A 71,562-nucleotide genomic window follows, 5' to 3' on the forward strand; every position below is an offset into this window, starting at 1 on the left:
ATCGTGAAGACGTACGACTACTTCCTCTACGTTGTGTCATCGCTTCCACAGTCGGTCTGCGTGGGTACATAGACAACACTCTCCCCCTCGTTGCTATGCATCACATGATCTTGCGTGTGCGTAGGAATTTTTTGAAATTACTACGAAACCCAACAGTGGCATCAGAGCCTAGGTTATTTATGTTGATGTTATATGCACGAGTAGAACACAAGTGAGTTGTGGGCGATATAAGTCATACTGCCTACCAGCATGTCATACTTTGGTTTGGCGGCATTGTTGGACGAGACGACCCGGACCAACATTACGCGTACGCTTACGCGAGACCGGTTCCCTTGACGTGCTTTGCACATAGGTGGCTTGCGGGCGACTGTCTCTCCAACTTTAGTTGAACCAAGTATGGATACGCCCGGTCCTTGCGAAGGTTAAAAGGGAGTCTATTTGACAAACTATCGTTGTGGTTTTGATGCGTAGGTGAGATTGGTTCTTGCTTAAGCCCGTAGCAGCCACGTAAAACTTGCAACAACAAAGTAGAGGACGTCTAACTTGTTTTTGCAGGGCATGTTGTGATGTGATATGGTCAAGACATGATGATGAATTTTGTTGTATCAGATGATCATGTTTTGTAACCGAGTTATCGGCAACTGGCAGGAGCCTTATGGTTGTCGTTTTATTGTATGCAATGAAATCGCGATGTAATGCTTTACTTTATTACTAAGCGGTAGTGATAGTCGTGGAAGCATAAGCTTGGCGAGACGACAACGATGCTACGATGGAGATCAAGGTGTCACGCCGGTGACGATGGTGGTCACGACGGTGCTTCGGAGATGGAGATCACAAGCACAAGATGATGATGGCCATATCATATCACTTATATTGATTGCTTGTGATGTTTATCCTTTTTTATGCATCTTATCTTGCTTTGATTGACGGTAGCATTATAAGATGATCTCTCACTAAATTATCAAGAAGTGTTCTCCCTGAGTATGCACCGTTGCGAAAGTTCTTCGTGATGAGACACCACGTGATGATCGGGTGTGATAGGTTCTACGTTCAAATACAACGGGTGCAAAACAGTTGCACACGCGGAATACTCAGGTTATACTTGACGAGCCAAGCATATACAGATATGGCCTCGGAACACGGAGACCGAAAGGTCGAGCGTGAATCATATAGTATATATGATCAACATAACGATGTTCACCATTGAAAACTACTCCATCTCACGTGATGATCGGTTATGGTTTAGTTGATTTGGATCACGTAATCACTTAGAGGATTAGAGGGATGTCTATCTAAGTGGGAGTTCTTTAATTAATTTGATTAACTGAACTTAAATTTATCATGAAACTTAGTACCTGATTAGTATATTGCTTGTTTATGTTTGATTGTAGATAGATGGCTCGTGCTGTTGTTCCATTGAATTTTAATGCGTTCCTTGAGAAAACAAAGTTGAAAGATGATGGTAGCAATTACACGGACTGGGTCCGTAACTTGAGGATTATCCTCATTGCTGCACAGAAGAATTACGTCCTGGAAGCACCGCTGGGTGCCAGGCATGCTGCAGGAGCAACACCGGATGTTATGAACGTCTGGCAGAGCAAAGCTGATGACTACTCGATAGTTCAGTGTGCCATGCTTTACGGCTTAGAATCGGGACTTCAACGACGTTTTGAACGTCATGGAGCATATGAGATGTTCCAGGAGTTGAAGTTAATATTTCAAGCAAATGCCCGGATTGAGAGATATGAAGTCTCCAATAAGTTCTATAGCTACAAGATGGAGGAGAACAGTTCTGTCAGTGAGCATATACTCAAAATGTCTGGGTATAATAATCACTTGATTCAATTGGGAGTTAATCTTCCAGATGATTGCGTCATTGACAGAATTCTTCAATCACTGCCACCAAGCTACAAGAGCTTCGTGATGAACTATAATATGCAAGGGATGAACAAGACTATTCCCGAGCTCTTCGCGATGCTGAAAGATGCGGAGGTAGAAATCAAGAAGGAGCATCAAGTGTTGATGGTCAGCAAGACCACTAGTTTCAAGAAAAAGGGCAAAGGGAAGAAGAAGGGGAACTTCAAAAAGAATGGCAAACAAGTTGCTACTCAAGAGAAGAAACCCAAACCTGGACCTAAGCCTGAAACTGAGTGCTTCTATTGCAAGCAGACTGGTCACTGGAAGCGGAACTGCCCCATGTATTTGGCGGATAAGAAGGATGGCAAGGTGAACAAAGGTATATGTGATACACATGTTATTGATGTATACCATACTAATGCTCGCAGTAGCACCTGGGTATTTGATACTGGTTCTGTTGCTAATATTTGGAACTCGAAACAGGGACTACGTATCAAGCGAAGATTGGTTAAGGACGAGGTGACGATGCGCATGGGAAACGGTTCCAAAGTCGATGTGATCGCAGTCGGCACGCTACCTCTACATCTACCTTCGGGGTTAGTATTAGACCTAAATAATTGTTATTTGGTGCCAGCGTTAAGCATGAACATTATATCTGGATCTTGTTTGATGCGAGACGGTTATTCATTTAAATCAGAGAATAATGGTTGTTCTATTTATATGAGTAATATCTTTTATGGTCATGCACCCTTGAAGAGTGGTCTATTCTTGTTGAATCTCGATAGTAGTAACACACATATACATAATGTTGAAGCCAAAAGATGCAGAGTTGATAATGAGAGTGCAACTTATTTGTGGCACTGCCGTTTAGGTCATATCGGTGTAAAGCGCATGAAGAAACTCCATTCTGATGGACTTTTGGAACCACTTGATTATGAATCACTTGGTACTTGCGAACCGTGCCTCATGGGCAAGATGACCAAAACACCGTTCTCCTGTACTATGGAGAGAGCAACAGAATTGTTGGAAATCATACATACAGATGTATGTGGTCCGATGAATATTGAGGCTCGTGGCGGATATCGTTATTTTCTCACCTTCACAGATGATTTAAGCATATATGGGTATATCTACTTAATGAAACATAAGTCTGAAACATTTGAAAAGTTCAAGGAATTTCAGAGTGAAGTTGAAAATCATCGTAGCAAGAAAAAAAAATTTCTACGATCTGATCGTGGAGGAGAATATTTGAGTTACGAGTTTGGTGTACATTTGAAAAATTGTGGAATAGTTTCGCAACTCACGCCACCCGGAACACCACAGCGTAATGGTGTGTCCGAATGTCGTAATCGTACTTTACTAGATATGGTGCGATCTATGATGTCTCTTACTGATTTACCGCTATCGTTTTGGGGGATACGCTCTAGAGACGGCCGCATTCACGTTAAATAGGGCACCATCAAAATCCGTTGAGACGACGCCTTATGAACTATGGTTTGGCAAGAAACCAAAGTTGTCGTTTTTGAAAGTTTGGGGCTGCAATGCTTATGTGAAAAAGCTTCAACCTGATAAGCTCGAACCCAAATCGGAGAAATGTGTCTTCATAGGATATCCAAAGGAAACTATTGGATACACCTTCTATCACAGATCCGAAGGCAAGACTTTTGTTGCTAAATTCGGAAACTTTCTAGAGAAGGAGTTTCTCTCGAAAGAAGTGAGTGGGAGGAAAGTAGAACTTGACGAGGTAACTGTACCTGCTCCCTTACTGGAAAGTAGGACATCACAGAAAACTGTTCCAGTGACACCTACACCAGTTAGTGAGGAAACTAATGATAATGATCATGAAATTTTAGATCAAGATACTACTGAACCTCATAGATCAACCAGAGTGAGATCCGCGCCAGAGTGGTACGGTAATCCTGTTCTGGAAGTCATGCTACTAGATCATGATGAACCTACGAACTATGAAGAAGCAATGGTGAGCCCAGATTCCGCAAAATGGCTTGAAGCCATGAAATCTGAGATGGGATCCATGTATGAGAATAAAGTATGGACTTTGGTTGACTTGCCCGATGATCGGCAAGCAATTGAGAATAAATGGATCTTCAAGAAGAAGACCGACGCTGATGGTAATGTTACTGTCTACAAAGCTCGACTTGTCGCAAAAAGGTTTTCGACAAGTTCAAGGGATTGACTACGATGAGACTTTCTCACCTGTATCGATGCTTAAGTCTGTCCGAGTCATGTTAGCAATTGCCGCATTTTATGATTATGAAATTTGGCAAATGAATGTCAAAACTGCATTCCTGAATGGATTTCTGGAAGAAGAGTTGTATATGATGCAACCAGAAGGTTTTGTCGATCCAAAGGGACCTAACAAAGTGTGCAAGCTCCAGCGATCCATTTATGGACTGGTGCAAGCCTCTCGGAGTTGGAATAAATGCTTTGATAGTGTGATCAAAGCATTTGGTTTTATACAGACTTTCGGTGAAGCCTGTATTTACAAGAAAGTGAGTGGGAGCTCTGTAGCATTTCTGATATTATATGTGGATGACATATTACTGATTGGAAATAATATAGAATTTCTGGATAGCATAAAGGGATACTTCAATAAGAGTTTTTCAATGAAAGACCTCGGTGAAGCTGCTTACATATTAGGCATAAAGATCTATAGAGATAGATCAAAACGCTTAATTGGACTTTCACAAAGCACATACCTTGACAAGATTTTGAAGAAGTTCAAAATGGATCAAGCAAAGAAAGGATTCTTGCCTGTGTTATAAGGTGTGAAATTGAGTAAGACTCAATGCCCGACCACTTCAGAAGATAGAGAGAATATGAAAGATGTTCCCTATGCATCAACGATAGGATCTATCATGTATGCAATGCTGTGTACCAGACCTGATGTGTGCCTTTCTATAAGTCTAGCAGGGAGGTACCAAAGTAATCCAGGAGTGGATCACTGGACAGCGGTCAAGAACATCCTAAAATACCTGAAAAGGACCAAGGATATGTTTCTCGTATATGGAGGTGACAAAGAGCTCGTCGTAAAAGGTTACGTTGATGCAAGCTTTGACACTGATCCGGACGATTCTAAATCGCAAACCGGATACGTGTTTACATTAAACGGTGGAGCTGTCAGTTGGTGCAGTTCCAAACAAAGCGTCGTAGCAGGATCTACATGTGAAGCGGAGTACATAGCTGCTTCGGAAGCAGCGAACGAAGGAGTCTGGATGAAGGAGTTCATATCCGATCTAGGTATCATACCTAGTGCATCGGGACCAATGAAAATCTTTTGTGACAATACTGGTGCAATTGCCTTGGCAAAGGAATCCAGATTTCACAAGAGAACCAAGCACATCAAGAGACGCTTCAATTCCATCCGGGATCTAGTCCAGGTGGGAGACATAGAGATTTGCAAGATACATACGGATCTGAATGTTGCAGACCCGTTGACTAAGCCTCTTCCACGAGCAAAACATGATCGGCACCAAGGCTCCATGGGTGTTAGAATCATTACGGTGTAATCTAGATTATTGACTCTAGTGCAAGTGGGAGACTGAAGGAAATATGCCCTAGAGGCAATAATAAAGTTATTATTTATTTCCTTATAACCATGATAAATGTTTATTATTCATGCTAGAATTGTATTAACCGGAAACATAATACATGTGTGAATACATAGACAAACAAAGTGTCACTAGTATGCCTCTACTTGACTAGCTCGTTAATCAAAGATGGTTATGTTTCCTAACCATGAACAATGAGTTGTTATTTGATTAATGAGGTCACATCATTAGTTGAAAGATCTGATTGACATGACCCATTCCATTATCTTAGCACCCGATCGTTTAGTATGTTGCTATTGCTTTCTTCATGACTTATACATGTTCCTATAACTATGAGATTATGCAACTCCCGTTTGCCGGAGGAACACTTTGGGTGCTACCAAACGTCACAACCTAACTGGGTGATTATAAAGGAGCATTACAGGTGTCTCCAAAGGTAGATGTTGGGTTGGCGTATTTCGAGATTAGGTTTTGTCACTCCGATTGTCGGAGAGGTATCTCTGGGCCCTCTCGGTAATGCACATCACTTAAGCCTTGCAAGCATTGCAACTAAATGAGTTAGTTGCCGGATGATGTATTATAGAACGAGTAAAGAGACTTGCCGGTAACGAGATTGAACTAGGTACTGGAATACCGACGATCGAATCTCGGGCAAGTAACATAGAGATGACAAAGGGAACAACGTATGTTGTTATGCGGTCTGACCGATAAAGATCTTCGTAGAATATGTAGGAGCCAATATGGGCATCCAGGTCCCGCTATTGGTTATTGACCGAAGATGTGTCTCGGTCATGTCTACATTGTTCTCGAACCCGTAGGGTCCGCACGCTTAAGGTTACGATGACAGTTATATTATGAGTTTATGCATTTTGATGTACTGAAAGTTGTTCAGAGTCCCGGATGTGATCACGGACATGACGAGTAGTCTCGAAATGGTCGACACGTAAAGATTGATATATTGGAAGCCTATGTTTGGATATCGGAAGTGTTCCGGGTGAAATCGGTATTTTACCGGAGTACCGGGAAGGTTACCGGAACCCCCCGGGAGCCATATGGGCCTTAATGGGCTTTAGTGGAAAGGAGAAAGGGGCAGCCCAAGGTGGCCGCGCGCCTACCGCCTTCCCCTAGTCCTATTAGGACTAGGAGAGGTGGCCGACCCCCTCTCCCTCTTTCCCCCTTGGGGAATCCTAGTCCAACTAGGATTGGGGGGGGAGTCCTACTCCCGGGAGGAGTAGGACTCCTCCTGCGCCCTCCTCCTGGCCGGCGGCCCCCCTCCCCCTTGGCTCCTTTATGTACTGAGGTAGAGGCACCCCAGAAACACACAAGTTGATCCACGTGATCTATTCCTTAGCCGTGTGCGGTTCCCCCAGCCACCCTAGTACTCGATAATACTGTAGCGAAGTTTAGGCGAAGCCCTGCTGCTGTAGTACATCAAGATCGTCACCACACCATCGTGCTGACGAAAGTCTTCCCCGACACTTTGCTGGATCGGAGTCCGGGGATCGTCATCGAGCTGAACGTGTGCTCGAACTCGGAGGTGCCGTAGTTTCGGTGCTTGATCGGTTGGATCGTGAAGACATACGACTACTTCCTCTACGTTGTGTCATCGCTTCCGCAGTCGGTCTGCGTGGGTACGTAGACAACACTCTCCCCCTCGTTGCTATGCATCATATGATCTTGCGTGTGCGTAGGAATTTTTTTGAAATTACTACGAAACCCAACACCTAACCCTTGGTTTGGTCAGTCAATGATAGAAATTAGGGTCAGGTCTGAGCAGTACAGCTGTTGTCAAGTTCAGCAAAGTGAGGGGAAGTGTTTTTTATAGGCAAAATACACCACAAATGATATTCTGTAAATTGGAGGAATAATTGTAAGGTTTAGAGGATAAGATAAAATGTTTTTGAATGAATAATAATACACATAATGTGTGAAAAATTTCAATGAAGTGTAATTTCCCAGGATTGTGTGGACGTAAGTGGTTAACTTACTGCTGTTGCTACATAGTTTTTGTTATATGGATTGTTTGAGCCTTTTATAGTACCTTGCTGCACGGCAGGCTCTTCCGCAGGTATCCTATTTTCCTTCTTACCAATCCTTGCTGCATAAAAATGCCTAGGTATTAGCAGCAGTAGAAGCAGAATTGAATTTCACAGCAAAAGAGGAGGTGCACCCCGTGGACAAAAAAAGGACATTGTCGGAGAGGCACATGTTGTTTCACGCTATAAGCACCTAGCTAGATCTATTCTTGGAGCACGGATTTTAATATGAGAGAGGCACATAATTTGAAATAGATACAATCAACAGATATATAGAATCTCGTGTAAGTACCAGGTCTGATGTGTAAGGATGCTCTCGTGGTTTGAATCTACAGCAGTGTCCTAGATAGTTCCGCCATGTACAGTATGTTTTAAGCAAATATCTTGCGAGCAAATTTCTGTGGCGGGTAGGGGTAGCATTAATTGCACACGTGTCTACCTTATTTCAATTTTGTTAGACAAGTCTAAATAGACTATACGAAACACAGTTTGTGTGGCGGTTAGGGTTCATGTCCATCAAAAAGGGAAAAAATCACTTTGATCGACCTGTGGTAATGGAATGTTATGGATTAATATTTTTTTACCTTCGATTTCTTGTGAGGGATTCATCGCATCCATCAGTTGGTTTTGGTCCTTGCCCTCTATTGGTATCTCCGCCACCGGTATTGAGAGCACATGTCCTCGCTGTCAGTCACCGCCGCCGTCAGGAGAGGTTTTTGGTGCTGTCACGGGCACCAACCAATTGTCTGTATCTTGAAGTGGATGGCGGCTGGTGGGTGAGGCGAACCTGATTTGGATTTTGGTTGGTCTGCTGGATTGGACAATGGGGGCAGAAGGAGAGAGGAGGTGTTCAAGAGAGGGTAACTGGCGAAGTGTTCAAGATTTTTGGTGCGAAAGGAAAAGCAAGAAGGTAGTGGAGCGAGAGAGGGAAATGGTTGAACCGTCTCGAATCTTCGACCGACCGTTTGGACATCAAGATTGGTGCAACTTTCTATGGGCTTCGATGGGCTTTTTTTTGCTTGCTTGCTCAACTGCCGGTCGGTGGAACGCTAGCATTTTTTTTATTTTAGTGTGGTGACACCCACGGGGGCATGGTTTGGCGTTACCTAGAGTCACGTTCTTGCTTCTTAGTGTTCCAACTGATTCCGCTCGCCAGTTCATTTTGAGGGGCATCGACATGAACTCATAGGGAGCATGTTTACCTATTAGACAAGATCACGTTCGTGCCTGCGCATGTTACAGACGTTTTCTTTGACGTTCCATGGTGAGGTGCATGGAAGTGAGGCCACCAGCGCTCACCCTCCCATGGAAATGGCGACCGTCTCGAATCTTTGATTGTCCGTTTGGACATCAAGATTGGTGCAACTTTCTGTGTGCTTCGATGAGCTTGTTTTTTGCTTTCCTTCTTAACTGTCAGTCGATGGGACACTAGCATTTTTTGATTTTAGTGTGGTTATGTCACCCACAGGGGCATGGTTTGGCATTACTCAGAGTCACGTTCATGGTTCTTTGTGTTCCAAATGATTCCGCTCGCCAGTTCATTTGGAGAGGCATGGACATGAACTCAAAGGAAGCATGTTTACCCATTACACAGAGTCACGTTACCACGGGGGTATGCTTTTGGTATTTCCAAATGATTCCGCTCACTCGTTCTCTTGGAGAGGCATGGATGTGAATCCGGCAGAGACAAGTCTTCTTATTATCCAGAGTCATGTTTGTGCACGCATGTGTTACATACATTTTCTCTGGCGAGTCACTGTGAGGTGCGTGGAAGTGAAGCCGAGTTGGCACTATGTTACTAATGCAACAGGCACACTCCTGACTCAGTGAATGGAAATGTTTTCCTTGTCAACTCGTTCATTTGTTGTGGAGAGTCGCGGTGGTGCGTTCCAGGGAGGCATTGTTTGTTATTAGAGAGAGTCACATTCGTGCCTGCGTGTGTTATGAACGTTTTCACTAAGGAGTCACCTTGAGACGCGTGCAAGTTAATTTGAAGATATAGTAAGATTTTGATATAAATATCATTTCAAAACAGAAAATGACAACGGATAATGGTATGAATTCGACAGTAACTTCTCTGGACTACAGACAGATGTACACAGTAAGTTAACTGTGTTTGAGATGTCTTCTGTGGAATATATACGGATCATTAGAAAGAAGTTGAGTTGTTGTAGTGTGGACAAACGCACTGGGAGACGAAACGAGAGTACTGGTGTTTCCTAGGCGTGCAGAGTTCGAGGTATTTAAGAGAGATCGTGAGAATTTGAGGCGTTGGTTACTCCGTTTGACCATCTGACTGGTGTGCATATGTTATAAAAAGGTACCTACTCAAGGAACACTCCACGTCCACAATTCTCCAGAGACAGGCACCTCTTTCTTGCTGGTAGCTCCTTGCTTGCGCCATGGCTGGTAAGAGGGGTTCTCGGTGTTCAAGTAACCAGGCAGCGAGGACCAAAGCCGCGGAAAGAAGAGAGAGGTGCCGCCGCTACGCTGTAGCGGCGGCAGGGATATCCTGCCCCGTTGCCCAGGTGTCGAAAGATCTCTCGTGTGGAGGAGATTCCTCTCACAAGCGCATTCACGATGGAGACGATCTTGGCAAGATGGCAGTACCGAATTCCTTAGCCAGCGATAACGTGCTCGATGAGCTAATTAAGCAGCAGGAGTTCATCGCTCACTTGGAGAAGTTGGTGCAATAGAGCAATGCCTTGGTGGAGAAGTCCACTGGTCTCATATTTCGGTCTGTGTGTGAGAATGAGAAGCTTGTCAACGAGCTCGACCAGAAGGATCAGGAGGCCGCCCGCTGGAAGAAACTGTATGAGCAGAGCCGTGCATTGGTGCAGAAGCTGTTGGGCGAAGCGGGGGAGCTTATGGATGAGAAGGCGGAGGTCCTCGTCAAGTACAAGAGCCTAGTGGAGAATTCCTTTGCTGCTGTCAAGGAAGGTCATGACGCGGCGATGAAGGAGATTGAGGATGTCCTTGCCCACCAACCAATCAAGAAGGTTGCTGGAGTGTAGGAAGAGAGCTTCGAGCATGTTTCTTCGTTGTGTTGGCGCATGCGGCCTTTTTGTACTGCCATGAATTTGTAAGCCATTTATGCGTTGCATTGTCGTGTTATTTCATTTGTTGGTACATGTAGATATGTAGGCTCGGGGCATGGATGTCGCATGTTAGCAGTAGGAGCACGGTTGTGCTTGCACCAGAAGCACTTCGTGGGGCCGCGGGGAGCACGTTTTTGCGACACGTGCGTAGTTGTGGTCCAAATGATTCCGCTTACTCGTTCACTTTGATAGGCACGGGTGTCAAACCTATTGAGGCACATTTTTCCATTATGCGGAGTCATGTTAGTGTGTGGGTGTGTTTACAGATGTTTTCTCTGAGAGAGGATCCACTGTAAGAGGCATGGAAGTGTAGTCATATGAGCCACAGTTTTAGTACGAGCTGGCGTTCCTCCCTTGTTAGGTGCACAGTCACGTGGATGTAGAAGGCATGTTTTTCAACTAAAGAACGCACGTCATGGTGCCCCGACATAATGGTGAAAGCATGGCCAATTCGAGAGACACAATTATGAAAAACACGGACGTGAAGTCTGTGTAGACATGGTTTTGTACTAAGTAGCATCATGACTTGTACTCATAAACGCGTGGACTCTCGTGGCTCTCTGTGTTGCAATATTTCGGGTCACAGGCACGGGCATGGAGCCCTCAAAGGCATGGTGTGGAATTACAAAGAGTCATGGTTCTGTGCTAAGTGGCGTCATGACTTGCGTACTCATGACAGTGTGTATGTTCGTGGCTTTCTGTGTTCCAGTGTTTCGGGCGACAGGCACGGCCGTGAAACTTACAAAGGCATGGTGCGGTTTTATATAGAGTCACACTCACCTGTGTTTCTGTTCCGAATGCTTCCGTTGACTCGATCATACAGAGAGGCACGGCCGGTCAGCCCACAGAGGCATAGCTTTGCCTTACGCACAGTCACGTTCGTTTCTTTAATTGGGTTAACCCAGTGGAATGGGTTCATATGCGACCCAAAATATTGAAGTGGATCCTCTACGAGGCACGGAATGGCCTATGTGAGGCACACTGTTTTAAAAAGCTTATTTCCTTGTTTTTAAAAGCACGGTCATGAACTCTCTACGGACACGGTTCCATGCCTCAGTGACAGTCACGCTTCTTTCGTGATGTTACATATATTACTCAATAAAGGTGTGGACTCGATCAGATGGAGAGGCACAGGCATGGTGTGGTATTATATAGAGTCACGCTCACCTGTGTTTGTCTTCCGAATGATTCCGTCGACTCGATCAGATGGAGAGGCATGGGCGTTAATCCCACAGAGGCACAGTTTGGTCTTACGCACAGTCACGTTCATTCTATGATTGCGGAAACCCAGCGGAATGGGTTCACATGTGAACACTCAGTGTTTAGTCTGTGAGGCACGGAATGGCCTGTTCGAGAGACGCTGCTATGGTATATTCTTCGCACGGTCGTGATTCCCAGGAAGTGACGGCGTGGTATTGTGTAGAGTCACGTTAGTTTGTCTTCGTGTTCCAAATGATTCCGTTGAACCGTTCCCAAGGACAGGCACAACTGTGAAGCCCGGAGAGGCATGGCTATGCCTTACACAGAGTCACATTCATGCATTTATTGAGGAAACCCAACGGTTCGACGGGCGTCTCCTCGTATTCGGGTGTGAACGCCACGTGGTGCCGCTCCAGAAACCCAATGGTCCGACGAGCGTCTCCTCCGGTGACGCCGCTCTAGCTCATCGCCTGAGGGGAAGCTCCAACTATTTAAGCCGAACGGACGGAGTCTCAAAACCCTAGCCACATCCTAATCCTCCCTTTGTCCGCCGACAGGCCTTCCATTCCTCTTGCTGCTATCTATCCTCTGACCCTCTCCGCCATGGCTGGGCAGAAGGAGACTACTCTGGAGCGCCGTGTCCTGTCACGGGTGGAGATCCCGGCTGGCGAGGGTTCCTCGGCTGTAAGTTCACCCTGTTTCTGCTTCATTCGTTTTTTGTTTCTTTCGGCTACTTGATTTAGTTTGTGAAACATGAATTATTGTGGTGAGCTGACTCCTAATTTGATGCGGGTGTGTCTTGCTAATACTGATTTACAGTCAATTGGAGCTAGGGTTAGGTTGCGTCATGGTCTTGAACAGAAGTCCCCCGCTGTAGAATTGGGGAGCAGTTGTGGCTCGAGAAAAAAGAACGGAATGGTGAGCGGGGCGGAGACGGCAAGTGCTAAGAGGTCCCATGGCGACGGGGAGGCCTTACGGGCTGGCTTCGGCTCAAGCCAGCTAACTCGTCTTGGAGGCGAACAAACTGTTAGATCCATGTTAATTACTCTCAATAACCTGCTCCATCAGATGAATGCCTTGGTTTCAAGGCCAAAGCTTTACAAAACGTCCGAGCAGCTGATGGAGATCATCTACGGGTGGCAGAAGCTCTTCGAGAAAACAAGTGAAGATTTGGAGAAGGCGAACACCAGGATCCTAGAAATTATGGGTGAGAAGAACAATCTCCTTGACGAGCACGTCCGGTTGTTGGAGGAATTGGTGGAAGCTGTGAAGCAATGTGACGAGTATATGAAGGTCGTTGAGGCGATGAAGAAGCAGATTGATGAACTGTGCGAGGAGCAAACCAGCAAGAAGGTCGGTGGGGACTAAGTATACAACTGCGTCCCTGGCTGTTCTGTGCATCTAGGGTTGTTAAGCAGTGGACTAGAGTTTCTTACCTTGTCTTGTGAAATTTCGTTGTCAGTTATTTTGTTAACAAAATGTATTTTGGTTTCCAGTATCATTGTAATTAGGCGTTGTTACTCATGAAGCACGGGACGTAAAGTCTCTGCAGCCACGGTTCCGAACCAAGTATTGCAATGACTTGTGTACTGATGAAGGCATTTACGTTCGTGGCTTTTCTGTGTTGCAGTGTTTCGGGTCACAGACACGGCTTGGATCCCACAAAGTCATGGTGCGGTTTTATATAGAGTCACATTCGCATGTATTTATGTTCGAAATGATTCCGTTGACTCATTTAGAAGTAGAGGCACGGACGTGAATTCCATGGGGGCATGGTTTGGTCTTTCGCAGAGTCACGTTCGTACGCTTATTATGGAAACAAAGCATGATGGGTTTAGATGTTAACACTAGCTGTTTACTTTAAGAGGCATGGGATGGCCGATTCGAGAGGCGCGGTGTTTAAAAGCGTAAGTTCCTTGTTTTTAAAAGCCATGGTTCTGTACTGAGTTGCGTCGCACTTCTTTTATTAGAAGCATGGGCGTGAAGTGTCTACAACCACGGTTCTGTACCAGGTAGCGACATGACTTGTGCACTCACGATGGCGTGGACGTTCGTGGCAGTGTTAAGGGTCACATGCACGGGCGTGAAGCGCTAAAAGGCATGGTGCCGTATAATATAGAGTTACGCTCCCCTGTGTTTGTGTTCTGAATGATTCCATCGACTCGATCATATGGAGAGGCACATGCGTTCAGCCCACAGAGGCACGATCACTGTCGATTTCGGGTTCCGGCAGACCCTTGAGGTTCAAACTCTGGGGTGCGCGCGGAGATTACGCCCTCTACCTCTCCGTCTTGCAAAGATCTAAACTACTGAAAGAACAGCACAAGAGACACAAGGTTTATACTAGTTTGGGCCACCATTGTGGTGTAATACCCTACTCTAGTTTGTGGTGTGGTGGATTGCCTCTTGGGCTGATGATGATGAACAACACAAGGAAGAACAGCCTCGCGAGGGTCTGTTCTTGGCTGGGGGGATGAACTACCAGGAGGAGTTCAGTCACCCTTCTCTCTCTTTCTCTCTCTCATTCTCGATGCCTCTACCCTGGGGGTGGCTAGTCCTATTTATAGGCAAAGGCCCTGGGCCTCTTCCCAAATATTGAGCGGGAAGGGCGCCAACAATTGGCCATTTTGAAGGGGAACATCTGGTATACTTATCCTGACTAAAGTTGGTCCTCGCCTGCCAAAGGCCCTGTGGTGACGCCGTCCTGGGCTCCACGATGACCTCCTTCCCATCGTTGGACTGGTCTTGGTCTTGTTGCACCGAAATGGATGACTTTGCTCGATCCTTTCGCCTGTGCTTGCCCCCTTTGCACCAAAGAGGAAAGGAGGACACTACGCGGGCTGGCGCCCGCCTGGCGCCCTTGGTCGTCCTGGCTTGCGTCATGGGCACCTCGTGAGGTACCCTGCCTTGACCTCTCCGCCTCCTCGTGAGTCAGCGTGATGAGGCCACGCCTGTGGAAGCTCCGTGTCGTCCCCCCGCGAGGCTTGGCCCCTCGCAAGGGTCTTGGGTCTCGTGTTGATGAAGATGGGCCGTGCTGGGCCCCCTTTAAGCCACGCCGCAGGCCGCAGGCAGGCAAGTCTGGGGACCCCCGTTCCCAGAATGCCGACAGTAGTCCCCGGGCCCAAGGCGCGCACGGACTTGGCCGTGCTGAGAGGCAAAAGGGCAAGGGCGAATCGCCGCGGGCCCTAATAGCCTGCGGCCTTGGGCGCCGCGTGGCGGTTGATTGGACGTGGGCGACACTGTTCCCCCACGCCCCCTTATTTTGCGCCCTGCTAGGCGGACTCGTAGTTGTACACAGCCGATCCCCTTCCTGCTGCCCGAGCATCCTTTGTTCTTCCCCCCCTCGAACGCCAGCTCCTGCCTCCAATCTAATATCGAATATTCCCTCTCTTCCCATCGCCATGGCTCCGACGAAGAAGGAGAGAGGGAAGAAACCCATGCCTCCGTCTTGCCCACCGCCATTGGTGGCCCCTGCCGTCGGCCGGTCGATCATACTCAATCGAGAGTGCCTGGGCAAGGTCAGCTTGGCTCTGGCTTCCATCTTCAACGAGTGCGGGAGGACGACGGCCGGGCCTACGTCTCACTTCCCCACTGACAGGATAATCACTGAGGTCCATTATTTTGCTGATGCCCTGTGGGCGGGTCTGGTTCCCCCCTTTTCCGACTTCTTCAAGGCTGTTCTCTCCCATTACCAGATCCATATGATGCATCTGGGTCCTGAATCCATCACCCTTCTTTCGGTCTTCGCTTTTGTTTGCGAGGCAATGATGGGCATCCCTCCTTCTGTTGCCTTGCTGCGCCACTTCTTCTCTCTGCGCCTTGACGACCCTACCCAATGCTCGGCGTGTGTGAGCTTCGTCGCCGCGCCTAAAACTGTGGCCTCAGGGATCGACTTCGGGCTTCCTTCGCCTTCGGCTGGGTTCCGCGAGCGGTGGTTGTATGTTGATGTCGGGGTGCCCAACCCCCTACTGTCGAAACCAACCTCACCTGCCGTCCCTAATTCGGGTTGGGGCCAGGAGACGCTCGAGAGCCCCCGGCCCGCCTTCGTCTGGCGCCGCTTTGCGTTCTTGAAATCGATCGGCATGATAGCGCCCAAGGTAGTGAAGGAGTTCCTGTTGCGTCGCATTGCCCCTCTCCAATGCCACTCCCGCCGGATGTGGGCCTTCAGTGGGTGTTGTGATCGCATGAGGCTCCAGGAAGAGGACTTGACACCTGTGGTGCTGAGGACAGTGCTCTTGATCCTGACTGGTGACCCCAACCCGGGTAACATCCAGCGGGGAGGGGCCCTGCTGTACCTCTGCTAGAACAGGGATGATTATGTGAAGCAGATGCCTATCTTTGATGAATGGGGGTTGCGCCCTGCTGGCCTCCAGGGGCCTCGCGAGAACCCTGTGGTGGTAACCGCCCTTCTGGTTGGCCAAGGCGACTCCTCCTCAAGTGGCGGAGCAGGGAGGCACGAGGCGCCGGAGGCCGAGGGGGCTCCCAATGAGGTGACAGCTATCGGATTTCAGGTTCCGGCAGACCCTTGAGGTTCAAACTCTGGGGTGCGCACGGAGATTATGCCCTCTACCTCTCCGTCTCACAAAGATCTAAACTACTGAAAGAACAGCACAAGGGACACAAGGTTTATACTAGTTCGGGCCACCATTGTGGTGTAATACCCTACTCTAGTTTGTGGTGTGGTGGATTGCCTCTTGGGCTGATGATGATGAATAATACAAGGAAGAACAGCCTCGCGAGGGTCTGCTCTTAGCTGGGGGGATGAACTGCTAGGAGGAGTTCAGCCACCCTTCTCTCTCTCTCTCTCTGTGCTTGCCCAGGTTCTGGACCTCTTCTTGATCTGGATCTTCCCAATCCGCCTCTACCCTGGGGGTGGCTAGTCCTATTTACAGGCAAAGGCCCTGGGCCTCTTCCCAAATATTGAGCGGGAAGGGCGCCAACAATTGGCCATTTTGAAGGGGAACATCTGGTACACTTATCCTGACTAAAGTTGGTCCTCGCCTGTCAAAGGCCCTGTGATGACACTGTCCTGGGCTCCACGATGACCTCCTTCCCACCGTTGGACTGATCTTGGTCTTGTTGCACCGAAATGCATGCCTTTGCTTGATCCTCTCGCTTGCGCTTGCCCCCTTTGCACCAAAGAGGAAAGGAGGACACTGCGCGGGCTGGCGCCCACCGGGCGCCCTTGGTCGTCATGGCTTGTGTCATGGGCACCTCGTGAGGTACCCCGCCTTGATCTCTCCGCCTCCTCGTGAGCCAGCCTGATGACGCCGCACCTGAGGAAGCTCCGCGTCGTCCGCCCCGCGAGGCTTGGCCCCTCGCGAGGGTCTTGGGTCTCGTGTTGATGAAAATGGGCCGTGTTGGGCCCCCTTTAAGCCACACCACAGGCCGCAGGCAGGCAAGTCTGGGGACCCCCGTTCCCAGAACGCCGACAGTAGCCCCCGGGCCCAAGGCGCGCGCGGACTTGGCCGTGCTGAGAGGCGAAAGGGCAAGGGCGAAGCGCCGCGGGCCCTAACAGCCTGCGGCCTTGGGCGCCGCGTGGCGGTTGATTGGACTGGAGCGCTTCAGCAACCGCGCAGTTTTATAAAGGGGCATCATCTGCCTAGGCTTTTCCTTTTGCTTTCTCCGGTTGCTGCTCAGATCCCCTTTCGTGCGTCTCCCCTTCCTCCAAATTTCCAGATCTACTCCGGCCGCGTGACCTAGGAAGCCATGGCGCCTCGTCAGTCCCCGGCTGAAGCTTGGTACTCGTCTGCTCTGGACCTGCCGAATGTTTCGGAGGCGGGCTTTGCCCGGCTGCGCCGGATGGTGGCGGCGCAGGGCATGGACGGGGCGCAGGTGTTCCAGGCCGGCTCCGCCACCCCTGAGGGCCAAGGGAGCACCTTTTATCCTCTCTTTGTAAGCTCCATTGCTGCTGGTCTGGTGCCTCCCTTCTCCGAGTTCTTCTTCTCTGTCCTTCGCCATTACAACTTGCAGGCTCTGCATCTCCACCCCAACTCCGTCCTTCTCCTGGCGATCTTTGCCTATTACTGCGAGGCTCACGTAGGGGTGCAGCCCTCAGTGGCCTTGCTGCGCCACTACTTCTCCCTCCGGGTCTCTCGCGGTTCTCCTTCCGCGTGCGCGAGCTTCATCGCGTATGGTGGCACCATTGCCATTTCGAAGCCCGGGAAGAGGATTGAGGGCTTCAGGAGCAAGTGGGTCTTGGTAGATGCCGGGAGCATCCACCCTCGGCTGATCTTGCCCGTGGAGCATCCCGCGAGCTCCAGCGACTGGTGCTGAGCGGAGCTCACGGACCCCCGCGCAAAAATGGTGTTGGAGAAGATGGACCCGGACCTGAGGCCGGTCAGCATGGCGGCGGCGAAGCTGACCAGCGCGTCGCTGCTGAGGGAGTTCCTGGAGCACCAACTGGCCCCACTTCGGCAGTACTCACCTCTGATGTGGAGGGCTCATCCGAGCCCCACGGCCTTGGGCGACGAAGACTTGGCCGCGGTCCTCCAATCTCTGATTGGGGGCAAGGTGGCAAGGTTGGAGGGCGCGCCTACGCCCTTGTTCCTCCGCGACGACTGGGAGCAGGTGGGGGAGTCCATGCCTGTCTTCAACGGGGACGGGCCCGTGCCCGTGGCGGCTCCCGAGGGACTGGTGGACGTGTCCTCCGGCGACTCCGGTAGAGAGGAGGGCGAAGAAGAGCGGGGAAGGGGCCTGACTCCGAGGCGACCGACGGAGAGTCGAGGGCTCCCCTCCCCCGGTGGAGGCCCCGCACTCTCCACCTTTCTTCAAGCGATGATGACGAAGATGGGGACGAGAAGGTCGGCGGGAGCTTGCCCCCGATCCCGAAGAAGGACAGGACCGGGCTGGTCTCCCATGGGTCTGCCCCCGCCCCGAGGCGGTCTCCAAACGCGCCTTCTGCTTCCGAGGTTGACCCTTCCAGCCGGCTGTCAGGCTTCAAATTTGGCCGGAGGCTGCCGGAGCTCACCGGCGATGACCCGTAAGCACTTGACCCTTGTCTTTATTTCTTGTTCCGCTGCTGAAGCTTGACGTTCGCATCTCTTGAATAGGCTGGCGCCCGCGGCGAAGAAGCTGAAGGGGGCTCCTGAGGCTTCATCCATGGCAACGCCTCCGCCTGTGGAAGGAGGTGACCGCGATGCATGGGCTTCTCCTGCCCGGTCGTCCTCGCGAGGTCTGGCTGAGCTGGCTGGGGCGAGCTCAGCCCCCATGGCCCAAGTGACCCCCGAGGTGCCTTTGCCTGCTGCCGCCGCCACAGTCGTTGGGGCGCAGCAGACTCCACCTCAGGATGCTGTGGTCTCGCCGCCGCTACCTTCTCCTCCCGTTCCACCAACTGCTGTCTCGCCGACTCCTCCTGCCGTCCTGGAGCGTGCTGCTGCTGGACTGGACCGGCTGCGATAGGATCTTCTTGGCGCCGACCCTCGCCTGGTGGCCGGGTGCTTGGAGCTGGCTTCAGGATGGATTCACTCCGACGCCTCGATGCGGGCGGCGCTGGTTCAGGCCTCGACGGCCCATGACGAGGAGAAGCAGACCGTCCTTGAGACGAAGGCTGCTCGTGACGCGGCTCTGGGGGAGGTGGTTGAAGTCCGAGATCGTTGCAAGGCGCTGGAGGACGAGCTGCAAGGCCTGCGGGACCAGCTCGCGAAAGAGGTTCGTCTTCGCCAGGAGCAAGAAGAAGGCATGAAGGCTTGCGAGGTGGCCATCGAGGGCCGGGAGGCCAAGCTCAAGAAACGCCACGACCGTCTAGGCGCGCTGGAGAAGGAGCTGGAGGCGACGAAGGTTGAGCTGGACGGCAAAGCCCGGGTTCTTGCCGAGGATCGCGTGGCCTTCGCGGACATGGAGAAGAAAGCTCGTTCCTCGCTGAAGACGCTTTACGAGAGCGGCCTGGAGAGCCCTTGAGGATGTCGCCCTTGGCCTTGGCCCCACGGCCGAGGCCAAGGCGTGTGTCCTGTCTTCTACTGCGCTGACGCGGGTCTTCACCCATATCTACCTCCGCGACCCCGGTGCCGACCTCGACAGCCTGTTGGAGCCAGTAAGTAGTGAGGGTGCTGCCGCCGCTGTCGAGGCCGTGAAGGGTCACGCGGAGGCTCTACTGGGGAAGTCCCGGGCCTTCAGCACCAAGTCGAAGCAAGGCGCTACCAGTCCTGCTGCTCCATGAGGCGAAGCCACTCCGCGCTGCTCCACCACCGACAAGCGACTCCGCTACTGCTCCTGTCCTGCTTTTAATTCCTGCACATGTATCATGCCTCGGGGAGGCGTTTAAACTTGCGTTTGGTATTGAGACGACAATATGGACTGTAATATTTGCCTTTTAAATTTCTTGAATTTTATGCTTTTCCTCCCTACTTGCTTGTGTTCTACGCTGGCAGAGCCCAGTCCCGCGCGTGCCTCACCCAGCATTAGCCCCGACCGGAAACCAGGATGGGACCAAAGGAGTGAGGGGCTACGTGACAAGTTAGGCTCCTGAGTCGCGATGCTCAGGAGTCCCCCTTGGCACATGAACAACAAGTAGGGAGGTGTGATGTAGGTGGATCTTCCGTTCTACGTCTACAGAGCCTGACTCCGCGCGTACCTCACCCAGCATTAGCCCCGACCGGAAACCAGGACGGGACCAAAGGAGTGAGGGGCTACGAAACCAGTTAGGCTCCTGAGTCGCGATGCTCAGGAGTCCCCCTTGACGCGCAAATAGCAAGTGATGGGGTGAGATGCAAGTGAGACTACCATTCTACGTCTGCAGAGCCCGGCCCCGCGCGTACCTCAACCAGCATTAGCCTTTCAGAACTAAGGAGTGAGGGGCTATGGGACCAGTTAGGCCCCTGAGTCGCGATGCTCAGGGGTCCCCCTTGACGCTCAAATGGCCTTCATACCTTGGCTCCGCTCGGGGAGAGACGCGCGATGAACCAGGCCCGAGGGGCCTGGCTGGGTGGCGTACGTCTGGGCGTGACCCAGGCGCAGCCCCCGTGCCTAGCCCCCTCGCGCGGCACTCCCGAGGGGAGGCATTGCGATGAGGCTAGACACTGAGCTCTGGGCTCCCTGAGGTTGATGCGGCCCGGGGGCCACCCTCAGTTGTTTAGCACCAGCGCGGAGCATAGCGCTTCCGCATGTGTACGGGCATAGCCGCTCCTCGGCAGTGTCGTCAGCCAGCGCGGAGCATGGTGCTTCCACTGGTACACAGGAGGGGTCTCCCCTCCGGGAGGAGCCCCCGGGGCGTGTACAGCCCCGCCCTGACACATGGCCGGCATGGTAGGGCTAGGTGAGGTGTATCTGGGCACCCGTGAGCCAGCGCGGGACTCACGGGGCCCTACCTCTAGGCGGGTTGCGCCTGGCACTGGGCCTTATCTTGTGATGTGTTCTGCAAATTTGGTTAGATGCCGGCACTCTACGTCCTCAGGTCCTGGCCCTCGAGCTGGTCTCAGCCGTCGCTGGTATGCCAGGTCGTGATGCCGTGGACAAGGCCAGAGGGTGAGGGCTGGAGCACCGGTAAGAGCCCTGAGTCGCGATGCTCAGGTACCCCCCCTTTAATGTGCAAGTGGTCGACATGGAGAAGAAGAGGTGCCGTGGACAGGCATCAAGTAATCAAGCATGATGGGCGAATGCATAGCCGGAAATAAACGCAAAGGAGATACATGCCGCTGGGCCTGGCCAGAGCGACTTGGGTATGATGCAGCCCGAGGGGCGCCCCCAACAAAGCAAGCTAACAACACGAAATAAAAGGGATACATGCCGCATGGACGGACCCACGCGGCCTGGGAATGATGCAGCCCTGGGAGGGGCGCTCCCAGCTGGAAATGAAACTTGAAAGATGTCACCTGAAGATGTCGAGGACGAAGGAGTGTTGGTGGAGCAGACTCGGTGGGCCGCGGAAGCCGATCCTCATGAGCCCCCAGGCCCAGGGGCCTCGGGAGGCTCCGGAGGCACTGGTGGCTCTTCGCGAATCATCTCCATCTCCGCCAGGGCTGCGGAACGCCTGTCTTCTTGAGCCTCCATGATGCCCCTCATGAGGCGCTCGTACGTAGCAGCCGCATTCGGCAAGCCGTAAGGCATGCGAGTGTAGCTGTGGGGCGGTCCTCCGCAGCGCCCCACCTGCGAGGGCTAGAGGCGCTCCAGCGAGGCGACTCGGTTGAGCCTTGGTACGTCGATGCAGACGCGTAGCCCACAATCCTCGCCTGGATGGGGAGCCACAGCCGGTAGACGGTGGCAGCCTCTCATGACTCTTGACTCCTATAGTTCTTGAACGGCCTTGTTGACGAACTCCTGCTGATCTGACCTTCCTTGCCTTGCTCCTTCGTGCTTCGAAACATGCCTCCACGTGGTGCCCAAGTGCCTCCCTCGTGACCCTGGCCAGGTCGGTGGCCCTCCAGGGGAGAGCCCCCGAGCCCTGCCTGAGGAGGGCGCCGGGCGCGCTTTCCTATGCGATGGAAGGAGGTTCCCCTTGGGCAGACGCGGGCCCTGAGGGGCTCGCCTCCTGAGGGGCCAGTCCAGACGATGTCTTCTTCTTCTTGGGGGTGGTCTCGGGAAGCCTCCTGCTTCCGTGATCTGGGTCTTCCAGTGACGCGGCCTGAAAGGCTCGCTCCAGGGAACACACCGCATCCTTCTCTTCACAGGGCACAGTGATGACTCCGCCACTTCCTGGCATCTTGAGGACGTTGTAGCCATGGTGAGTTACGGCCATGAACTTGGCCAGCGCTGGGTACCCGAGGATGGCGTTGTACGGCAGGCGGATGTGGGCGACGTCGAAGTCGATGAGCTCGGTGCGGTAGTTGTTGCGTGCCCCGAAGGTGACAGGGAGGCGGACCTGCCCAATCGGAACCGTGGAACCGTCGGTGACTCCGGAGAAAGGCTCGGTTGGCTGAAGCTGGTCATAGGGCACTTGGAGATTGTTGAACGTTTCTATGGACAGGACGTTGAGCCCTGCCCCACCATCGATGAGGGTCCTGGTGACCAGTTCGTTGCTGATGACTAGGGAGCAAAGCATCGGGAGGACTCCGGCTGTGGCCGCACACTTGAGCTGATCTGCTGAGCTGAACGTGATGGCGCACGCCGACCACCTAAGAGGGCGCGTTGCTTCGAGCTTGGGGATGACTGCATTCACTTTGCGGGCAAACTGCTTGAAGATGCGTTGGGAGGCAGGGGCTTGAGCTCCGCCTAGGATGCAGGCGATCGCGTGCGGCTCCTGGAAGCCCCCAGCCCCCTCGTCTTGATGGCGGTCCTCGTTCCTCCATGGCTGAGGCGGCAGTGGAGGGAGGCCTGCATTGCCTTGTGGGCGGTCCTCACAAGGCTAATCCCTCCAGTCCCGCTCACGAGGCAGGTCTCGCCAGCGATCCTCGCGAGGGTGATCGCGCCACCCTTGGTGCGGGCTGCGGTCTTCCCAGCGTCCCGCATTTCTTCCTCCTCCTTGGCCGTAGCCCCGGTCAGCACGGTCGGGACGACGGCTGATCCTTCCTTCTCGCACGGTGCGGAGTTCTTGGCATTCGTTGGTGTTGTGGGTGTGGAGGTCGTGGTACACACAGTACCGGCCGCCCCTGGAGGATTCGGGCAGATCTTTGCCCCGCTTGGTGTCGGGCTCTGCCGCGAGCACGGCAGCCCCCTTGCGCTTCACGTCCTTGGCCTTGGGCTTCTTCTCTTCTGGGTCTGCGGCTGGCAGCTCGAGGAGGGAAAGACGCCCTTCCTCAGCCCTGGCGCACTTGGTCGCCAAATTGAACAGCTCTAGGGAGGCGCACAGGTCTTCATGCATCGCCAGCTCCTCCTTCATCTTGACGTCGCGCACACCAAAGGAGAAGGCTGAGATGATGGCCTCCTCGGACACCTTGGGGATCTTGAGGTGCGCACTGTTGAAGCGCTGGATGTACTTTTGCGGGGTCTCTCCGGGTTGTTGCTTGATGCGGCGCATGTCGCTCACGGCGGGCGGTCGGTCGCGAGTACCTTGGAAGTTGGCGATGAAGCGGGTGCGCATCTGGTCCCAGGAAGAGATCGTGCCTGGAGCCAGATTCAGGAGCCAGGTGCGAGCTCCTTCCTTCAGCGCCATGGGGAACTAGTTCGTCATGACCTTCTCGTCCCCGCTGGCAGCTTCGATGCCCAGCTCATAGAGCTGGAGGAACTCTGCAGGGTCGATGGTGCCGTCGTAGCGGGGAGGCAGGTCTGGCTTGAACTTGCCGGGCCATGCGACGCTATGCAGCTCGGTGGTGTAGGCACGGCAGCTTGTGGTGGCCACGGGAGGCTTTGGGTGAGGGAGAGCTTGGTCTTGCGGGTCCTCATCCGCTGCTGCTGGGAGTAGCGCGGGGTCTTGGCGTGCCGGAGCTGGAGCAGGGTCGCGACGTGCCGGAGCGGGGAGCGCCCGGGCAGCTTCTTGCGGGCGAGGGACTTCTTGGCAGCTCTGCTCTTGTCGCGCCGGCGCCTGACAGAGCGGGTTCCGGCCAGGGGCCACGCGCCTTGGAGCCATGGCATCTTCTTGGAGAGGAGGCGGCTGGTACGCCCCCGGGGCTTCGTTGCCCGCGCGGGGCGGGGTGCGGCGCAGCGGAACGGACGGCGCGGACGAGCTCGTTTGCCGCGATGAGCGCAGCTCGAGCCTCCAAGGGTGCGCGGAGCGCGCGGGATGAAGAGCCAGCTGGTGTGAGCGATGGAGTAGCGGTGCGGCCGTCTTGCCGCACGGATGTATGCTGGGACGACGCTTGCTGCTCGTCCCCTGCCGGGCCGGTGGCGGCGTTGATGGCGGGCGACGGGGAACGACGAGGACGCCCCCGACGGGAGCCGTCTGGGCGATGCGAGAAGCGGTGGCGGCCCGGCGCTCGGCGCGGGCCCGACGAGCATCGGACATGGACGCGACGGTCGGAGGAGAGCGGAGCGGTGGAAGACAGATTCCGGCGCCCACCTACCTGGCGCGCCAAATGTCGGATTTCGGGTTCCGGCAGACCCTTGAGGTTCGAACTCTGGGGTGTGCGCGGAGATTATGCCCTCTACCTCTCCATCTCGCAAAGATCTAAACTACTGAAAGAACAGCACAAGGGACACAAGGTTTATACTAGTTCGGGCCACCATTATGGTGTAATACCCTACTCTAGTTTGTGGTGTGGTGGATTGCCTCTTGAGCTGATGATGATGAATAATACAAGGAAGAACAGCCTCGTGAGGGTCTGCTCTTAGCTGGGGGGATGAACTGCTAGGAGGAGTTCAGCCACCCCTCTCTCTCTCTCTCTCTCTCTCTCTCTCTCTCTCTCTCTGCTGGCCCAGGTTCTGGACCTCTTCTTGATCTGGATCTTCCCAATCCGCCTCTACCCTGGGGGTGGCTAATCCTATTTATAGGCAAAGGCCCTGGGCCTCTTCCCAAATATTGAGCGGGAAGGGCGCCAACAATTGGCCATTTTGAAGGGGAACATCTGGTACACTTATCCTGACTAAAGTTGGTCCTCGCCTATCAAAGGCCCTGTGGTGACGCTGTTCTGGGCTCCACGATGACCTCCTTCCCAACGTTCGACTGGTCTTTGTCTTGTTGCACCAAAATGGATGCCTTTGCTTGATCCTCTCGCCTGCGCTTGCCCCCTTTGCACCAAAGAGGAAAGGAGGACACTGCGCGGGCTGGCGCCCGCCGGGCGCCCTTGGTCGTCATGGCTTGCGTCATGGGCACCTCGTGAGGTACCCCGCCTTGATCTCTCCGCCTCCTCATGAGCCAACCTGATGAGGCGGTGCCTGAGGAAGCTCTGCGTCGTCCGCCCCACGAGGCTTGGCCCCTCGCGAGGGTCTTGGGTCTCGTGTTGATGAAGATGGGCCGTGCTGGGCCCCCTTTAAGCCACGCCGCAGGCCGCCGGCAGGCAAGTCTAGGGGCCCCCGTTCCCAGAACACCGACAACAGCGCCGGGTGATGCTCTCGAGGGGGCAGCTCGTGGGACCCGTGCCGCGGAGGCTGAGGGTGGCAAGCAGTCGCTCCCAGCGCCTGGGGCTGAGGCCCCTGAGGCCCCAGCCGCGTCTTCTGGCGAGGCGATTAGCAGCACGCGTCAGGCAGGCGCCCCTGACGCGGACTGCCTCGACGCTCCGTCTTCGTCGCAGGTTGATCCTTGCGCTCTTCTCTTGGGCCGCTTCCGCATGGACTTTGAGGCCCTCCGCAGAAAAAGGGAGGCCCTGGGTGATGACTTCCCTTGTCGCTTGCTGAAGCGCAGGAAGTACTTCGCCACTGATGAGTAAGTCTTCTCCTTTTCCAGCTTCTAACCTTCTTGTTGCTTTTACTGACCCTTGATCCGCAGGCCCCTTCCGGCCGAGCTTGCGGAGGTAGCTGAGGTGCCGCCTCCTTTGGCTTCGCCTCCTCCATCGTCCCCAAGTGCTCCGAGCAGCATTGCTCTGGTGGTGAGGGCGATTGAAGGGGCGAACCATCCCGAGGCGCACTTCGGCCCTTCACTCCCCGTGATCTTCCTTCGCGGGCCCTCTCGTGGCATAGCCAGCCTGCCGTGGACTTCTCGTCTGGTTGTGGACTGCGACTGGCTGAGGCGCCCCCTGCGCCCTTCATCTGGAGATGGCTTGGCTCCTGGCCGGGCTTCTAGCGCGACGCGCCCGGCCGTCGCGAGGGTGCCAGCCCCCAGCCCCCTGCCCGGAGGGGGAACGATGGTCCATGGCCCCCGGCGCTTGCTCGGGGCAGACGATGGTGTGGAAGACATGCTCGAGCACGCCCGGGAGCGCCGCACTCGCCGCCAAGGATTCCTTTGAAGGGCAACTGACACGGTGAACTTGCTTGGGGAGGAGCTTGCTGATGAAGACGCGCGCCTAGAGGCCGAGGGCCTGCGCCTGGCTGCAGGGAGGCGCGAGCTGGAGGCCGCCGTCGCCCTCGCGCGCCATCAGCGTGATCTTGATGATGAAGAGGCGAAGGCGTCGCTACAGGCCTCTCGGGTGGCCCGATCCTAGGCTGACGAGGAGGCCCAGGAAGCTGACCGACGGCGAGAGGCGGCGGAGGAGCGGGCTCGGGAGCTCCTAGCCTGGTGCCACTCACTGGAGGAGCAAGTGGAGCTGCGCGAGGCGGCCCTTGTGTCAATGAAGGTGGCCTTTGGCGACCCGGCTGAGCTCTAGAAGCGTGAGGAAGCGTTGACGCTGGAAGCCGCCGAACGCACCCGCGAGTACGAGCGGCTGGAGACGAGGGAGCGCTTGGTGACGCAGGCGGAGGACGATGTCGCTGCACGGGAAGCCCGTGTCCTGGAGGAGGTTGGACGTCGGGTGGCGATGGCGCGCCAAGACCTCCAGCGCGAGTTGGAGGGGAGGCTGGAGTTGATCCGGGTCGAAGCTGAAGGAAGGACCGCGGCCTTGAGGGCCAAGCGGGAGGAGGCGACGCGGCGGGCCGACGCTTCTCGAGCTGCCCTTGAGGTAGCGCAAGGGGAGTTGGCCGCCTCCCAGGCTGAGATGCTCCGTCTTCGCCAGCGGGTGGAGGAGGCTGAGGCCGTCGCGCGCCAGAACGCGGATGAGATACGTCAGCGGCAGGTCCTGGAGCACGTGCACGGCCCCATGCTTGCCACGCTCCGGGAGAGAGCTAACACAACCTTGGGCAACATCTGCCAGGCGGCTGGTTGCGAACCGCACACAATCAACTATGCCAGCAACCTTCAGTTCTTCACCGCCATGGTGACGCAGCTGGAGGCGCGGTCGGTCAGGGCCGACGGGTTGGTGGAGGAGAGGAGCCGCGCCCTGCTCGGGCACGCCTTTTCCTGTGTCTTCAGCCATCTCCGAAACATGGATCCCCACTTCGACTTTGACGCCGCTATCGCCCCAGTCCCCCAGGCTGTCCGAGATGACCTGGCGCATTGGGTGGAAGACAACGTGGACGCTCTTGTCAGGGCCTTTGCTTCGGACGACGACGACGTGATCGTGGCTGCTGACGAGGGCGGTGTGGTGAACGGTCCTGACGCCGCTGGTGGCGACGCAGACAGCGATGGCGAGTTCAGCGATGCCAGCGACGGCTCGGGAGGTGCTCCCGAGGACGCATTGGGGGATTTGTCCGACTGAGTATGTATAGCTCCTGTCTTTTTTACCCTTTGTTTCGCGCAGGCACCGAGGTATCCTGTGGGAGGACGTGATGTCTTGGGTGTTCTCTAGTTGAATCCGTAGGACGTGAGAGTGTCGCTGGTGGGGGGCTTCACAGGCGCTGGCCTTCTTCACAGGCTCCGGGCCTTTTCCCAAATTCGACGGCTTCACAGGCATTTGCCTTCTTCACAGGCTCTAGGCCTTTTCCCAAATGCGACGGCTTCACAGGCATTCGCCTTCTTCACAGGCTTTGGGTCTTTTCCCAAATGCGACGGCTTCACAGGCAGTCGCCTTCTTCACAGGCTCTGGGCCTTTTCTCAAGAGGACAACCTCCGTAGGCACCGGAAAATCCTCTCGAGAGGGAGCGACAGCGGCAGTTTGGGTTGCGCACGAGCTAGGCCTGACCCGACTCGCGAGGGGCTCGCGAGGGGAGGCAGCTGTGGTGAAGCGGTAACCAGAACGCGAGAAATGGCTCGAACGAGACTGTCACGGGGCGGCGAGCTTCACAGGCACTGGGCCTTCTTCACAGGTACCGGCCTTGCTTCATATCGCCAGACGTGGGCCCCGCCTTGCGCCACACTCTAGTGCCACCAACGACGACCGGAAACCAGGACGCCGCCGATGGGGTAGAGCGGTCGCCAGCGGTTCCCCTGACGACCATGGGTCCTCCGCCAGGGGCAGGCCCTCAGGCACCTCCCCAGCGGAGGGCCTACCTCCTGAGAACGCCTTGCTCCAAACGCCGCGGTGGTGATGCCAGATCCCTGCCCCTCTCCTGCAGCCCCCTGCGCCCTCCTCCCGAGGGATAGGAGACTGTGGGAGCGGGGCAGCTGCTCGCTGTGGCGACCTGCACCTCCTGCGATCCATGATTAGCGTACGACTGCTCCTGAAGAATTAGTGGTACCCGATAATCGTCGCCTCTAGTGTGGCCGGTGGAACCGTCCCGGGGCTCCTGGAAGAGCTCAACTTCTGGTGTCTCGTCTCCCCAGCTCGGGCTGAGGAGCGAGCCTTGTTCCCCCTCGTGAGCGTGCCCTTGGTCCATCATGTGGGGCACGTATTCTTCTGGCGCCGTTATCCCGAAGGCTACGCCATAGTGCTTCGTGCGCCATGCAGCTCTGCTTGACGTGCCCATCGCGGGGTGGTAGCGCGGCTGCCCGCTAGCGCCATGGGCCGCGTTGAGTCCCTCTCCTTCATGTGCCGGGGGCGGGTGTAGCGCCACCGCCGGTCCGGCACCGACAGCTTCACTGGCGTTGGAGTAGCCTAGGGGCCCACGGGCGCGTGCGGGGCACCCGCGCGGGCCGCCCTGGGCTTGAGACGGGAGCTGGACGCAGAAGGGGTGAGCCCCCGAAACGGCAAAGCCCAGGAGCTCGGCAACCCGCTCTAGCAGCACGTCGTGGCCGCCTTCCAGCAGCCTACACTGTAGCAGCTCTCGGGTCACCGTGAGCGCGGCCCTCGAGTTCGCCTGCTCCCGGCGGCTGTACGGTGTCGTGGTCGCGGCATGATTGGAGGCCCTTGCTTCCCATCGCACTTGCCGCGGTGTGAGGATTGTTGAAGCCTGTCCGCGCCGCCCGCGGCCCGCTGCGCCCTGCGGACCACGAGCTGCCTGGGGCGCGGGGTCGCCCGAGGCGAGCGGCTCCGCATGGGCGGGCCACGCCGCCCATGGATCTTAGTTGCCTGCCTGGTCGCCGGACATGGTGATGACGATGCGACGGGACGCGAAGTGGTAGAAGGGTGGATTCGGGCGCACCCCTACCTGGCGCGCCAAATGTCGGATTTCGGGTTTCGGCAGACCCTTGGGGTTCGAACTCTGGGGTGCGCGCGGAGATTACGCCCTCTACCTCCCCGTCTCGCAAAGATCTAAACTACTGAAAGAACAGCACAAGAGACACAAGGTTTATACTAGTTCGGGCCACCATTGTGGTGTAATACACTACTCTAGTTTGTGGTGTGGTGGATTGCCTCTTGGGCTGATGATGATGAAGAACACAAGGAAGAACAGCCTCGCGAGGGTCTGTTCTTGGCTGGGGGGATGAACTGCCAGGAGGAGTTCAGTCACCCTTCTCTCTCTTTCTCTCTCTCATTCTCGATGCCTATACCCTGGGGGTGGCTAGTCCTATTTATAGGCAAAGGCCCTGGGCCTCTTCCCAAATATTGAGCGGGAAGGGCGCCAACAATTGGCCATTTTAAAGGGGAACATCTGGTACACTTATCCTGACTAAAGTTGGTCCTCGCCTACCAAAGGCCCTGTGGTGACGCCGTCTTGGGCTCCACGATGACCTCCTTCCCACCGTTGGACTGGTCTTGGTCTTGTTGCACTGAAATGGATGCCTTTGCTCGATCCTCTCACCTATGCTTGCCCCCTTTGCATCAAAGAGGAAAGGAGGACACTGCACGGGCTGGCGCCCGCCTGGCGCCCTTGGTCATCATGGCTTGCGTCATGGGCACCTCGTGAGGTACCACTACAAGAAATATGTCAACTTGTGACCACCACTATTGGTCACTGAATGGTCACAAATTTCCATTTGTGACCTTTTTGTTACCAAAAACAGAAGGTCAAAAGCAGGCCGTCGTAAACTGACTATAGCGACCTTTCTTCTGGAATGGTCGCAAACGTTTATGACCAAAATAAGTCCACTGTGGCGTTTTGGTCACTAGTAACCTCCCCAGGCCACGTAGGCATCCAGCGTGGCAAGCTGATGTGGCACAAGATTCAGCCCGGTCCAATTCAGTTTTCTACATGGGCCTAGCCCATTAATTCAACCTTTCTATATTTTTTTCCTGTTAATTTTTCATTGACTTCATGGGCCAAGCCCAACATTGCATCCTTTTTATTTTTGGGCCATGGCCTTTTTGTCTTAGCAGTCCCATTTTTTGTTTTTTATAAAATGGGTCCCCGTTTTGAGGTTCTGGTAACTGGGTCCTAGCTGTCAGAGTCATATTCTTTATTTTTTTCAATTTAACATAAATAAATACCCAGTATGTCTGAGTCGCCGGACAAAACAATTCTACAAGTAACACTTCAAATATTATCAACCAGATTCAATACAAAGCTCCTGCTGTACAAAATAAGCTCTAACATACACTTTGCAAGCTCTGCAAGTGTAATAACAGTATGCGAGTCACAGCTACAAGCTCCACAAGTTCAATAATGAGATACAGTATTTTACAAGCTCTACAAGTGTTATGTTCTTCAGCATGGAGCTCCTTCGACAGCTTTACTGGACGACCTGTTACATGAATCAACAAAAAAGAATCAAAAAAATTGAAGCCAATATATTATGAGTAGACCTTTCAAAAAAGGGCAGTTATTAAGAATGCCAAGACAAATTCAGCTAGTACCATGCTTTTTATTCTCCAGCTAGTTAAAATGAGATACTCATTCATACAAGAAAACAGAGACACAATATGAAAATTCATTGCACAAGTGCAGGCCATGCAAAATACTTCACTGCCACACATTGCACCTAAACTTCACAGAAGATATAATTATAAAATTCAGCTTGCTGCTACTGACATTGGAAAACTGCTGCGGGTTTGTTTTGATCACAGAAGATAGAACTGATAACATTAGTTTGCTGCAACTCTGTCATAGATTTGTTTTAATCGCGGAAGATAGAATTGTTAAAATTCAATTTGCTCTACTGCCATTCAATAACTGCAACTGCAGCGAGACAAGTTCTCTTACCAGAGAGCCGACGTGCATGGACTTGCGCATCAGATGACAGAGTTGTCGTACTATCATCAATACCAAATTCCCAAACTCAATATAAAAGAAGAGAAGTAACAGCCAACGAAAAAAGTATATGAAGACAAGGAGCGAGCATAAACAACAATTTTATTTACTTTTACTTGTTAGTTGAGGGGTGATGCACAAGGATTCACAAGTATCTGAAAAACTGACACACGTGAGCTAGGAAGCAAGCATTGGATCAAAATTGGAAAGCGTACGTGACTACATACAACATCTGATTATATAAGCAACTGTACAACGCAGCTATGTGCTAATTGCAGGCCCCGTTTGGATGCAAAGTATTTTCAAAGCATTACTAGAATACCATACATTTTGAAAAACTATAGTTTTGAATACTTTGAGGCATTTGGCTATACCAAAAACTACGGTTTCATAAACAGTGGTATTGTTGTTACTGTGGTTCTCTTGGAGTATTAACAAAAGTGGTCTAGACCTCTTTTTCTCAAACTGAGGAAAAGTCGCTCGTGTCATTGCTGGTTGACTACCGTGCATCTTGGTTCACAAGCATAGCTAACCACATGTCAGTATGCTTTCAATGGCATGCACCACACTAATTAAAATAAGATATTGATTCCTATTCTTTGTAATTAGCTATTGCCGATCACGTCTGCAAATTCGTAGCTCAGCTGTCAGAAGACCATACAGCATTGCATGCAGCCGGCCGGCACACACTGATTTGTGTAGCTCCGTAGGTTTAGTATAAGTTAGATTAAGTTGTGTGACTATCGATCAAAACTACAGTAAAACAACATGTGCCAAACGCATCGGTAGTTTTTCTAAAACTGAGAAAAATGTATTTTCTTTAAAACCGTAGTATTCATTGCCCACGCATTGCAATACTGAAGCTTTGAGATACTATGGTATTTTAAATACAGCGCTGCCAAACTAGGTTCAGCCGATGACTACACAGCAGCAACTACTTCAGACATTGGCTGGAGAAATGCTTATCTTTTTTATTCTTCAACGACATAAAAAGAAATGACAACACAGCACCAACAACAGTAGACTCTCTCCCAACTAATATACTAGAACTAGATCAACCAAGCACCGGTTTTAAAAAGCTCGGTTTAAGATACTTCAACGGCGTAAAATCTCAGTAGCATCTCCTTGTAACATCATATGCTCAGCTGACAAATGAGTCACATGCAACTCCTCTACATTATATCACACCAACACACATAGCTGCATTCTAGATGAGGAACAAAAAGCGTTGATGGCATGCTAGGCATCAGTTTTAAAAAGGTCAGTTTTAGATCATCAAAGACCGGAAAGGCCTCAGCGGTCTAAATGTTTCACATCATCTGCCCAGCACAACATCATCATCGTCACGGAAATTCCCTAAACAGTTAGCTATCCACAAAAACATAGTGACCCACATCACCAACGAGCTACTGTGAGCATGCAAGGACCATATACTATGCAGAGCTACTAAGGAAATGGGATTGGTAAGGAAGGGCAAAGAGAGGGAGGTGGCTACCTACTCCACAGGGGAACTTCCTGGTGGTGATGTTGAGCAGCATCCTGACGGGGCCATTGACCTTGAGCTGCTTCTCCTTGGTGCCCTTCACCAGATCCGAGGTCACTGTTCAACATACGCGCGCACAAACGCATCAGAACGGAGACGCACAAGTCCAGCCAAATTACAAAAGAAAAAAGAACATCTATTGCGGTGGCGAGGCAGTAAATGAGGCAGGCAGAGTAGAGCACAGGACCTTCTGTGGCACGCCGTCATGGTCAGACTGGACGATGCCCTCCTCGTCGAGCTCGAGGTCGGACTCGACTATGTCCTCGTCGAGCTCGTTGGGCTCGGGGTGGGGTCGCGCATGTCCTGGTCGTCCTCCTTGTCCTCCTCTTCATCGTCGATGTCGTCCTCCTTGTCCTCCTCTTCATCGTCGATGTCGTCCATGGAGGTTGCCTGCGCTTCCAAATCCAACACAGTAAAATTAACCAAAAAACACATGGTCCTAGATAGTATAAAATTAACCTAAAACTAACTAATACACATAATTAGTTCAGGAAAATGGATACAAGCGGACGAATCATCCTAACTAACCAGAAACAAAACATTATTTAGTCGCTAGGCGCTAAAGCGATATATGTTAAACACTAACTGCCTTAATAAAAAAGAGCAATAGTAACAACCAGCAGGTACTAACGAACAGCTAGCACACCAACCATGCATCAACCGTAAACCAAATATGCATGCAATATGTATCATGATATGACGTACTTTGTAAGTTACTTGGACTTCCAGAACAGGAATCAAACATGAGAAATGTAACAACTGTTACAATAGAAATATTAGAACTAACTCCGTTGCTGGTGAATCCCTGATCTTCACTGTAGTGGCAAGATAAAACCACACAGAGTAATAAGCCTACACAGATTACATGATCTAGTGTACTAAGCTAAATCTACAAGGAGGGCATTTACAAGGACCAAATCATCACCGAAAACAGCACCAAACAGATCATGGTCCTTGATCTGTTTATAGAGGGGTCACCTTCTTGTCCTTGATGTCGCTGGACTGGATCCAGGTCTTGATCTGGTCCCAGTAGTGCTGCAACTTCTTGATCTCCTTCTTGAGGTCCGCCTCAAACTTCTCCTTCTGGTTCGCATTCTCGGTGTCGTAGACCTGCCCCAAAATCATGCAAAATCATGAGAATCTAGCGTGAGGGTTGGGGAGAGGAAAGAAGGAGGCGCGTGCGTGCGTGCCTTGTTCCAGATGTTGTCGAAGACGACGACGCACTCCTGGACCTTCTTGAGGACGCGGTCGATCTCGCCCTGCAGCTTCCAACTGGCGCCCATGGCACCTGGCAGTTGATCTCACGGCGTCAAACCTCCTCCTCCAGCTCGCTGCCAGCGCAGGCGAGCCTCACCCTCCAGCCCGTGTCGTCGGCCCTGCTACGGCGGATGCTCACTACCTCCATCCCGAATCAGACCTGCCCGAGGAGGTCGAACCGCCGCGCGAACTCCTCGAGGAACTTGGTGCGGGTCGGCGGAGGAGCCTAGCTGGGTCGCGATCTGCGGCTTCGAGGAGCCCAGCTGCACGCCGGCCGCGGCCTCCGCCGCTTCCATCTCTCACCTTCTTCTTTCTTCTTCGGTGAGGTCGCCGATGGGCTGTGCGGGTGCGGGATCGGTCCGGCGTGTGGTCCGGGCGAGAGAGTGGATGGGGCGACGCGGATCCAGGTAGCGGGGAACAGGAGCCACTTGAGAGCGGGGAGGCATGGGTACTCAGGCTCCTCATCGTCGATGCAGGGGTGGACGCCGGCCATGGTGCGGGGGCGGGGGCGGTGGTAGCGGCGTGGTGGGAGACAGAGGTGAGGCGGAGAGGGAAGGACGGTGGCGGCGAGAGTGTGCGTAGATCTGGGCAGCGCGAGGGGAAGGACGGTGGCGGCGGCGATGGGGATAAGGGAGCGGCAGCGGCGATTGGGAAAAGGGGGCCAGGGTTACGTGTGTGGACGAGGATGAGATGGATTCGGGAGGGGGTGACAGCGACGAGGGGGGTGTGGGCTGCCGTTGGATCCAGGCGCATAGGACGGTGCTTAATCCATGATCCGCGTGAGATGATTTTAGACCAATCAGAACGCAGTATCTCCTTTGATGATGTTAAGACCATTTAAATTGGTCATAATTGATTAAAAATAAGATTTTGAATCATCTCTGCTATTTGACAACCTAAGAAATTTGTAAAAATAAATAGAAATGAAAAACCTTCTCATTGTGTCACCAAGTGTAACCTACTTTTCAGCAAAAATAAAAAACTTTGAATAATGTAAATATCATTAAAAAAGTGTTCTAAGATATGGGTTTTTTGTAAGAGAATCATTTTTCGAGTGTCCAAAATGATATTTTTATAAAGAACCTAGCAAATATTTGTTGCAAATTTGGAGCACATCAATTTTATTACTCACAATCATAGCACATGTGGGCGGCGAGCGGCTTGAGTGTGCGTGGGCGGCAGAGGACGAGGGGGGAGAATGAGGCCGGTTTGAACCCAAATGATTAAACTTATCGCCAAGGAAGTTTTGAGTTTTTGTGAAGGACCTACCACATATTTGTTGAAAAATTGAACCAATTCAATTTTTCAAAATACTAGGCCATATTTAATGCATAATTGACCAAATGGTTGGGTGTCAAAAGTTTTGATCCACCGCTCGTGAAAAGACTAATTTCTGCCGATTCAGCTGGAAGCGGGTCAAATTTGAACCATGACTGCCTCATAGTTTGCTATTTATTTTTCCCAAAAATCATTTTTAGGTACAAAAGTATCTATTTAATCAGAGAAACAACAAAAGTTTTCAGGGATTCAACTAGGAACAACCATGCCCACCGTTTTGACCACGCTTTCAAATGGGCATAGAAAATTCAAAAAAATCAAATAATTGGAGAACCTTCGCGTTGTGTCATTATATGTGACCAAGTTAGCAGGAAAAATAATAAAATTGTAATACGGCAATTCTTTCAAAAAAAGTGTTCTCAGAAATGAGCTATCATCTCTGAAGATTCATGGCTTTCAAGCCAAATGATCAATCTTATGGCAACATTCATGGCATAGTTTGTTCAAATGATCTCATATTGTGCACAAGGGTGCATATTGGAATGGCAAACAATGTTTCCTAAGAAACTTTTCATTTTCTTTGGACGAAAAAACCATTTTCCATTTTTCGAGTGCCCAAAAGGAGGTTTTTTTGTGAAGGACCTCCCAAATAATTGTTGCAAAATTGGACCAAATCATTGTTATAAAATACTAGGCCATATTTAATGCACAATTCACCAAATGGTTGGGTGTAAAAAGTTTTGATCCACCTCTCGTGAAAAAGAAAAAAATTCGTCGATTCAGCTGGAAGCGGGTCAAATTTGAACTGTAGCTGCCTTGTAGTTTGCTCTTTATTTTTTCCAAAAATCATTTGTAGGTACATAAGTATCTATTTAATCAGAGAAACACCAAAAAAATTCCAAGATTCAACCAGTAGCTAGGAACGGTCATTCCCACCGTTTTGACCGCATTTTCAAACGGGCATAAAAATTTCAAAAAAAATCAAAAAATTGGGAAACCATCGCATTGTGTCATTATATGTGGCCAAGTTCCCAGGAAAAATAATAAACTTGTAATACGGCAATTATTTTTAAAACGTGTTCTCAGAAACGAGCTATCACGTGTGGAGATCAATGGCTTTCAAGCCAAATGATCAATCTTATGGCCACATTCATGGCATAGTTTGTTCAAATGATCTCATATTGTGCACAAGGGTGCATATTGGAATGGCAAACAATGTTGCCTAAGAAAGTTTTCATTTTCTTTGGACAAAAAAATCATTTTCCATTTTTCGACTGCCTGAAAGGAGGTTTTTTTGTGAAGGACCTCCCAAATAATTGCTGCAAAATTGGACCAACTCAATTTTATAAAATACTAGGACATATTTAATACACAATTGACAAAATGGTTGGTTGTAAAAATGTTTGTTCCACCTCTCGTGAAAAAGGCAAATTCCCGCCGATTCAGCTGGAAGCAGGTCAAATTTGAACTGTAGCTACCTTGTAGTTTGCTCTTTATTTTTTCCAAAAATCATTTCTAGGTACATAAGTACCTATTTAATCAGAGAAACACCAAAAAAATTCCAATATTCAACCACTAGCTAGGAACGGTCATTCCCACCGTTTTGACCGCATTTTCAAACGGGCATAAAAAATTCAAAAAAAAATCAAAAAATTCGGAAACCTTCACATTGTGTCATCATATGTGACCAAGTTTTCAGGAAAAATAACAAACTTGTAATATGGTAATTATTTAAAAAAAGTGTTCTCAGAAATGAGCTATCATCTCTGAAGATTCATGGATTTCAAGCCAAATGATCAATCTTATGGCCACATTCATGGCATAGTTTGTTCAAATGATCTCATATTGTGCACAAGAGTGCATATTGGAATGGCAAACAATGTTGCCTAAGAAAGTTTTCATTTTCTTTGGATGAAAAAACCATTTTCCATTTTTCGACTGCCTGAAAGGAGGTTTTTTTGTGAAGGACCTCCCAAATAATTGTTGCAAAATTGGACCAACTCAATTTTATAAAATACTAGGACATATTTAATACACAATTGACAAAATGGTTGGTTGTAAAAATGTTTGTTCCACCTCTCGTAAAAATGGCAAATTCCCGCCGATTTAGTTGGAAGCGGGTCAAATTTGAACTGCAGCTGCCTCATAGTTTGCTATTTATTTTTTTTGAAAAATAATTTCTAGGTACATAAGTATCTATTTAATCAGAGAAACACCAAAAAAATTCCAAGATTCAACCACTAGCTAGGAACGGTCATTCCCGTCGTTTTGACTGCATTTTGAAACGGCCATAAAAAATTCAAAAAAATCAAAAAATTGGGAAACCTTCGCATTGTGTCATCATATGTGGCCAAGTTCCTAGGAAAAATAACAAACTTGTAATACGGTAATTATTTAAAAGAAGTGTTCTCAGAAATGAGCTATCATCTCTGAAGATTCATGGATTTCAAGCCAAATGATCAATCTTATGGCCACATTCATGGCATAGTTTGTTCAAATGATCTCATATTGTGCACAAGGGTGCATATTGGAATGGCAAACAATGTTTCCTAAGGAAGTTTTCATTTTCGTTGGACGAAAAAACCATTTTCCATTTTTCGAGTGCCCGAAAGGAGGTTTTTTTGTGAAGGAAATACCAAATAATTGTTGCAAAATTGGACCAAATCATTTTTATAAAATACTAGGCCATATTTAATGCACAATTGACAAAATGGTTGGGTGTAAAAGTTTTTGATCCACCTCTCGTGAAAAAGACAAATTTCCGCCGATTCAGCTGGAAGTGGGTCAAATTTGAACTGCAGTTGCCTCATAGTTTGCTATTATTTTTTCAAAAAATCATTTCTAGGTACATAAGTATCTATTTAATCAGAGAAACACCAAAAAAATTCCAAGATCCAACGACTAGCTAGGAACGGTCATTCCCGTCGTTTTGACTGCATTTTGAAACGGGCATAAAAAATTCAAAAAAAAAACAAAAAATTGGGAAACCTTCGCATTGTGTCATCATATATGGCCAAGTTCCTAGGAAAAATAACAAACTTATAATACGGCAATTATTTTTAAAAAGTGTTCTCAGAAACGAGCTATCATGTGTGGAGATCAATGGCTTTCAAGCCAAATGATCAATCTTATGGCCACATTCATGGCATAGTTTGTTCAAATGATCTCATATTGTGCACAAGGGTGCATATTGGAATGGAAAACAATGTTTCCTAAGGAAGTTTTCATTTTCGTTGGACGAAAAAACCATTTTCCATTTTTTGAGTGCCCGAAAGGAGGTTTTTTTGTGAAGGAACTACCAAATAATTGTTGCAAAATTGGACAAAATCATTTTTATAAAATACTAGGCCATATTTAATGCACAATTGACAAAATGGTTGGGTGTAAAAGTTTTTGATCCACCTCTCGTGAAAAAGACAAATTTCCGCCGATTCAGTTGGAAGCGGGTCAAATTTGAACTGCAGCTGCCTCATAGTTTGCTATTTATTTTTTCCAAAAATCATTTCTAGTTACATAAGGACCTATTTAATCATAAATACATGGTTTGGTGGCGATACGTCGAGTTTTGGGCGGTGGCCGAGGGCCCCAACTCTAGAGCACGTAAACTCGCGTGCCCGTCGCGTGGTCACCGCGTGACCGTAATGTTGCCATGTGTTCTGGGCAGCCTAGGCATGTCTAGTGGGTTGGGCACTCCCCAGGTTGGCATTAGGAAGAAAATTACAACATAAGATTCTCACGAGGAGACCGATCGATGCTCAAACATGAATTAGCAGCCAAGTGTTTGATTAGTGGTACGGAAAATGCACATGGCCAATGGGCGTGAGTTTTGGCTGAGGATGATCATCTACTAAGGAGAATGTCTTCACAAATTTTGAGATCAAAAGGAGGATCCTAGGTGGTACTTGCTTTGCAAAGTACCACGCTGGACAAAAATATGAATGTTGAAGCTGGGCTCAAAATAATGAATGGAGTGAGCTGAAATTTTGTGGAGGATGGTTATTTGGGCATAGGAAAGCATTGTAGAAAATTGATACCATTTGGACATGCCAAAGTAGCACTTCCTTCACAATGCTCTTCTATGGACAGAAACTTGGGAAAACTAGTGAGAGAGATTTGATGAATGAAATGAGCTCAAAATTGGTGTAGGTAAGTTACTTAGGTATGGTCATGCGCTGGTAAATTTTCAGATCATTTGGGTTAGCCTAGCTAGTACTTACTTCACAAAGCTTCTCTCGAGGTAGAAACTGTGGAAATTTCCCGAGAAAGATTTACTAGGAAAATTGAGCTGAATATTATCATGTGGCAATGATTTGGGTATGGAAGAGTGCCCGAAAAGTTTGAGGATAATAGGAGGGGTCTATATAACACTTGCTTTGCAACGTGCCAATTTGGCCATAAAATATAAATTGAACCTGGGCTCACATAGATGATTTGACTGAGCTGCAATTTGGAAGAGGGTGATAATTTGGGCATATGAAGGAACTGTATAAATTTCATGTCATTTAGAGATATAAAAAAGGTACTTCCTTCACAATGCTTCTAGGTGGATAAAAACTTCGGAAATTTGCTGAAGAAGATTTGCTAGGCAAATGGAGCTAAATTTTGTCATGTGGTAATGATTTGGATAGGAAAGAGTGCCCAAAAATTCCGAGGGCAATCAAGAATATATAAATAGCACTTCCTTCATAAAGTGTTGTTGTGAACAGAATAGGAAAATGAATATTGTTGAATTAGTTTTGAACTAGGCAAGGAAGGATTTTTACATATTTGATGAAGATATGCCCCAAAGAATTTATGAGATTTTTTTGGGAATTTTGGGAATGATAGAAATATAGGTTGCTTCACAACCTAGGGCAAAAACTGCCACATGGACATGACACATAGGCAAAACTGACGAGATGGCACCTAGTCATCACAACCCACCACAATCTACAAGGCTATGACCATCTATATTGGTCATTAACAACTAGAAATAAGGCAGCGGACTAGCACTGTTTGCTTTGTGACCATTTCGTGTAAGGAAATTACGACCTTTCTGACCAAAATGGTCGCAATGGTTTAGGGTTTGGAGCCCCCTGAACAGCTTTTGACCAATTGGTCTAAAATGGTCATAAGTTTATGACCAATTCTTCGAGGGTCACTGACAGAAGGTCATAAGTTGACATATTTCTTGTAGTGTACCCCGCCTTGATCTCTCCGTGTCCTCGTGAGTCAGCCTGATGAGGCCGCACCTGTGGAAGCTCCGCGTCGTCCCCCCCGCGAGGCTTGGCCCACCGCGAGGGTCTTGGGTCTCGTGTTGATGAAGATGGGTCGTGCTGGGCTCCCTTTAAGCCACGCCACAGGCCGCAGGCAGGCAAGTCTGGGGACCCCCGTTCCCAGAACACCGACAATCACGTTCGTTCTTTAATTGGGGAAACCCAGCGGAATGGGTTCAGATGTGAACACCCATGGTTTACTCTGTGAGGCACGGAGTGGCCTGTTCGAGAGACGCTGGTGTGGTATATTCTTCGCACGGTGCCGGTGGAAAACAACACCTATGGATCACAAGAATCCCTACTGCGGTTGCGGGGCGCGGGGTTGAGAGAAGAGCGGATCTAACAGAGAGCACGTGGTTCGTTTACCCAGGTTCGGGCCACGAGGATGTGTAAAACCCTAGTCTTGCTTTGGTGGATGTATTCTGAGTTCTTGAGCTAGCTACGGAGTGTAACGAGCTCCAAAAAAGCCGAATCCTTCTCCCGTGTGCCATGGGCCTCCTTTTATAGGCGAAAGGGGCTGCCACAGTGACACACAGGAGGTGGAAAGTGCTACAACGTCACGAGCTTATCGCTGGTATTACAGGACAAAGCGTATTTAATGCGAGGCTTAGGTGTCCCTTCACTTTATCGGGGACGGGGGCGGGGCCCGTCCCATCTGTCGCCGCTCCTCCAAGCTTCGAGACGTGCCCTGGCCAGCGATGCATGCGGCGCAGTGTAGGCAGGCAGGCAGCTGAGGTGGCGCGGTGGTGGAGCCTCCACGAAGGGCTGTATGTTGCCACGCAGGTGCCTGCCCAGCTGTTTGGGTCGGCAGCTGCATGCGAATGGCGGCGGAGACTTGGCTGGTGCGGGCCTGACGGTGGCCCTGCTGGTGCACTTGGCGAGGGCCTTGCCGGGTGGCCCGGCAAGGGTCTTGCCGGGTGGCCCGGTAATGGTCTTGCCGTGGCGCGCAGGCGTCCCCGACAAGGATCTTGCCGGGGGTCTTGCGGGTTTCTTCGGTGAGGATGGCCGCCTTCCTATCCTCATTTGATTTTGACTATTCTTTGTCTTCACAAAGATCTGCATGCCACCATAGAGGTGCCTCTTGAGCCCTGTCCCAATGCCTTTGTCAAGTGTTGGTGGGCTCGAGGGTGGCTCGCTCAGCTGGCGTGGGCGAGCTGCCCCGGCAAGAGTCTTGCCGGGGCCGCTGGGGCTGCCCCGGCAAGGGTCCTTGCCAGGGAAACCTGCTTCGTCCATCTGGTCTTTGTGGCCTTGGTCCTTGTTGTTGCTCTGGCCATCTTGGGCTTCGATCTTACCTTGGTTCACCTCCCTTGCTCTGCTTGATGTGGTCGTGGGCGTGGCTCTGACTGCTCGTGCACAGGTAAAGGGGTGCAAAAATGTGCCCCTAGTTTTGTACACCAACAGGAGCCCCCGGGCCTAGGCTACACATAAGCGCGACACGTTGTTGGGTCAGGCCCAAAACGGTGCCCGGGCAGGCGGGGCGGTTTTTACCGTGGTAAGATTTTTCGCGCGCTGTGCTTCCCACGACCCGCACGCGCGGCGCGGCGTGGAGGGGCGTGCGTGACGTGGGCGGCATGCGTGGGGTGGTTTTCACACGCATGCGTCACATCACAGTAAAGAGGCGGCTCGCGCCTTCCTCGCAAAGGGAAGGAGGCATGGAGGCGCGGCTCATTTACTGAATGGGGCCGGGGCGCGGTCTTCAAGGCGGCCACTCCCCACGATCATGGGGCGGGGAGAGGTCGCCTCACCTGTCCCCTCAGTTCTGCATGTCTGCCACGCGTCTTTCATGTGCTCGGGGTGGCAAACGGTGGAGGCGGGAAACCGGGCCGTCGCTGGTTGGGGCAGCGGGTCGGTCCTGGTTCCCTACGCCTCCTGTGTCTTGATTGGCCGAGCGGGGCGGCCGAGCCCCAGCCCCATTCCTTTATAAAGAGCGGGAAGGGGAGATGGCATCCCGCATTCTTCCATCTTCTACCTCCCTTTGCTTCTGCTCCTCCCTTTCATTCGTCATGGAGAAAGGGAATCCCGGTCCTTCGACGGTGGCGGCGAGGGTCGCCGCTCGACAACGTGTCCCTCCTGCGCCCGTGGTGGCAGAGCCGGCCGCGAGGGGAATGGGGAGGGGGCGAGGCCGTGAGCGAGGCCGGGGCAGAGGTCGCAGTGCTCGGGGAAGAGGAGGGCGGGGCGGCGCGCCAGCTTCGCCCCCGCCCATGGTGCCTTTCCCGATGGAAGGCCATGTCGGAGACCAGCCCCGCAAGTTCTTCATTAGGCTACGCCGGCCTCTGCGTCACCGTCTTCGTCTTCCCACCCCATTTGCTCAGGAGATGGAGCGTGACCGGCCCCAATCCCGTAGATTGCACATGAGGGGTTGCGGGAACGGGGGCACGGGGGTCGACGTCGACTTCCCGGCTCCTCGAGTCATGTACCTCCATCGTGGGTGGAAGACGTTCGCTCGCATCCATAGCCTGACGGCGGGGCTCATCCTCTACTTCAAATTGATGGAGGACGGCCTACTCTCTGCCAAGGTCTTCGGGGAGTTCGGGACTCGCCTGAAGTGCTGCGTGGAGAGCTCCTCCGATGGATATTCTGACAATGGAAGCTCTTCCTCGAGCGAAAGTGACGAGGAGGACAGTGGGGCGGATAGCGGGGACGAGTCCGACTAGGCGTCGGACGCCCCGCGCCTGGGCGGGTGCGGTAGCAGCAGCATCTGCACCTCGCCTCTCCTTTGGCAGGGGTTTGCCAGGGGCGGGGCCAGCTCCTTGAACTTCTCGGGGCTGTCTCCTTGGGCGGCTGGCGTCGGGAGGCTGCGGAAGAGGAAGAGGGCGGGCGGCAAGGCCGTCAAATCGGAGTACGCGGGCGCCGACGCCTTCATCGTGTACCGCCGGTCCTGCCTCCTCGTCTTCCAGCTCTTTTCCCAGCACCGTCATCACCGGCCTGCCCATGGGCGGCCACCGAGGTGTTCTCTCGGTGTCTTCTGCTGCTCATAGCTCGCCTAGGCGCCCCTTTTGCCCTTTTCGCCTCCTTGACCTGCCTCCTGAGGAGAGGGACAAGAAAGGGATTACGGGCATATTATCTCTTTTTTTGCTTGTAAGCCTTCGGGCCTTTGTTAACTTTAGAACTTGTAATCCCCTTGTTCATGTTTTTCATTTCGTATGAACTGTACCTGTACGGGATGTTTTTTTACTGAAAAAGGGATGTTTGCCGGGTTTTTCGTTCGCAGGTAAAACCCACGACAAGGAGTAAATCCTTGTTGCCTTTAAGATAAACGTTTTCTTGCCCGGCAACAGGCCTTGCCGTCCCCCCACTTCGCTCGACCTTTCTCACGCCCTTGGCGGAGGCAGGGATGAGGTGGGCTTAGGCTCCTCGTTTCATTTCCTTGCTGCCGCGACTACGACCAAACTCGGTCCTAGGAAACGAGTCTTGGGGTCCGGAGTGAGGGGAGTGCGGTAGCCTAAGGATAAAACGAGGTTTCACATACCTCAGTCCATAACGAAACACATGATAAGGGATAGAGAACTTATCTGAATCTGCAGCCCCCGGCAACCTTGGCTTGCCGCGGGTGGATCTTTGCTCTTGTAGCCCCCGGCAATACTGGCTTGCCGGGGCCCGGACGCCGGTCCGTCCCCTTTCTTCCAAAGGAGCTCGGCAAGGATATTCATGTGTCCTGCGAACCAAAGAAGACAGAGAAGAACAGAGAGACGCGCACTCGACCTCTAAGCTAGGGTTTAGCCGCCGCTAAGCACTATCAACCCTAACCAAGGACGAGACTCGACCTAGCATGCATGATATAACTTAGGGCGCCAACGCTTCATTTATTTATGCTCAGGGTCTGCGCCTGGCTTTGTATAGAGGGTCACATGCCTTGTCGGCAAAGCTCATACAAAAGGTGGCTTGCCGGGAGGCCCGGCAAGCCGCGCCTTATGGGTAAAACTTGCAAAGATGCTCGATGTGCCAGGAGTTGCTCACTGGTATGGCATCCTCAGTCTCTAGGCGGACTACGCTAGGCCTGGTGACTCGTATTACCCGATAAGGGCTTTCCCACTTCGGCGTCAACTTGTTGGAATTCTTGGCCGACTGAACGCGCCGAAGAACAAGGTCGCCTTCCTCAAAGCTTCGGGCATGAACCTTGCGGCTATGGTACTGGCACAAGGCTTGCTAGTAGTGTGCCGCTCTCACAGCTGCCCGAAGACGATCTTCCTCAAGGAGCGTCGCATCATCTTGGCGCAACGGCTCTTGCTCAAGCTCGTCATAAGCGAGCACTCGAGGTGACCCGTGTATGAGTTCCGTGGGGAGAAATGATTCCGCCCCGTATACCAGGGCAAAAGGTGTCTGGCCGGTGGCTCGATTTGGCGTCGTCCTGATCGACCAAAGAACCGCCGGCAACTCATCAATCCAGCGCCTTCCACTCTTGTGCAGCTTGTCAAAGGTCTTCGTTCTCAAGCCTCGCAACACTTCAGCATTTGCCCTCTCTGCTTGGCCGTTGCTCCGTGGATGTGCCACGGAAGCAAAACATACCTTGCCGCCGAGGTCTCGGATGTACTGCATGAAGGTGTGGCTTGTGAACTGCGTGCCGTTGTCGGTGATGAATCTGTTTGGCACACCAAAACAGCAGACCAGTCCTTTGAAGAATTTGACGGCTGACTGAGCAGTCACCTTCCTCACTGCTTCCACCTCTGGCCACTTTGTGAACTTGTCAATTGCAACGTACAAGTACTCAAAGCCCCCGACAGCGCGGGGGAAAGGGCCCAGTATATCGAGCCCCCAGACCGAGAATGGCCAGGAGAGAGGGATTGTTTGAAGGGCTTGAGTTGGTTGATGAAGCTTCTTTGAATGGAACTGGCATGCTTTACACTTGGTGACTAGTGCCGTTGCATCCTGGAGGGCGGTGGGCCAGAAGAAACCTTGCCGGAACGCCTTCCTGGCAAGGGCCCTCGACCCTATGTGGGAGCCACATATGCCTCCATGTATCTCTGCCAACAGCTCTTGTCCTGCCTCCCGGGGGATGCACTTGAGTTTCACACCATTCGGCCTTCTCCGGTAGAGGACGTCATCGACGAACTGGTAGAGGGCAGACCGACGGGCTACTTTCTCCGCTCCTTCCTGCTTCTCAGGAAGCTCCCCTGTTTGGAGGAATTGCACGGTATGTTGCGCCCATGCCGGAGCCTGAGGCTCGACGGCAAGGACCAAAGGCATCTCTTCCGCCATGGGAGCGGCTGTCTCTACGGCCAGGGCCTGACGCCCCGCCGGAGCCAGTTGCTCTTGGGCAGGCTCAGCGTCCGGGGCAGCACCCTTGCAGGCAGCCCCGGGGGGCTCGGTAGGAAAGTACTTGCCGGGACCTGATTTTCTCCGCTTGCTCTGCCCTGCTGATGGATCGACGGATGGTTGAGTTAGCCGGAGCAAAAAGGTACCTGGTTCCACAGGTAGCTTGAATGCGGCACACTTTGACAGGTAATCGGCGATGTCGTTCTCCGCTCGGGGGACGTGCTCTGCCTGGATACTGTCAAAGCGTTCCTCCAGCTTCCTCACGTCATCTACGTATGCTTCCATCAGTGGGCTCTGATAATCTTTGTTGACCTGCCTGACAACGAGCTGCGAGTCACCCCTGACGATGAGCTTCTTAACCCCGAGGTCTGCCGTGATCCTGAGACCGGCAAGCAATCCCTCGTACTCGGCGGTGTTATTGGTGGAGATCTCCCTGGGGAAGTGCATCTGGATCACGTACTTGAGGTGCTCTCCGGTGGGTGCGACGAGCAGCACACCAGCACCGGCGCCTTGCAGCGAGAAGGCTCCATCAAAGTACATGATCCAGTTTGCGGTCTGCTTCCTTGCCGGGGAGAGTAGTCTCCTGGATTTCTTCGTCAGGCATCGAGGTCCATTCCGTGATGAACTCCACCAAGACTCTGCTCTGAATTGTCGACGTACTCTCAAACTTTAAGCCGAAGCTTGACAACTCCAAGGCCCATTCCACAATCCTTCTGGTTGCATCCGGGTTGTGCAGTATCCGTTGCAACGGGAGGCGGGTGATGACAGTGATCTCGTGGGCCTGGAAGTAGTGACGCAGTTTCCTCGAGGCCATAAGGAGGCCGAAGAACAATTTTTGCACACTAGAATACCTTGACCTAGCCCCCTGCAAGAGGGAGCTGACAAAGTAAACCGGGTGCTGCATCATCTTTTTCTTGGGCACCACTTCACTCGACCGCGCGGGCATCGCCTTGGTGGCACCAGACTCTGCCGGGGGCCACGCCTTGTCGGCACCAGTCCCTGCTGGGGGAATCTTCGGCTTGCCATCCGCTGGTTCTGCCACCATTGCTGCCTCCTCGTTGACCTCCCTCTGTGCCACCAGTGCGGCGCTGACCACTTGATTCGTCGCCGCCAGATACAGTAGTAACGGCTCTTGTGGTTTAGGCGCAACTAGTATTGGCGTGGAGGAAAGGTATTTCTTCAGGTCCTGCAGTGCGGCCTCGGCTTCTGGGGTCCACTCTATTGGGCCCGCCTTTTTCAAGATCTTGAAAAATGGGAGGGCGCGCTCGGCGGACTTGGAGATGAACCGGCTCATGGCGGTAACGCAACCGGTGAGCCGACGCACATCCTTGATCCGCTTGGGCACCTCGATCTGCTCAATAGCCTTGATCTTGTCTGGGTTTGCCTCGATCCCGTGCTGTGACACGAAGAACCCGAGAAGCTTGCCGGATGGGACGCCGAAGATGCACTTCTCAGGGTTCAACTTGATGTTGACTTGCGCAGGTTGGCAAATGTCTCTTCTAGATCTTGCACAAGAGTCGACCCGTCCTTGGTTTTGACCACTATGTCATCCATGTAGGCCTCCATATTTCTATGGAGCTGAGGTTCAAAACCAATTTGGACTGCTCTTGCAAACGTTGAGCCAGCACTCTTCAACCCGAAAGGCATCCGTAAAAAGCTATACGTACCACATGGGGTGATGAATGTTGTCTTCTCTTCATCCTCTCTTGTCATGAAGATTTGGTGGTAGCCTGAGTAGGCATCGAGGAATGATAACAGATCACACCCGACCGTGGAGTCAACAATCTGGTCGATGCGCGTCAATGGGAAGGGGTCCTTAGGACAAGCCTTATTGATAACTGTGTAATCAATACACAGCCTCCACTTCCCATTCGCCTTGCGCACCACTACCGGATTGGCCAACCACATCGGATGGAGCATCCCTCTCACCAAACATGCCGCTTCTAACTTCCTGATCTCCTATGTGATGAACTCCTACCTCTCCAGAGCCTGCTTTCTGACCTTCTGTTTGATGGGCCGCACATGGGGGCAGACAACTAGGTGGTGTTCAATCACCTCCCTGGGAACACTGGGGATGTCGGACGCTTGCCATGCAAACACGTCAACATTCGCCCGCAGGAAGGTGATGAGCTCACCTTCCTATTTGCTGTTGAGGGCGGAGCCTATGATGAAGGCCCCTCCCGTGCCGTCCTCCGCGATGGGCACCTTCTTGGTCTGTGGCGGCTCGGCTCTGGATCTCTTGCTCTTGTCGGCAGAGCTCTCTGGCACGTCCTCAGCGATAGCGCAACACTCCGAGGAGGTGCGCTTGCCAGAGTGGGTGCGAGAGGTCTTGCCGGGCTCCTTCTTTCCTCCCGGGCATTCGGCGGTAGGAGCAGGTGCCTTGACGGTAGCTGCTGCAACTGCTTCCCGGTAGAGTTGGTCGGCGCAGATCAGCGCGTCCTTCTTGTCGGAGGGGACGGAGATGATGGTCAATGGCCCGGGCATCTTTAGCATGTTGTAGGCGTAGTGTGATACCGCCATGAACTTGGCTAGTGCCGGGCGGCCGAGGATCCCGTTGTAGGGTAAGGGGATCTCGGCCACGTCGAAGACGATCCTCTCCGTCCGGTAGTTCAACTCTCCTCCAAATGTCATGGGCAGTGTGACCTTTCCCTTTGGCTGGCTTCTCCCCGGATTGAACCCCTGAAACGTGCCCATTTCCTCGAGGTCTCCGTCAGGGATTTGCAACCTTTTGATCACGACAGGCGAGATCAGGTTTAGGCTGGCCCCACCGTCAACCAACATCTTGTTCACCCTGAGGTTGCGTATTGTTGGCGAAACCAACAACGGCAAACACTCGACCGTGGTAGTGCGATCAGGGTGGTCCTTGGCGTCAAAGATGAGCGGCGTGCTGGACCACTTTAGTGGCTTCTGAGTGTCGAACGACGGCTTTGTTGCTGTAACCTCTCGCGCCCACTGCTTGAGCTGGCGGTGAGAGGTATGTAGCGAGGCGCCGCCATCGTCGCACATGGCCTCTGTAGCCTTCGGGAACCCTTGCTCACCAAACTCGTCGTCCTCGTCGTGATCATCCTCTTCTTGTTTCTTGTCGCGGCCCCGGGAGGGCCTCTCTTGCTGGTTGTCCTTGCCGGGGCGGCCTCCTTGGCCGCCACGCTTCTTGCCAGATCGCTCATCACCATCCTGGTCCTTCTCCTTCTCCCGCCTTTCGTACTCAGCCTTTTGCTTCTCAGCAAGCAGCTCGACTTGTCGGCAGTTCTGGAGATCGTGGCCCTTGGTGCGGTGGATCTTGCAGTATTGCTTGCCGGAGCTTCCTGGCTTGTCGGTAGCCACCAAGGCCCGGCAGGCGGCACACCCGGCAACCTCCTTGCCGAGGGTGTCTTCCTTGACCTTCTTGCCGGCACCGGTATCGTCAGATCCCTCAACGGCAAGCACGGCCTTGCCTTTGTGTTTCCTGTTGCGACGCCGGCCTTGTTCATCGGGGCGGCGACGTCCTCATCGGTAGAGTCGGTTTCCGCGCCGGCGTCTTCGCCGGGGTACTTCCTTCCCTCCTCAGCCCGGGCGCACTTGTCGGCCAGAACGTAGAGCTTGGCCACATCCTTAACCTTGGTCATCACCAGCTCCTCGCGCATCTTGCGATTGCGCACATTTTGATGGAACGCGCTAATCACAATGGCGGGATGAACGTCGGGGATGTTGTACTGCACCCGGCTGAATCTCTAGATGTACTTGCGCAGGGTCTCCCCTTCCTTCTGGGGGATGATATGCAGATCACTGGCCTGGCCATGAGCTTGGTGGCCTCCTGTGAAGGAGCCAACGAACTCATGTCACAGATCTGACCAGGAAGAGATGGAGTCCACCAGCAAGTGCATCAACCAAGACATTACATTGGGCTTGAGCACCAGCGGGAAGTAGTTGGCAAGCACCTTGTCATCGCGAGCCCCAGTGGCCTGCATCGCGATGGTGTAGATGCTGAGGAACTTGGACGGATGGGTCTTGCCGGTGTACTTCTCGCCGACGTCGGGCCTGAACGTGCGGTGGGACGGCCACTGGAACTGCCTCAGCTCATGGGTAAAAGCCAGGCAGCCCACCTCGTAAGGTAGGCCACTGCGGCCCCCCGGCGCTGGGTGGTCCGTAGTGGGTCCCGCCTGCTTGTCCGACTGGCGGCGCGTTTCGCGCCGGCGCTCAACGGTGGTTCGAGCGTCTTCGTGAGCTAGCTCCAGAAGGACCTGGCACTGGTCACGGAGGGTCCGTGGATCGGACGACGCTATGGAGATGTTATCACCAGCGTCGTCGCGACGGGCCGACATCCGCGGCGGCTGGCGAGGAGGAGGAGAGTGCACCGTGGCCGCAGCTCCTCTGGTCCTCCCAGCGCCAGCGTGCGGTGGCTCGGTGGAGTGCCGACCCGAGGGCCCCGCCGGTCGTGGATCATCTTTGTTCGCGACGGTGACGAGGCTCCAAATGGTGGCCCTCCACTCATCGAGCTTCTCCGCAGCAGGAGGGAAGTCGAGGAGTAGCTGTGCGCGCGCTAAGGCTTCCACTGGCGTGGTTGGCTGTGACAGCTGAGTGGATCGCAGCGCACTTCGACTTCTAACTATGTTAGAAGGAGCTCTGTCACGACCCAGCGGCTGCGTGCCATTTTCACCAGTGCTTCGGCGAGCGTGTTGAACTCCTTCGTCTTCCTGACGACGCACATGGCTCTTCCCACGGCGGTGCCCAGGGTCACAACCGTGGTGACGCTGTTCGGTGCGCACACCATGGGAAGAACGCGCGGTGGTCGCCGGTGTATGCGTCCTGGTGGTCACCGCGCCGCCCGGACCCGGCGCAACGACACCCTCGGAGGGCCCCGCGCCGCCGGCATGGGGCCCAGCTCCGTCTTTGGATCCGGCGGCGTGGGGCCGATCGTCTGGTGCATGAACGACGTTGCTCGCCGGGCTCCGACTGCCTGGGTGGTGTTGGTGTTCGCGGGCCGTGGCCCGAGTCCTATCCGCGACCGGTCCGCTGCTTGTCCGCACCGGCACGGGCCGTTCGACCCCCAACGAGCCGATCACCATGGCCGTCTTCTTCTTAGGGGCCATGGCGACGAAGAACCGCTAGGCTAACTACTAGACCAGATTCTCACAAACGCGCCCCCTACCTGGCGCGCCAAGGATGTCGGTGGAAAACGACACCTATGCGATCACAAGAATCCCTACTGTGGTTGCGGGGTGCGGGGTTGAGAGAAGAGCGGATCTAACAGAGAGCACGCGGTTCGTTTACCCAGGTTCGGGCTGCGAGGATGCGTAAAACCCTAGTCCTGCTTTGGTGGATGTATTCTGAGTTCTTGAGCTAGCTACAGAGTGTAACGAGCTCCAAAAAAGCTGAATCCTTTTCCCATGTGCCATGGGCCTCCTTTTATAGGCGAAAGGGGCTGCCACGATGGCACACAGGAGGTGGAAAGTGCTACAGCGTCATGAGCTTATCGCTGGTATTACACGACAAGGCACATTTAATGCAAGGCTTAGGTGTCCCTTCACTTTATCGGGGACGGGGGCGGGGCCCGTCCTGTCCATCGCCGCTCCTCCAAGCTTCGACACGCGCCCTGGCCAGCGATGCATGCAGCGCCATGTAGGCAGGCAGGCAGCTGAGGTGGCGCGGTGGTGGAGCCTCCACGAAGCCCGGAGAGGCACAGTTATGTGTTACTCAGTGTCACATTCGTGCGTTTATTGCGGAAACCCAATGGTTCGACGGGCGTCTCCTCGTATTCGGGTGTGAACGCCGCGTGGTGTCGCTCCGGAAACCCAGTGGTCCGATGGTCGTCTCCTCCGGTGATGCCGCTCTGGAGGAGGTCGAGGTATTGAATAGAGTGAACGCCACGTGCCAGCACCGCAGAAGCCAAAAGGACCGACGGGTGTCTCATTAGGTGGCGAAGTGAACGCCGCATGGCACCACTCTGGCTCCTCGCCCGAAGTCAAGGACTAGTTATTTAAGCCGAGCATCGTCCGACACCACTAGACATCATCCTGCTTCTCCCTCTTTTTGCCGGCAACCCTAGGAAATCATCCATCTTCCTCTTTTTTCTTGTGACCACCCCCGCCATGGCTCGACACAAGAAAACTACTTACGCCATGCTTACTCCCTAGCGCCGCTTCCAGTAGCAGGAGGACATTCGTTCGAGGCGCGCTGCTCGGGTCGCAGCAGGCATGTCTCTGGACTCACCCGAGCCGAAGGAGATTGGGGAGGTGGAGGAAGGGGAGGGGGACGCGTCGGATCTCATGTAGGGAGTTGATCCAGTGGGGGGAGGCGTGATGGAGGAAGAGGTGGAGGAATAGGAGGGGGTGATGAGGATGACAAGAATGATGAGGATGATGAGGACGAGGAGGAGGGGGATGATGAAGATGACGAGGACGACGAGGAGGGGGGTGATGAGGATGACAAGGACGATGAGGAGGGGGATGACGAGGACGACGAGGAGGGGGATGACGAGGAAGACGAGGCGGAGTTCTATCTCGGTGAGGCGGCCTTGATGGCAGAGTAGACCGCTATCCTGGAGTCCATCCAAGACGAGGTGTACGTGGAGTCCAACCGGCGCTTCCTCTAGGAAGAGCATGCAAAGACCGATGCGCTCTTCGACGAGCTGGATACGGAGCAGGAGGTGGAGGCCGACGACGTCGATGTCAGAATGGAGATAGTGGACATCTCCGACGACGGGGAGTAGTGTAGTTTTGTTCGTAGATGTTTGCTTTGCATGGTTTTTGTGCTTTCCATGTTTTGTATGCCTCTAACGGTTGAACTATGAAGTGTTTGAATGCAGACAGTTACGTATACATGTCAAGCAATTGTGTTTTGTTCTTAAGTAGTAGTACTACCCCATCCCAAAATAAATGTCTCAACTTTGTACTAACTTTGTACCAGACAGTACAATTCACATTGTACTGGTTAGTACAAAGTTGAGCCATTTAATTTGCGATGGAAGGCGTATGTTTTATTACAAATTGCAGTTTCAAGTACCGTATTTGGGACGGAAGGCGTATGTTTTATTACATTGTATTGTTTTATTATAAATTATAGTTTCAAGTACAAAATGAATGTCTCAACTGGGGCACATATTTGATTCTAGAGATTTCAATATGGTTAGATTTCAATATGGTTTCGAATTCTTTTAACGATAATTTGACAAGACAAGAGACGTAATGCTAAGAGAGGCACTCAACAAGAATAACGACCGTGCCTTACAACCAGGTTCTGACCTAATGCTCTGCGTTTTCGCTGACGTCACATTTAGTGTTAGCGGGGTGGACGTAAGGCTCGGTTTTCTGATGTTTTTGTTGTCAGCAACTTTCTTAACATGTTACACATGAGAGAGGTACGACTTTACCTGAGGTAGAGACACGCAGGTGACAGACTAGAGGAACGGACATGATTCGAAGGGACGTACGGATGTGAAGGCTCGTGATGCATGCACGTGAAGTTGTTCCTTTGTTTTCAAGAAGCTTTCATTAACATGTTTCCATTGTGGGGGGTCATGGCCTATGAGCTCCATGTGTTTTAGAAGGCATTCGGCCTCATTAATGAACTTATCAGCGACAAGGTGAAGCTTCGGGTTGACGTCGAGAATGTTGCGTAAACAGACGTGAAGCCAAGTTACGCACAGTCCCCTTAGGAGTGGAGGCACAGAAGTGCCTCTGTGGTGTTTTAAGCAGTTGGGGCATGGTTGTACGTGTCATTGACGGACAACCGTGCCTCTGTTTTTCGTAGTGTTTTTGCCTAAGGGACACAGACGTAGAGCACGGTTCTCCAAGGAGAAGAAGCACGTAAGTCCCTATGTATTCAAAATGTTTACCAAAGTGATCCATACGAATGTTTTTCATACCGTGTGTGCAATGCTTTGTTAGAACATTGTGCACTGCATTTAAGAACATTCTGTAATTGTTGTCCCTACAATTCCATGGTGCATGCACAAAGATACTAGTGCACTGCATGCTCGTCCTTTTTGTGCACTGCTATGTGTACCTGCTCTGTGCGTTACGCTAATCGTATACTATATGTACTGTGTTTATATTTTTCAGTGCACTGCAATATATGCTACTAATAGATAACTCCAACATTGCACTAGAAATAAACTTGTTCAAAAGATGTGTAAATTGCAAGCAAACTACAAGGTTAACTGCGACACAAGCAAACCTAAATTTATAACAAGCAAATGACAATCTTGAGAGAAAGCAAATCTAATGAGAAATCTAGAATGGCATGAGCAATCTTCTAGATACTTTTGTAGGCCGGGACCACCTTCTTCAGTAGTCATAGTCACCCCAGGACCTACTGTGCTTCCTGGACTTCTCCTTATTGAGTTTTGCCCGGCGGAGCCCTTCCTAGGTGATGGTGAGGCGGCTCCATATCTCGTACGCAGCGTAAGCGTCCTTTGCCGCATAGTCAATGTGCCTCATGGACAGGGGATGCACGCCCAGCGCCCGTGTTCTGCGTTGGTCAGCTTCTTCTTCATGTCGTTGTAGTAGTCATGGACGAGGATGCCTGAGGCGTCCCCAAGGGAGTCTAGAGGCTTGGTATCTGTAGGAACCCTCCATTCCTTCTGGATGTCAACGAAGTTGGCGATCTCCAGTCCGATGCAGCCGAGCATGTCTATGTCGCCGTCGATGGAGAAGCCAACAAACGTGAACCTGGGGTTGGCGAGGAAGTTGTCGAACTTGGTGCAGTTCTTGTCGACGGCGCTCAGTTGGAAGAGCAGCACCAGATGATTCTTGCCGACGGAGAGCTGGACGAGGGCGGGTTTCTGATCATTGCCATCGTCGTTGGTGTACTCCACATGAAATCCGGCGATCTTGTGGCACTCGAACTGGAGGTGTCGCTCGTACTGCTCGATGGTGGTCGCCGCCTTGTGCAAGTCGTTGGTGTGGATCACGCGCAACCTGGTGTTGCCATGGGGTTGCACCTCCATGAATTCCTTGATGAATCCCATGGCCTGGAGCAGTTTTTCCTCCTCCAACCTAGTATTTTGTGGGGAACAATGAGTGGGAGCGCAATGGCGATTTCGGTTGTTTGTGGGTGAGAAGGCCGTGGTGGAAGTCTAAATTTAAGGGCAAGGTAGCGGCAAAGGAGTGCACGATCTCACTGTCGATGCGGTTATGCACATCGTGGGTTTTGGATCATGGTTTCATCTCCATGTCGATGCGGTTGTGCACATCCTGGGTTTTTTTATCGTGGTTTTTCGTTAAAAAAATAAAAAAAATCAGCAGTGATGTTTTTAACAACCGTTGTATCTCCAAATTAGCATTGTTTTGGTATGTGGCAGGCGGTTGAAAGAACCGGATTCAGTTGCCGAAATGCGTTATAGATGTAACCGCACTTCTTTGTAGAACATGTCACACTTCTTTGCTACTCCAGAATGAGGATCCCCGGCGCCCAGCAACTCGGGGAGAAGATCGTTGTCTTTCGTAGTTTGGTTGGAATAGTATCAAATGTCAATTTTTACAATTTATCTCGTGAGGCATGCAGGGGCAACATGTAGAGGCACATGTCTCTGACCAAGAGAAGCATGCTTGAAGTGCATGGTTTAACTCTCATACACACGGGCGTGAAGTATCCATGTGGCAATTGTTTTCAGTGATACATTCACTCGGAGGAGCACTGCTGTGTTTTTTTTAGAGGCACTGTTGTGCGTCCATTTCGCAACTGACGCTATGAGATGGACAGAAACAAGGAGAAGCAACGAGAGGCATGTACATGAAGCTGCGAGACACACTTATACAATGAGAGGCACAACTAGAGGCACAGGTACGACGCTACGTGAGGCACGAACATGGAGCTATGTGATGGCATGGACGTCAATCCGTGCCCCTGTTCTGTCAAATGTTTTAAGTGACGCGTTTCACTTTGAAAAGGTGCCATTTTAGCAGCATAAGAAGCCACGTCCGTGCATCAGTGATCCAAATATTTTCACTAAGATGAGTCTTGGGCGTGTCTCCCCATGTTTGAAATATTTTCTCCGACTTGTTCACTCGTAGATGCATGGACGTCTGTTTTAAGATTCACTTTGTAAATGCATGGATGTTTAAGGTAACAGAGCCATAGGGGAAGGCACTGGTTTTTTAGGAGAACTGCTGTGCGGTAGACAGAGGTGTATTTTGAGCTCATCGCAACAAACTACTTGGCACCCCGCTATTCTGCGGAGCACCATAGTGAACATATGTATACTACTGAAGTGGGGAGCTAGGAACGTCACTAAACTATGCATAAATATACTTCATGACAGCCATTCATTCTCCATTATTAGTCAACAAATCCTTTTATTATTATCACAGATAAATGAAGTAACCCACGTAAGTGTTTCACCTTATTTGACCGAGAATTTTCACCACCGTCCTCTTGGACATAATTATATGCTCAGTTATATACCATGACATAACTAGATAACAAAACTGGGATTTACAGCCTGTTCAAAAACCAGATATACATTACTGAACTGTGATATAGGAACTATAGCCACCAACAACGCTCTATCAGGAAAGGTCGTTGATTATCAGCCGCAACAGCTTCATGTTTCCCAAAGTTGGCCATCACTTTTCAATGGTGATGAGGACAATTGAACCAACCCTTGGCTGAGCTTCCCGGGCAAAATCTGAAAAACCAATCACCTCCATTCTGCCTTCAGTTTGTATGGAGTACATCTTGCTCATGTCTATTGCATCATACACCTCTGTTAGGCTGATTCCACCATTTTGAGGTAGATATCCTAGGTTCATCTTTAGAAGCCTCACAACAGCAGAAGGGATTCTCTACAGATTGTATCGATATTACTAGATAAAATCAATGTACAAGGACATAAAACGTTGAAAATAGCAAACAAAACCATGGCAGTGGATCAAAACAAATATTGAATGACTAACCAGACGACCATTTTTGACATTGGTGACATTTAGACGCTGCACAAAGGGTATGGTGGGGAACTCGTGTCGGGGGTTGGATGCGACATATGCCAAAGGATGGCTTATCATGGTGGGGGCGAGTAGAACATCGCCGGTGCCTGGAAGCGAGATGAGGCGTAGACATGCACGCCGGCGAATCTTACCCAGCTTCAGGGCTCTCCGAGGAGATAACACCCCTATGCTGCTCTGCGGGGTCTCCACATGATCACTATAGCGATGTGTATACAAGGTTGCTCCTTGAGCTGTTTCCTGGAGGTAGGAGAGGGCAAGGCTAGCTCTCTCCCTCTTGTGTCTCTGGTCTAGTGCTAAAAGGATCGAACCCTTTGCATGGGTGCTCCGGGGGGTTTATATAGGCCTACCCCCAGGGGTACAATGGTAATCCGGCTGGGCACGGGTCCCAGCCGTCTGTCTCTTAGGCCGCCGTCTTCTCCACCGACTGCTGGGGCCCGCCGCCTGGTGGGCCCCGCCGACTGACCCGACCACCGTAGCCGTGCTTCTGGTGATGTTGGCTTGGTCGTGGGGTCATGGCAACAGTGCTGCCGCCTGACGGGCGATCACTATCGCCACTCCCCGTCTTGTCTGGTTAATGGCGTGCGGGGCCCGTGGGAGGAGCTGGCCGACTCTCGGAGGCCGACTCCCATGGGATCCGTCTTATGGTGCTCTCGCCGTCTTCTGTCCCTCCGCTGACTAGTGGGACCCGCCGTCTCTAGGCCGTATAGGCGGGCCAACGTAGGAACAGGGTTCCGCCACTGGGACGGATGTCAGGGCTGGTATGGCAACAGTGCCGCGCCGGACGGAGATCTCCTTCGGTACGGCGCACTGTAGCCATACCCGCCCTTGGTAATCGGGGTGAGGGAGGGCCGTACTGCGGCCATCCCCCGTCCTGTCCTACTCCTTGAAGGCAGAGGGTGGTGAAGACACGGGCCGACTCCCCATAGTCGGCTTCTCTGGAAGCCGCCAGCTGGGAGTCGGCTCATTTCGTTGTCGACTCTGGGATTCGGCCGTGAGCGGGTAGTCGACCTTGCTGCAGCCGACTCCCAAAGGCGGCCCTCCATATTGGGATTCGTGAGGGGCGAAGCCCGCCCCGATGTCCTGAAAGGTTCTGGGTCTTGGGTTAGCCTACCCGTGGCCCATGACTCCGACAGTAGTCCCCAGCTGGTGAGGCACCGAGGGAGATACGTCGAGGAGTCTCAACAGTTTCTTCCTTCCAGTGGTTGGATCCGGGACTCGCCCGCCGCCTTCCTTCGAGCCGACTATTGCGAGGCGAACTCGCTCGGGCCGGTTCCGCCAAGCCGTCTACAGAGAGCCGGACTCGTCGAAGGTCATCTTGCTCCTTAAAGAGTTTGAAAGTCGTGGTGGGATTCAGACGGCATGCTTGATAAGATACACGGTCGCTGCCCGCTGTGGACCCGCCGGGTGGCGCCACGTGGCCAGGCCAGTCTGCCAGCCCACGCGCGCGACGGGACAGGACCGCAGGTGGGACCCGCTATTACCGCGCCTCGGCCTTTGAACGGATCTGCTGCGGCCGTGCAGGCGGTTGGGATTCCAGCGCAGTAACTGCGTGCAGTAACTCGTGTGGTAAATCATGGGGGTCATGGAGGCATGGGCGCAGTTAATCTCACGATGCCCCCTCGGCTTCTCAGCCCGCAGGCCTATAAGTAGGCGGAGGGAGCGGGGCGGCGAAGCACGCGCGCCCGCTCTCCCTCGTTTCCCTTTGCTTCTTCCTCTTTCTTCTTCCTCCCGCCGCCGCCGCGCCGAACCGCGTCCCGCTTGCAGCGATGAGCTCATCCTCTGCCGCTGCGCCCGCCACCGTGCGCGCCGGCGTGTGGGACGGCTCTGAGATCAACGACGACATCATTGATTTCCTCCGAAAGACGCGTTGCCTCCCTGGCACGAACCTCGTGCGGGCCCGTGCCCCGCCGGCGAAGGAGGTGACACCGGCGCCGGAGGAGGGCGAGCAGCTCGTATTCCGCTCGCACCTCATGCGCAGCCTGGGGCTACCGGCGAGCGGGTTCTTTCCCTCGTTTTTGGAGTTCCACGGCCTCCAGCCGCACCACCTTACCCTAAACATGGTGGTGCTGCTGGCAGCCTTCACCACTTTGTGCGAGGGTTTCCTCGGCGTTCTCCCCACCATCGAACTGTGGGGGGAATTCTTTCAGTCCAAGCTCGGCACGCATGTCGCCGGCGTGCCAGCCCAGTGCGGCGCCTTCATCGCGATGCGGAGAACGGTGGCCGACAATCCATTCCCCGCCATCCAGCTAATCAAGTCGGTGAAGATGTGGCAGCGCTCTTACTTCTACGTGAAGAACGTCGCCCCAGAAGACGACTGGGTCAATCTGCCGGCTTACGAAGCCGGCGCACCGGCTGGGAGGCTCCCCAGCTGGTCCTACCGCGCCAAGACGCTGACTCTGGCTGGTGCCGCCACCGTTGCGCGGCTCCGAGTGCTGACACAGTCGGAGGGTCTGACTGGGGCCGACTTGCTGGCCGCCTTCGTGGCGCGCCGAGTCCTCCCACTCCAAGGCCGGCCTCATCTGATCTGTCAGATGAGCGGCCACCGGGACCCCAGTCGGATGTGCACCAAGGACATGCCCCACGTGGAGGTGGCGAACACGGTGAATTTCATCGCGAACTACGGCCTCTCGGAGGATTGGCAGTTCGGCATGGAGCCGTACTCACGCACTAACCCCCCGCCGGTTGCAAATTGTCTTTCTTCTTTTGTTTCCTTTTGCGGCCGAATCTGACTCCTGATCTTATTTTTCGAATCAGAATCCTCTCGTCGAGCCCTCGGCCGGCACCGCGGGGCCAGCCCGCCAGTTTGTCCCTGATCGGGCGGAGAGCGACATCGACGACCCCGACATGGGGGCGGTGGCGATGGAGCACGACGCCGACGGAGGCGGCGGAGGAGAGGAAGGCGGCCTCAGGCCCTCGGCCACCTTCGCCGACTGGCCCGTCGATGATGACGAGGAAGTCGCCCCGCGCCACCAATCAAGAGCCGGCCATCACGGCGCGAGCTCGTCCGCCGCCTTGGGCGGGCTAGGCGGTGCGAGGAAGTGCCGGGCCGGGCCGAGTTCTCTTGGTGGTCGAGAGAAGAAGTTCAAGGGGGTGGCCGCGGCGACCAAGCGGGAAGAGGCGGTCGCGAAGGCCAACCGCTATCGCAAGGAAGTGAAGAAGCCGCCACTATCCTCTGGGTAAGTGCTTCTGTCTTTTGTCTTGTTTTATCTTCTGGTGGATTTTGTCCAGATCCTTTACACACTTTCCCTGTTCCAGAGCCCCTCTCACTCTTGGGAGGGTCACCGCCGCCTCCATCAAGGGGTCGGCAGAGTCGTCCGCCACCACTCGGTGCATTGACCCCACCGCCGACCTCCGGGAGGCGACGAAGCGGAATGCGCAGGAGAAGCACGATGAGGACGCAGATGCCCGCCGAGAGAAGGCGGAGGCCGAGAAGGCGGCCGCGTCTTCCCAGAAGAAACTGGACGATGCCGAAGCCGCTATTGCAGCAAGGCGGCAAGCAGAGGAAGCCGCGCACCGCCAGTCGGCTCTGCTTGTCTTCCCGCTGAACTCGGCGCGGCCGCCTCCAAATTTCTCGGAGCAGACTGGGGAAGTCGGCGGCGAGCATCCCATCATGGAGAGGGAAGGCGGCGAGGCCCCTGTGCCGGACACGGCCGTGCCGCCACCACCGCCTCTGCCGCCGTCTGGGAGCGCGCGAGGCGAACAGCCGACGGACCCGCCGGTGCCGCCGACTGCAGACGAAGCCATGGCGAATCTGCTCCTCCAAGTCGCCTCGCCAACGCGCCGCCGTCTGGAGAAGGCGATCTCAGTGCCACGCCCTCTGGAGACCGGCGCAGCCAGCTCGGCCATCCCAAACGTCGAGGCGACGAGCGCTGCGCCCGTCGGGTGGGTGCGAGGAGGCGGCACAGGCCCACTGAACCAGGCGCTCCTAGATGTCCAGGCGAAGTTGTGGGCCGAAGGCGACGCCATCCAGAACTGCACCAAGGCGCATCTGGCGTCGCGGGTGGCCATCGGGTATGTCTTCCTCTGACTTTGTTTTTTCTTGTTCTTCTCCGTGGGGGCGCGCCAGCGCACCCACTGGGTGTAGTCCCCGAGTTCCGGGCTGACTGCTGAGCAGGCAGGTCGGAACTCTATTGGCGAGTTCCAAATGCTTATTCTTGTTTTGAAATGCTTATCACAGGATTACCACAACCTCCGGGTCACCGTCTTCAACCGCAACGTTGAGGAGCTGGGCAAGCGGACCGCCGATTTGTCGGAGAGCCGGAGTGAGTTTCCTTCTTCGCGGAGGCGCGCTGGCGCACCCGCGGGCTGTAGTCCCCGAGATTCGGGCCGACTGCTGCGCAGTCAGGCCGGATCTTCCTGGCGACCTTATTGTTTGACGACTTACGTCATTTTTATTTTTCTTCAGAGTCCAACGCCGTTCTTCAAGAGCAGCTGGGTGCAGCCAACACCGCCTTGCACGCCAAGGAGGTGGAATGCAACAAGCTCGTCACAGAGCGCGACCTGCTGGCTGCGCAGCTGGCGGAGCAGAAGGAGCTGCTCAAGAAGGCGCAGGAGGAGGCGAAGGAGAAAGAGACTGAACTCCTGGCCGAGTTCGAGACCGAGCGCTCCTCCTGGACCGACAAGGAGGCAATGCTGACCTCCGACTTCCACGAGATTGAGGATATCGTCGATGGTGAGTTTTCTTTACTCTCTTTCTTTGAGCTGCCGACTGCAGGTCGGGCCGACTCTTGCTTTTTCTAACTTGCTTCTTTTTCGTCTCGGCAGACTTCTTCCCGGGCCACACACAAGCTGCCACTCAAGCCATCGAGGCCGATCGCGAGGCGCAGAGGGCAGCTGGCGAGGAGGTTGCCGCCAATGCCCCCGGACCCTTGATGAGCAGCTTCTGAGCATCGAGGCTCGCTTGCGGCCGGCTCATCGGATGCTGCGCCAGCTTCAACGTGTCGGCGCCCAGGCGATTGCTACCTTGTGGCCAGACATGCCGATTTTGCGCACTCCCAGCCGAACTGCCGACTGGCTGGAAGTCGCAGCAGGTCGTCTGGAGGCTTGGAAAGGCTCCTCGGCATGGGCTGGAGCGCGTCAGGCCTTGGAGTTTGTCAAGGCGTGGTATCCAGACCTGGACCTGGACCAGCTGGCCACGCTGCGGGCCGAGGCCCAGCCGGAGCTGGCAGCCGTGGAGGACGCCCTTGTCAAGCGCGCCGCGGCGATCGCCGAGTACGCCGATACCAACGTCTTCGTTCCTGAGCGAGCTGACAACGGTGAGGAGGCACCGCCGGAGTGGTTTGGGATGAACCCGGACGACGACGAAGACTCGGCGGAGGTGATCGGCTCCAGTGCCGAGGAGGGAGACGAGGCGGAGGTCAGAGGCGAGATGGAGGCGCCAAAAGACGGAGCGGGCGATCAGCCTCAGCTCAACCGCGCCTCCAGCAACGAGCCGCGCCCAACCGAGCCGAGTGCCAGTAGAGGCGGTCAAGCCGAGACTGCTCAGCCGGCCGCCCCAATGTCCGACACCGCCATCTCCTCCGAGCCTCAAAACCCGTCTGCTGCTTCGTAGGCCGCCGCCTTGTCTTTATTTATCTGCTTTGGTAGTTTCTCGAAGAAGTTTGTTAATTCGCACAATTCCACCCGCGGGGTGTATTTTGAACTTCCGTTCGAGGATTCGGCCAAGGGCCTATGTTATGTAAATATTTATCTAGGTTCTATCATTTCTTGCTTATTGCTCTTTTGGCTTTTCCTTTGCCGCCTTCCCTTAGATGCCGTCTTTGCCAGTCGGACAGCCGCTCTGCGGACTGCCGCTGGATCGAATACTTGGCTACTTTGGTGAGGCAAGTACTTAGCCATTCTAGAGTTTCTTAGCAAGTTGGATAGAAAGCGGCAAGCCGACTACTCCGGAGTCGGATTTGCGAGGAGCGGCTGGAAAGCCGGCTTAAGCTATGTTTACGCTTTGAGTCCTTAGACATTTTTCATGTGGGCGCCCATTCTTCCTTACTCCTGCCCACCGGACAGTCGCTCTGCGAGCTGCGGCTTCTGACAGGAGACGGCTTAGGCGCCACACACTACTTGTCCGACTGCAGGAAGCGTTTTCATAGCGCAAGATGGCGAGTCCCCGGGCCGACTAGTCGAGCCCGGTGCCAAGCGGCATAGCAAAGAGTAGCATACTCGGAGGCATAATCCTTATCATACGGATAACAAAAAGGGCAGTCCCCGAGTTCGTCTCGGGGGGCCCGGAGTCTTGGTACTTCAATACAAAAGGGTAGCATGGTACATACTGCTTCAACTGTAAAATCTTCGGAGAAGATTTTCGTTCCATGGTCGTTCCGTCTCCTTGCCAGAGTCGTCCCTCTTGCGTGCTCGGGGCTTCTGAGCATCGATTAGGTACTAGGAGTCGTTGCCCAGCACTTTGCTGATGATGAAAGGGCCTTCCCAAGGCGCCGACAACTTGTGCTGGACGGCTGTTCGCTGGATCAGTCTGAGCACAAGGTCGCCCTCTTGGAAAGATCTCGGCCTGACCTTCCTGTTGTAGTATCGGCGCAGGTTCTGCTGGTAGATGCTGGACCGGCTGAGTGCAAACAGCCGGCCCTCTTCCAGCAGATCGACGCCATTTTGTCGTGCTTCTTCTGCTTCCTCCTCGGTGTACATCGTGACTCGCGGGGAGTCGAACTCTATATCCGTTGGGATGACGGCTTCAGCACCGTAGACGAGGAAGAAGGGCGTGAAGCCGGTCAACTTGTTTGGAGTCGTGCGCAGACTCCAGAGGACGGCTGGCAACTCGTCAAGCCAACAACCGGCCGAACGCTCCAATGGTTCGACCAGCCGAGGCTTGATGCCAGACAGGATGAGGCCATTCGCCCGCTCCACCTGGCCGTTTGACTGCGGATGGGCAACGGATGCTAAGTCCAGTCGGATGCCCTGTGTCGTGCAGAGACGGGCCAAGGCGCCTTTGGCAAAGTTGGTGCTGTTGTCGGTGATGATGATGTGCGGTATGCCATACCGAATCATGATATCTGAGATGAAAGTCACGACAGTCGGACCATTCAACTTCTTGATTGGCTTTACTTCTATCCACTTGGTGAACTTGTCCACCGCGACAAGTAGATGAGTTAGGCCACCTCGCGCCATCTTAAATGGTCCCACCATATCCAGGCCCCAAACTGCAAAGGGCCAGGCAATTGGGATAGTCTTGAGCGCAGAAGCTGGCTGATGCGGCTTGGAACGAAACTTCTGGCACCCCTTGCATTTCTGGACCAATTCCTTAGCCTCTTCTAGGGCAGTCGGACAGAAGAAACCGTGCTGGAAAGCTTTTGTGACGAGTGCTCTTGAAGCCGCATGGTGGCCGCACTCGCCTTGATGGATGTCTCTGAGTATTGCTTGGCCTTGGTCCGGCTCAACGCAGCGCTGGTAGACACCAGTGACGCTGCGCCTGATCAGCTCTCTGTTGACTATGGTGTATGCTGCCGCCCGGCATTGTACTTGCCGAGCCAAGGTTTCGTTAGTCGGCAGCTCCTTGTTTACCAGGAATTTGAGGATAGGTTGTGCCCATGAAGGTGCTGCTATTTCTTCGACTGCCAGAACTGCAACTTGGACGAGGGCGGCTGGGCTGGAAGGCGGCGGGCTGGAGTCCGCGGCCGCTTGCTGGATCAACGAAGTCCCCGGGCCGACTGGTGCAGTCCCCGGGCCGAGCTCTGGAGTCTTTGGTCTGGTCGCCGCAGTCCCCGGGCCGGGCTTTGGAGTCCTCGGGCCAGCTTTTGACTGCGGTGTTCTTGGAGTCATTTGCAGGGGTTTTTGTGCTGTCTGCTGAGGCTCTCGAGTCGGATCCGTCTTCTTCAGGAGGAGCCGGAACAAAAATGGAATCTGACTCTGGTGAAGGCTTGATGGACGGCTTGAGGAGGCGCTGAAGAGCGATGCCAGATGGTATTGCTTGGCGGGTGGAGCCGATTCGTGCCAAATTATCTGCTTGGTCGTTGTCGTTTCTTGGCACGTGGAGGAACTCGCAGCCCTCGAAATATCTACTGAGTTGCTGCACGAGGAAGCGGTAGCTTGCCATGTTTGCGTCCTTGGCATCCCAGTCGCCAGATGACTTTTGGACCACCAAGTCGGAGTCGCCATAACACAGGATCCGGCGAATGCCAAGCTCTTTGGCAAGCCGGAGCCCGTGAATGAGCGCCTCATATTCAGCGACGTTGTTGGAGGCGGCGAAATGGATCTGCAGCGTATACTTGAGCTTGTCGCCTTTAGGAGAAGTGAGAACAACGCTGGCTCCCAAGCCAGTGCGCATCTTGGAGCCATCGAAAGCATCCGCCAATGGGTGGAGTCGGGCGCTGGCGGCAGGTACCGGGTCTCGGCCTAGTCGACGAGGAAGTCGGCCAGCGCTTGCGACTTGATGGCGGTGCAGGGTTGATAGTAGATTGTGTAGGGCGCCAAATCTATGGCCCATTTGGCCACTCAGCCAGACGCATCTCGGCTTCCGATGATCTCGGCTAGCGGGGTTGTGCAGACCATAGTGATTGGATGCTCTTGGAAGTAAGGCTTCAGCTTCTTGGAGGCAAAGTGCATGCCGTAGCACATCTTCTGGTAGTGGGGGCAGTTCTGCTTGGAGGTTGACAGCACTTCGCTCAGGTAATATACCAGTCTTTGGACGGGTAGTGCCTTGCCTTCCTCCTTGCGCTCAACTACAATGACTATGCAGACTACCCGGCTGGTGGCGGCGATGTACAGGAGCATGGGCTCTTTGGGAATCGGAGCCGCCAGCATAGGGGGAGTAACCAACATCTTCTTCAGCTGGAGAAAAGCCAAGTCCGCCTTATGGTTCCACTCGAAAAAATTGGTCTTCTTCATGAGCTGGTACAAGGGGAGAGCTTTCTCGCCCAGCCGACTGATGAAACGGCTGATGGATGCCAGGTAGCCGGTGAACTTCTGCACATCCAATAGTCGGCTGGGTACCTCCATCCTCTTGATGGCCTTGATCTTCACAGGGTTGCACTCTATGCCGCGTTCAGAGACCAGGAAGACGAGAAGCTGGCCGGCTGGTACTCCGAAAACGCACTTCTCAGGGTTGAGCTTGATCTAGAATCGGCGCAGGTTCTCAAAGGTCTCCTTGAGGTCTTCCAGCAGAGTTTCGCGCTTTTCCGTCTTTACTACCACATCATCTACGTAGACGTGGGCATTTCTGCCGAGTTGCTTGAGGAGGCACTTCTGCATGCAACACTAAAAGGTGGCGCCGGCATTCCTCAAGCCGAACGTCATGGTCAGGTAGCAGAAGGCTCCAAACGGCGTGATGAATGCGGTTTTCAGTCTGTCTACCGGGTTCAGCTTGATCTGGTGATATCCTGAATAGGTATCTAAGAAGCTCAACAGCTCGCATCCGGCTATGGAGTCTATCACCTAGTCGATTCTTGGCAAAGCAAACGGGTCCTTGGGGCAAGCTTTGTTGAGGCTTGTGTAGTCAATACACATCCTCCACTGCTTGTTCTTCTTCAGCACTAAGACCGGGTTTGCTAGCCACTCTGGAAAAAACACTTCCATGATAAAGCCGGCTGCAAGGAGCCTGGCTATCTCCTCTCCAACAACTCTTCTTTTCTCTTTTGACAGGCGGTGCAAGGGCTGCCTGACGGGCTTCACATCAGACCGAACATGTAACTTGTTCTTGGCGAATTCCGTCGGTACACCTGGCATGTCTTTGGGGGACCATGCGAAGATGTCCCGATTCTCACAGAGGAAATCGACGAGCTCGCCTTCCTATTTGCTGTCAAGGTTTGCACCTACGACAGCGTACCTCTCCGGATGCTCTGGGTCCAAAGGTATCTTCTTCGTCTCTTTAGCCGGCTTGAATGAGCCCTCAGCTTCCGACTCCTTGGGGTTGGGTGACATCTCTGGCTGCTTGCCGGCCATCGCCACAACCCGATCAAGAAGCCGCTTCTCTGCTGCAACAACCAGGGACTCGGCCAGCCGTCTGCTCTCGGCCGCGCAAGCGGACGACTTTCTGTAGTCGCCGGCTATAGTCAGAATCCCCTTGGAACTCGGCATCTTCATCTTGAGGTAGGCGTAGTGGGGGACCGCCATGAACTTGGCCAAAGAAGGTCGGCCAAGCAGTGCATGGTACGGGCTCTCAAGGTCCACCACTTCAAACCAGACTGGCTCTCGGCGGAAATGATCCTTGTCTCCAAAGAGGACATCTATCAAAATCTTGCCGATTGGGGAGCAGGAAAGGCCTGGGACAATGCCATGGAATACAGTCCGGCTGCTCTAAAGCTGTCTTTGCTTGATTCCTAATTTCTCCATGGTATCGTTGTATAGGATGTTGATGCTGCTGCCTCCGTCTATCAGAACTCGCAAGAAGCGAGCAGCCCGCTTATCCGTGGCAAAGGTAGCATCCAGGACCAGGGCGTAGGAACCCGGATTCGGCATCACCTCGGGGTGATCAGCTCTGCTCCAACTGATAGGCTTCTCGGACCAGTGCATGAACTCTGGGGTGTCCGACGCCACTGCGTTCACCTCTTGCCGCTGATAGGCTTGCTGCGTTTGTCGTCTGCCACACTGGTGAACACCACATAGGCCCCATGCTCTTTTGGGTACTCGTCTTGTACTGCGCCGATCGGCCTGACAGCCGGCTGCTGGGGTGGAGGCGGAGGCGGCTGCCCAGCAGGCGGAGGGGGCAGGAGGCCGTCTCCCTTGGCGATCCTGGTGAGCCAGTGAAACTTTCGGGTGGTGTGATTTGACGGCTTTGCGCCGCTGTGAAACTTGCATGGGCCATCTAGAGTCTTCTCATAGGAGAAAGCCGGCAACCAGTTGGACTGCCGCCCTTCTGCCGCTTGGGCGGAGGCTGCCCCTCCGGCTGCTGGTCTTCAACTGTCGCCACCATCCGGCTACTGGAAGCCAGCTGCGGGGCCTTGCGCTTGAGGTCGCTCTGCTGCTGCCGCCGATTGGCGTCTCCAGCCGGAGTTCTGGGAGCCTGAGGGGCCACTTTGCCGGTTGTACTAACTTGGATCTCCGTCTTCATGGAGGAGTCGGCTGTGGCGTACTTGTCTGCTATAATCAGCTGCTCGTCCAGGGTCTCTGGCTCGTCGCAGAGGAGTTTGTGCTTGAGGAGGGTGCCTTCTTTGCACCCGGCGGTGAAGTACTCGATGGCCTGCACCTCGTGCATGCCCTCACAGGAGTTTCGGAGCTCGGCCCAACGCGTGAGGTAGTCGCGAGTCGACTCGTTGGGGCCCTGCACGCACAAGGAGAGCTGGCGAGGCTTGGGAAGTCGCTTGTACATGCTCGTGAAGTTGCGGACGAAAGCTTCGGTGAAGTCGACCCAGTTGTTGATGTTGCGGGGTTTCAGGCTGTTCAACCATGTCCGGGCCGTGCCCTGGAGCATGAGTGGAACGTACTTCACGGCAACGCACTTGTTGCCGCTTGCTATGTCGACGGCCGTGGCGTAGTCAACCAGCCAATCTTCTGGCTTCACGGAGCCGGTGTACTTGGGAGTATCTCTGGGGAGAGTGAACCCTTTGGGAAAGGGCTCATCTTGGATGCGGGGGCCGAAACACGGCGGACCCAACTTGTCCTCTTCTTCCAGCGCCAGGGATCAGTGGAGTCGGTCGATCCAGTGGCGGGCATCATTCTCTCCGACTCCTTCTCGGCGGCCGAGGCGACCGCCGAGAGTCGGATGCTCAACGGGCGGCGGGGAGACTCGCCTTTCTCTGCGAGGCGGAGGAGGCAGATAGTCGTCCCGCCGCTCCACTGCTCGCGGGCGGCCGTCTTGGTCACGCTCGATGGTGATGTGGGTCCGACTATGGCTAGCAGCCGGATCCTTGTCTTTCCTTCCGCGGACGACGCCAGTCGCCATCTGAGACGTCGCGCCTTGGTCTCGGCGGGTTGGTAGGTCGTCGTTCTGTCATTGCGGCGCCTCTATGTGGCAGCCGGCCGCGTTCTGCGCGGTAGCCGCGTCGAGGAGTCGCTGGACTCACTCCGTCATTAAGCGGCGCTCTTCGCCTTCGAGGTTGTCCAACTCGTCTGCTGTCGCCTGGGCGGCTCGGATGTTCTCTGTGGGCGTGGCGTATATGGGGCGATTGGCCCCGAACATGCTAGCGATGTCCGCGCCGCGTTGCCGGACCGCGCCTAGGCGGCTAGGCCCCGTTGGGGCGGCGAGCCGCCCACAGCACGATCCATCTCACGCTGGTAGGCCTCTGACAAGCGTCTCATGCTTGCCAGCTTCTTTGCGCCTTCGACGAGCTGGAGGCGGCGTGCCTCCAGCGTCTCGGTGTCAGCGTCCTCTGGAATGGGCGCATCCAGGTCTTGCAGTGCTGCATCGAGCGGGTCGTGAGCTCTACCGTTGGAGTGCTCGCCATGCCCGATGACGAGCACTTCTGTGATGGTGCTTCCGCCGCTCTCCGCGCGAGGGAGCGGCTCGTCGTAGATTACAACGTTGGTGGGGAACGCGTCGAGCGACGCGGTGTCGGAATCGACCAGCATCGGGTTGGTGGAGCCTACGGACTCCAGGTCAGCGCAGGCTCGCCGGCAACATGGAGTTTGTCGAGGAGGCCCGCGAGAAGGCTCTCGGGGCCGCCGATGCCTGCGTCGGATGCAGGCTTGTCGGAGAGGCGAACCTCGCCGATAAGTTCGGTGAGGCAGCTGGCCGCGCAAGCGGTCTCAGCGCCGTGCAGCGCATCGGTGCAGACTCCCTCTGGCGTGCCGGGCTGGCTGCGCTCGCCAGGAAGGAAAAGGGTTCCTGTCCAGAATAGGTCTCCGGACGACGGTGCACCTCACCGCACGGTCGGCGCCAAATGTCGGGGGTTGGATGCGACATATGCCAAAGGATGGCTTATCATGGTGGGGGCGATTAGAACATCGCCGGTGCCTGGAAGCGGGATGAGGCGTAGACATGCACGCCGGCGAATCATACCCAACTTCAGGGCTCTCCGAGGAGATAACACCCCTACTGCTGCTCTGCGGGGTCTCCGCATGATCACTATAGCGATGTGTATACAAGGTTGCTCCTTGAGCTGTTTCCTGGAGGTAGGAGAGGGCAAGGCTAGCTCTCTCCCTCTTGTGTCTCTAGTCTAGTGCTAAAAGGATCGAAACCTTTGCATGGGTACTCCAGGGGGTTTATATAGGCCTACCCCCCGGGGGTACAATGGTAATCCGGCTGGGCGCGGGTCCCAGCCGTCTGTCTCTTAGGCCGCCGTCTTCTCCGCCGACTGCTAGGGCCCGCCGCCTGGTGGGCCCCGCCCAATGACCCGACCACTATAGCCGTTCTTCTGGTGACGTTGGCTTGGTCGTGGGGTCGTGGCAACAGTGCCGCCGCCTGACGGGTGATCACTGTCGCCACTCCCCGTCTTGTCTGGTTAATGGCATGCGGGGCCCGTGGGAGGAGCTGGCCGACTCTCGGAGGCCGACTCCCACGGGATCCGTCTTATGGTGCTCTCGCCGTCTTCTGTCCCCCTGCTGACTAGCGGGACCCGCTGTCTCTAGGCCGTACAGGCAGGCCAACGTGGGAACAGGGTTCCGCTACTAGGGCGGATGTCGGGGCTGGTATGGCAACAGTGCCGCGCCGGACGGATATCTCCTTCGGTACGGCGCACTGTAGCCATACCCGCCCTTGGTAATCGGGGTGAGGGAGGGCCGTACTGCGGCCATCCCCCGTCCCGTCCTTCTCCTTGAAGGCAGAGGGTGGTGAAGTCGCGGGCCGACTCCCCATAGTCGGCTTCTCTGGAAGCCGCCAGCTGGGAGTCGGCTCATTTCGTTGTCGACTCTGGGATTCGGCCGTGAGCGGGTAGTCGGCCTTGCTGTAGCCGACTCCCAGAGGCGGCCCTCCGTCTTGGGATTCGTGAGGGGCGAAGCCCACCCTGATGTCCTGAAAGGTTCTGGGTCTCGGGTTAGCCTACCCGTGGCCCATTACACCGACAACTCGTCAGCTTCAAACACAAAGTATATCATCTGTCCAAATTGTTTTTATGGGAGGTTTATGCCTCGACCAAACACTGTTTTCCCAATATACTCCCTCCCCGAATCATTTATATAATCAAAAGCTACAGGGAAAAAATAACTCATTTTCAAACGAGTTTGTTTAAAGAAATGAACTCTCTATTAAAGTTGAAAAGGAATGGTTAAATTCAATCCACATCATCAAGTTGGGATGATAATCAACAGAAGTGCAAAAAATGTTTTGAAAATAACTACGACTATAAATATGACATACATTTCATGGACAGAGGTAGGAGCACCAAAGTATGCTGATAAACATAGTTGATAAAGCACGATGGAAGTTGATGCACTTACCTAGTGATGGTTTCGGAAGGGGCCTGTGACCTCCTCGAGAATCACTGAGTCTCAGATCTATCTCAATGGCCAGACTCCCAGTATCCAGGTTTATGATGATTAGATTTTGATAAAGAAGATCGTAGTCGCTAATTAACTTTTCCCAGCCAGGTACATGAATTTTAGACCGGTTAGGTTCATCGGTGACGCAGATCTCATACGACAGATCCACATTGGTGATTAGTACTAGATTCCTTTGTTTTCCTTCTTCTTGAAATGCTTCCACTTTCCACTTAAAGATTGAAGAAGTGACTTGCTGACTGCAATAGCATGA

General features: G+C 53.4%; 2 pseudogenes; both read right to left on the reverse strand.

Moving 5' to 3' along the window:
* Positions 1–32,541: 32,541 nt before the first annotated feature.
* On the reverse strand, positions 32,542–32,625 carry LOC119304482 (annotated as a pseudogene).
* A 97-nt stretch (positions 32,626–32,722) lies between these two features.
* On the reverse strand, positions 32,723–32,807 carry LOC119304477 (annotated as a pseudogene).
* Between the last annotated feature and the right edge of the window lie 38,755 nt (positions 32,808–71,562).

The sequence above is a fragment of the Triticum dicoccoides genome, chromosome 5A (assembly GCF_002162155.2).
Source record: "Triticum dicoccoides isolate Atlit2015 ecotype Zavitan chromosome 5A, WEW_v2.0, whole genome shotgun sequence".
Classification (NCBI taxonomy): Eukaryota; Viridiplantae; Streptophyta; class Magnoliopsida; order Poales; family Poaceae; genus Triticum; species Triticum dicoccoides.